The sequence below is a fragment of the Pinus tabuliformis genome, chromosome 8, assembly GCF_031772625.1.
Source record: "Pinus tabuliformis cultivar Carrire ecotype Pingquan chromosome 8, CPIR1, whole genome shotgun sequence".
Lineage (NCBI taxonomy): Eukaryota > Viridiplantae > Streptophyta > Pinopsida > Pinales > Pinaceae > Pinus > Pinus tabuliformis.
In genome coordinates this window covers 205160996-205233084 of record NC_142294.1, presented here as the reverse complement: position 1 = coordinate 205233084, position 72089 = coordinate 205160996, and the positions used below count along the sequence as shown (strand labels likewise).

The 72089-nt window shown below is 37.8% G+C and overlaps 1 pseudogene across 1 annotated transcript; it reads left to right on the top strand.

Moving 5' to 3' along the window:
- Positions 1-15276: 15276 nt before the first annotated feature.
- On the top strand, positions 15277-66976 carry LOC149234838 (serine/threonine-protein kinase PEPKR2-like; annotated as a pseudogene). The gene is made up of 4 exons (XR_016245859.1): positions 15277-15319; positions 64770-65518; positions 65918-66214; positions 66336-66976. The product of XR_016245859.1 is annotated as a serine/threonine-protein kinase PEPKR2-like (transcript).
- The last annotated feature ends 5113 nt before the right edge of the window (positions 66977-72089 follow it).

Below are 72089 nucleotides of genomic sequence, written 5' to 3'. Positions count from 1 at the left end.
AAAACAACCATAATTGGTAAACGACCATTAATGAAATGCTATAGGTTTAGTTCCATAATTCATTAATGAACGAGTACATTAATACTTACCATAACATAACACAAAGATGAATTTGATATATAGTTTACTTTTCATGAATTCTAGAGCAGGTCGATTCCCGGAATCGACCTGCTCTGGAATCCCATTCATAACACAAAGATGAATTTGATATATAGTTTACTATTAATAATCCCACGTTGTGGACATGCTCTGGAATTGGAGTAACATCAACTTTCAGTTTGTTCTCGGTTTTGAGTGTCCACATTCTTGTTTTTCTTTTCAAAGGATGGGGAGGTTTTAGTATATGTTAGCGCTTGGAATTCACCTAGGCTGAGATAGACAAACTCTCAAGGCTACATCAAACCATTTCACCTCGTAGCTAGCCCTACGAGGTATGAGAAGGCTCTCTCGGGTCAGATTCGATAGATCTTTCAATATGATTAGGCTGACCAATTAATAATAAAGATTTTAGGCTAGTAAATTGATAAGGGGGTTGATTTAATGATTTTTGGGGTTTTTGGTGGCAATTGATGGAAGTGCAATTCAAGGTGCGGGGATTGAGCACAGTTTTCACAGGGGGATCTAAGGGGCAAGGTAGGAATGAGTGCTGATGCCTTAATCTGAGATGGATGATCAGAGATGATAGAGGAGAAGCTAAAGAGGGAAAACACACAATTCGAATCCTCTCTAGATAGTAGAAAACATTAAAATTGAACAAACTAAAAAGCTGAGCATGTCAAAACATGAGTTCAAACTTTACCACTTCATCTGTCCAATTTAGAAGCATAAGAGAGATGTGAAACACATAAACAAACTTACAAGAACATGTAGAGAACACACCATCAACAATCAGATCCACAAGAATCCTCAAAGATGTCTGTAAAACCCTGGCTTTCCTTGCCTTCAATTGCAGAAATAGATGCACAATATACAATAAAGCTTCTTTACACAAGAGTCCAACCATGAAAATGAGAAGGAGAGAGCATAATATAGACCATCTAGACCATCTAACTCCTTTCCCCACCTCTAGGGGTCGAGCTCAGCTTCCTAGGAGCAGTTTGAATTAATTCTAAACTAAGAACTAGAAAATAGGCAGCCCAACAACTTGCCTCTATTACTTAGCTAACTCATCCATGCATTAATTTTTCACTTTTTACATCATGGAAGCTTCTAGAAGGGTAAAGAAAGATAAAAACTACCAAAGTGCCATGAAAATATTACATTTATCCATCATCTACAAGTAAAAATAGTCAACCATAGTCAAAACAGTGTTTTATGACCAAAAATGTGAATTCTGACAAATCTGGAAGTTCTGGTCGCGCCCCTGGAAGTTCTGGTCCCGCCCCTTCACAGCTGTTTTTGAGTGGGTTCCACTGGTCCAAATCAGGTGCAAGATGGCTCATTGGAAATCTTGGCCTGTCTACTTTCCAGACCAAGTGGAATTTCTGAATTTGGTGTTGATTTGACCCCTCAAAAACCATTTCTCCCAAGGTCACTTTCTGCAACTCAAAAAGTGGGCAGAAAGTCATTTTTTAGGTGTATTTTGAGCTTTTGGAGGCTCAAAACTCAAAATCAGGCTTTTCCCAAGTATCGGTAATTTTTCTTTTTGAATTCCCTTTCCAAAAATGCCAAGTTTTCAAAATTCCGAGCAGCCCTTCAAACTGGTCTCACCCGGGGTGAGACCAGTTCTTGGGAAAAACCTGTAAATTGCACAAAAAATTCACAAATGACAAAATTTTCTCCAAATTTCTTGAAATTTGGGCTGGGAGTCCCCAATCAAGTACCATGCTGAGTCAAAGAGGCTTTGGCCAAAGTTTGGAGTGGATCGGGCGTTTTCCTTCGTTTTTGTGCTTTGGCCAACCGTCCTTGGAGCACCTTTGTTCTCGCCGGTATTTTTGACATTTCTCTAAAACCATGACACCTGTGTAAAAAGTGAAAGAGGCTTTTCTTCCTTGGCATGTTGTGGACAAAAACCTCTCTCAGTTTTGCAAAATTCATCTTTGATTTCTCTGGAACATCATTTGAGTGCGACTTGTCCCGATGTGTGAAGCAAGGAATTTTGTCAAAATGGAGCGAGATGAAGGGGATAGGGGGCTTCTAAATTCTTGGGGAAATTTTTGGGAGTGGGGAAGGATGTTAGGAAACAGGGGAAAGTGGAATCTCAGTGATTGAGTGAGGGGAAGGGGTCGAAAAAGGCAAAACACAGGCCAAACCTAGAAAATTGCCAGATTGTAGCTAGAAACTAGGGTTTGTGCAAAAATGAGGAATTTGGCGGATCTAAGGGATGGGAAGTTTTTGATAAGGTACTTTAAGGATAGGGGAAGGTGTATGAACATCAGGAAACAAGTTTTGCCGGTGATTTGACCATCCAAGAGAAATTGGCTTCAAAACCCTAGGAGAGGGAAATGACCTTGCCTGGGTGGCAACTGAAGCATGGACCAGGTGTAAAATGACTCATTAGACACTGATATGATAATGAAAACCATATGAATGATGATAGACTCAACTGAATAGTGACATGGACTGACATTTAGGCAAACCCTAGACCTAATGCCTAGTGACCAAATTTTGCTTGAAGACTCACTGAAATGACAAAATTTGACCTTGACACTTCAAAATCACTATGTAAGAGCACATTTGATCACTGTAGGAAGGCTGGAAAGACTGACACTAACATTGGCTCCAATGGGGATGGTAGCTCCTTGGAGGTGCCAAGAACCTTAGACCTCTGGGAGAGCAGACCAGTGCCTTACAATTATTGGGCAATGGAGTCAAAAACTCAAGCTGAAATGCATGACTGAAAACTGACACAAACTAACTTAACAACAAGATTAAAAATTGACTCATAAAGGACTCATGACTCAACTAAAAACTGACTCGATACTTGAACACAACCGACAAACTGAAAATGATGCTCAAAGTGGAGCTTATTCATCACAACCTACTCTAACAGTTTCATTCATCACCTGATCAAGTGAAATGAAACAACCAATGCAACCAAGTAAGTATCTCATCTGCTGTTCGAATTCTCCACAAGTCCTCGCTTATGACCAACAAGAGAGAACTAATAAAATGCAATTCCCATGACGACTTAGAAACAGATCCGTTGAATGATATGAACTCTCTATCCGCCTCCAAAAACACTGCATAAGGATCTTGAAATTCAAGCACATTGGAACTTAGCTCATACAATGGAGTACTTCTCTTTTCCTCATACCATGCATGCAAACTTTGATCTGAGCCTCGTGATGAGACCCCTGCTGAAAATGACGAAGAAACTGGCTACCGGATCAAATTCATATCAGCACATTTTTCAAGCTCACACATAGTAAATGGAGAAAGACTTTGACTGCAAAACTCATCCAAAACATCAGCTATTGGATCATGAAAAACTTGAAAAGACTGCTGCAACCCACTTTCTATTGGTTCCAATGTGACTACCTGATTTCCTACATGCTGCTCATCTTGTTCTTTAGAGATAATATGAAAATTCTGCCTTATAAACTGAAATGCTTCAAAACAAAAGGGTATAGAATCTTCCTGTATCATCAAATCATCTATTTCGGCTGCCATACCTTCATCTGTAATCTGCCCTTCAAGTTCATTTGATGGCTGCAAATCTGATGTTACAGGCTGCTCAAGAATTTTGTCATCTGTCTCATCCTCAACATTAAATGATTTACTATGCAATCTACCCTTCAAAAACTGAATTGATTCAAAACAAAAAGGTAGGGAACCTTCTTGTATCATTTGATCAAATATGTCAACTTCCATGCCTTCATCTGCAACTTGACAACCAATGGCATTTGGGGGCTGCAAATCTGAATATGAGAAGTCTTGAACAAGGTTTTTATTGCCTTCAAGATGATCTAGATCAAGACTTGTTGACAGCTGATTTCTAATTTCATGGAAGTTGTCTCTAATGAACTGACATGAATCAAAACAAAAAGGCAAAGATCCGCCACTTACTTCAAACTGTGCTGCACTTTCCTCGTCAATGTCATAGCTGATATGTGATGGCTGAACATTGTATTCAAGCTGCTGAAAATGAACTTTTTCCTTCCACAAACTAGCTGCTTGTTTGATTGCAAAATTAGCCTCTGTTTGGAGAACATAATCATCATCATACTGATCAAAACGAGGCAAATCATCACTATAAAACACATCATCAAGCATGCATGTCATATCAATAGATCTCTCTTCTCCAAGGTGATCTACAAAACAATCATTATCAGATCTATGACAACTAGGGTAAGAAACAAAATGTTTTGGATCAGCAACTTGTTCTTCTTCAATCAGCGCGCCATGAACATCATAAGCATTCCTTGAGTCGATCTTGTCCATCATCTTTTCCACTGCACTTACCAAAATGTCAAGCTTTACCTCTAGAGATGTTGATTTTTCCGGATCTATGCTTTTCATCTCTTCTTCCTTCAACCTTGCCCTTCGGATCAGCAGATGAGCCTCTACACTTACTGCACTGTTTTGCATCTCGTGAAGTGTTGCAATATTCTTTTCTCTCAGCTGAAACTCCATCTCCGGATCAAAGGCGCCCGGATAGTGCAAGAGAGCAGATCTAGGAGTAGGCCTTATCTCAACTGGCATTGAATAGTAAACTTGGTTAAATCTGGCCGAAAACTGTTGTACTGTTTCACCTGGCAATCTTTTCAGCTGGTTATACTCTTCTACAATCAAGAAAAGGTTTTGCCCGATCATCCACCTATCGAGAAAAACTTTGACGAACTGCTGGAAATCTGAGATGCTCGCATCAGGCAGGGCTTTGAACCAACTCTTCACTTTGGCTTGCAAAGAAAGAGCAAAAAGCCTTATACTAACATCTTCATCATCAACTTCAAAAAGATCTAGAAAATTCTCAAAATTCTGGACATGTTGCTCAGCGTTGACATTCTTACATTCACCATCAAACATCGGCAAGTATAGATCATAGTTTTTGGGGAAAGAATGAAGAACAGAAGGTAAAACAAGAGGTTTATACCGATCTGGAATTTTACAAGGTATAGGGGTATGTACAGCAGGTATAGAATCAGACTTGGTCTTTTGAGATTCATCAATTTGAATATGATCATCACAAAATTCGGAAAAAGGATCTTGATCGAGCTCAAAGGCATGCAAATCATTGGTATTCACGATCTTCAAAGGGAAAGAATCAACTGCAGGCCGAGGATCTTTTCTCAAGCATAATATACTTTGCAAAGCCTTCTTGACATTCTTGGGAAAAGAGAAGAAATAATTTAGAACAAAGAACAAAATATCTTGGATGAAATTCCAACTTGAATACCTGCTCTTGCCATATTCTCCTTTCATGTTTTTGCTAGTCGGGATCATCCTCCAGTGGAGTCTTTGGATCTGATCTTGAAACTGATTTAGAGTCGCCAAGTGAATGATTTCAGCCTGTCAAGTGTCTGATCGTTGTTCACCATCAACAATCAGATCTGAACTTGATATATGTACTGGGGTAAAATGCGAATGAAGTGTTGTATTCACAAGCTCACGGAGATTGACTGAAGCAGCGTTTATCTACTAACGCTGATGTAAAACAAGAGCGTTTTCGAAGGCTTCTGGCGTAACTTCAGGCTCCGTCTAAGACTTACGAAACAAACACATCAACACACAAACAATTTTGTTCTCCCCAGTATGGTCGCCAATATGTTAGTGCTTGGAATTCACCTAGGCTGAGATAGACAAACTCTCAAGGCTACATCAAACCATTTCACCTCGTAGCTAGCCCTACGAGGTATGAGAAGGCTCTCTTGGGTCAGATTCGATAGATCTTTCAATATGATTAGGCTGACCAATTAATAATAAAGATTTTAGGCTAGTAAATTGATAAGGGGGTTGATTTAATGATTTTTGGGGTTTTTGGTGGCAATTGGTGGAAGTGCAATTCAAGGTGCGGGGATTGAGCACAGTTTTCACAGGGGGATCTAAGGGGCAAGGTAGGAATGAGTGCTGATGCCTTAATCTGAGATGGATGATCAGAGATGATAGAGGAGAAGCTAAAGAGGGCAAACACACAATTCGAATCCTCTCTAGACAGTAGAAAACATTAAAATTGAACAAACTAAAAAGCTGAGCATGTCAAAACATGAGTTCAAACTTTACCACTTCATCTGTCCAATTTAGAAGCATAAGAGAGATGTGAAACACATAAAAAAACTTACAAGAACATGTAGAGAACACACCATCAACAATCAGATCCACAAGAATCCTCAAAGATGTCTGTAAAACCCTGGCTTTCCTTGCCTTCAATTGCAGAAATAGATGCACAATATACAATAAAGCTTCCTTACACAAGAGTCCAACCATGAAAATGAGAAGGAGAGAGCATAATATAGACCATCTAGACCATCTAACTCCTTTCCCCACCTCTAGGGGTCGAGCTCAGCTTCCTAGGAGCAGTTTGAACTAATTCTAAACTAAGAACTAGAAAATAGGCAGCCCAACAACTTGCCTCTATTACTTAGCTAACTCATCCATGCATTAATTTTTCACTTTTTACATCATGGAAGCTTCTAGAAGGGTAAAGAAAGATAAAAACTACCAAAGTGCCATGAAAATATTACATTTATCCTTCATCTACAAGTAAAAATAGTCAACCATAGTCAAAATAGTGTTTTTTGACCAAAAATGTGAATTCTGGCAAATCTGGAAGTTCTGGTCGCGCCCCTGGAAGTTCTGGTCGCGCCCCTTCACAGCTGTTTTTGAGTGGGTTCCACTGGTCCAAATCAGGTGCACGATGGCTCATTGGAAAGCTTGGACTGTCTACTTTCCAGCCCAAGTGGAATTTCTGAATTTGGTGTTGATTTGACCCCTCAAAAACCATTTCTCCCAAGGTCACTTTCTGCAACTCAAAAAGTGGGCAGAAAGTCATTTTTTAGGTGTATTTTGAGCTTTTGGAGGCTCAAAACTCAAAATCAGGCTTTTCCCAAGTATTGGTAATTTTTATTTTTGAATTCCCTCTCCAAAAATGCCAAGTTTTCAAAATTCCGAGCAGCCCTTCAAACTGGTCTCACCCGGGGTGAGACAAGTTCTTGGGAAAAACCTGTAAATTGCACAAAAAATTCACAAATGACAAAATTTTCTCCAAATTTCTTGAAATTTGGGCTGGGAGTCCCCAATCAAGTACCATGCTGAGTCAAAGAGGCTTTGGCCAAAGTTTGGAGTGGATCGGGCGTTTTCCTTCGTTTTTGTGCTTTGGCCAACCGTCCTTGGAGCACCTTTGTTCTCGCCGGTATTTTTGACATTTCTCTAAAACCATGACACCTGTGTAAAAAGTGAAAGAGGCTTTTCTTCCTTGGCATGTTGTGGACAAAAACCTCTCTCAGTTTTGCAAAATTCATCTTTGATTGCTCTGGAACATCATTTGAGTGCGACTTGTCCCGATGTGTGAAGCAAGGAATTTTGTCGAAATGGAGCGAGATGAAGGGGATAGGGGGCTTCTAAATTCTTGGGGAAATTTTTGGGAGTGGGGAAGGATGTTAGGAAACAGGGGAAAGTGGAATCTCAGTGATTGAGTGAGGGGAAGGGGTCGAAAAAGGCAAAACACAGGCCAAACCTAGAAAATTGCCAAATTGTAGCTAGAAACTAGGGTTTGTGCAAAAATGAGGAATTTGGCGGATCTAAGGGATGGGAAGTGTTTGATAAGGTACTTTAAGGATAGGGGAAGGTGTATGAACATCAGGAAACAAGTTTTGTCGGTGATTTGACCATCCAAGAGAAATTGGCTTCAAAACCCTAGGAGAGGGAAATGACCTTGCCTGGGTGGCAACTGAAGCATGGACTAGGTGTAAAATGACTCATTAGACACTGATATGATAATGACAACCATATTAATGATGATAGACTCAGCTGAATAGTGACATGGACTGACATTTAGGCAAACCCTAGACCTAATGCCTAGTGACCAAATTTTGCTTGAAGACTCACTGAAATGACAAAATTTGACCTTGACACTTCAAAATCACTATGTAAGAGCACATTTGATCACTGTAGGAAGGCTGGAAAGACTGACACTAACAGTATATATATAGATATATTCAAAAAATATGATGGAAAGATTAACTACGTAGACCATGAAACAATAATTCGGTCACATTTTCATAAAAAAAAAATAAGTCACTATACAGTTTTGAAGTACCCAAATTGCAAAGTTGAGAATATTGCAATCTCCATGTCACAATTTGAGTTGAATCCTCCATAAAAAAAAATATGGGAAATTAGGACTCACAGTTTCACCATGTGCAAATTTTATTTCTTTTCCCATGTAAATGTAAATGAAGATTATAAGACTCTTTTCCGGTTCCAATTATTAGTCTTTTGGTAAATTTTTATATAAGGTTAATTAATGTTATTAATAATGTATATGTAAATGCCTTATATATAAACCTTTTAAATTATAATTTTTTTATTGATTGATATATAGTTTACTTTTCATGAATTCCAGAGCAGGTCGATTCCCGGAATCGACCTGCTCTGGAATCCCATTCATAACACAAAGATGAATTTGATATATAGTTTACTATTAATAATCCCACGTTGTGGACATGCTCTGGAATTGTAGTAACATCAACTTTCAGTTTGTTCTCGGTTTTGAGTGTCCACATTCTTGTTTTTCTTTTCAAAGGATAGGGAGGTTTTAGTATATATATAGATATATTCAAAAAATATGATGGAAAGATTAACTACGTAGACCATGAAACAATAATTTGGTCACATTTTCGTAAAAAAAAAAGTTACTATACAGTTTTGAAATACCCAAATTGCAAAGTTGAGAATATTGCAATCTCCATGTCACAATTTGAGTTGAATCCTCCATAAAAAAAAAGTATACCCAAATTGCAAAGTTGAGAATATTGCAATCTCCATGTCACAATTTGAGTTGAATCCTCCATAAAAAAAATATGGGAAATTAGGACTGACAGTTTCACCATGTGCAAATTTTATTTCTTTTCCCATGTAAATGTAAATGAAGATTATAAGACTCTTTTCCGGTTCCAATTATTAGTCTTTTGGTAAATTTTTATATAAGGTTAATTAACGTTATTAATAATGTATATGTAAATGCCTTATATATAAACCTTTTAAATTATAAATTTTTTATTGATTGATATATAGTTTACTTTTCATGAATTCCAGAGCAGGTCGATTCCCAGAATCGACCTGCTCTCGAATCCCATTCATAACACAAAGATGAATTTGATATATAGTTTACTATTAATAATCCCACGTTGTGGACATGCTCTGGAATTGCAGTAACATCAACTTTCAGTTTGTTCTCGGTTTTGAGTGTCCACATTCTTGTTTTTCTTTTCAAATGATGGGGAGGTTTTAGTATGTATATATAGATATATTCAAAAAATATGATGGAAATATTAACTACGTAGACCATGAAACAATAATTCGGTCATATTTTCGTAAAAAAAAAATAAGTCACTATACAGTTTTGAAATACCCAAATTGCAAAGTTGAGAATATTGCAATCTCCATGTCACAATTTGAGTTGAATCCTCCATAAAAAAATATGAGAAATTAGGACTGACAGTTTCACCATGTGCAAATTTTATTTCTTTTCCCATCTAAATGTAAATGAAGATTATAAGACTCTTTTCCGGTTCCAATTATTAGTCTTTTGGTAAATTTTTATATAAGGTTAATTAATGTTATTAATAATGTATATGTAAATGCCTTATATATAAACCTTTTAAATTATAATTTTTTTATTGATTAATATATAGTTTACTTTTCATGAATTCCAGAGCACGTCGATTCCCAGAATTGACCTGCTCTGGAATCCCATTCATAACACAAAGATGAATTTGATATATAGTTTACTATTAGTAATCCCACATTGTGGACATGCTATGGAATTGCAGTAACATCAACTTTCAGTTTGTTCTCGGTTTTGAGTGTCCACATTCTTGTTTTTCTTTTCAAAGGATGGGGAGGTTTTAGTATATATATAGATATATTCAAAAAATATGATGGAAAGATTAACTACGTAGACCATGAAACAATAATTCGGTCACATTTTCGTAAAAAAAAATAAGTCACTATACAGTTTTGAAATACCCAAATTGCAAAGTTGAGAATATTGCAATCTCCATGTCACAATTTGAGTTGAATCCTCCATAAAAAAAAATATGGGAAATTAGGACTGACAGTTTCACCATGTGCAAATTTTATTTCTTTTCCCATGTAAATGTAAATGAAGATTATAAGACTCTTTTCCGGTTCCAATTATTAGTCTTTTGGTAAATTTTTATATAAGGTTAATTAACGTTATTAATAATGTATATGTAAATGCCTTATATATAAACCTTTTAAATTATAAATTTTTTATTGATTGATATATAGTTTACTTTTCATGAATTCCAGAGCACGTCGATTCCTGGAATCGACCTGCTCTGGAATCCCATTCATAACACAAAGATGAATTTGATATATAGTTTACTATTAATAATCCCACGTTGTGGACATGCTCTGGAATTGCAGTAACATCAACTTTCAGTTTGTTCTCGGTTTTGAGTGTCCACATTCTTGTTTTTCTTTTCAAAGGATGGGGAGGTTTTAGTATATATATAGATATATTCAAAAAATATGATGGAAAGATTAACTACGTAGACCATGAAACAATAATTCGGTCACATTTTCGTAAAAAAAAAATAAGTCACTATACAGTTTTGAAATACCCAAATTGCAAAGTTGAGAATATTGCAATCTCCATGTCACAATTTGAGTTGAATCCTCCATAAAAAAAAAATATGGGAAATTAGGACTGACAGTTTCACCATGTGCAAATTTTATTTCTTTTCCCATGTAAATGTAAATGAAGATTATAAGACTCTTTTCCGGTTCCAATTATTAGTCTTTTGGTAAATTTTTATATAAGGTTAATTAACGTTATTAATAATGTATATGTAAATTCCTTATATATAAACCTTTTAAATTATAAATTTTTTATTGATTGATATATAGTTTACTTTTCATGAATTCCAGAGCAAGTCGATTCCCGGAATCGACCTGCTCTGGAATCCCATTCATAACACAAAGATGAATTTGATATATAGTTTACTATTAATAATCCCACGTTGTGGACATGCTCTGGAATTGCAGTAACATTAACTTTCAGTTTGTTCTCGGTTTTGAGTGTCCACATTCTTGTTTTTCTTTTCAAAGGATGGGGAGGTTTTAGAATATATATAGATATATTCAAAAAATATGATGGAAAGATTAACTACGTAGACCATGAAACAATAATTCTGTCACATTTTCGTAAAAAAAAAAGTCACTATACAGTTTTGAAATACCCAAATTGCAAAGTTGAGAATATTGCAATCTCCATGTCACAATTTGAGTTGAATCCTCCATAAAAAAAAAAATTCCCGGAATCGACCTGCTCTGGAATCCCATTCATAACACAAAGATGAATTTGATATATAGTTTACTATTAATAATCCCACGTTGTGGACATGCTCTGGAATTGCAGTAACATCAACTTTCAGTTTGTTCTCGGTTTTGAGTGTCCACATTCTTGTTTTTATTTTCAAAGGATGGGGAGGTTTTAGTATATATATAGATATATTCAAAAAATATGATGGAAAGATTAACTACGTAGACCATGAAACAATAATTCGGTCACATTTTCGTAAAAAAAAAAAGTCACTATACAGTTTTGAAATACCCAAATTGCAAAGTTGAGAATATTGCAATCTCCATGTCACAATTTGAGTTGAATCCTCCATAAAAAAAATATGGGAAATTAGGACTTACAGTTTCACCATGTGCAAATTTTATTTCTTTTCCCATGTAAATGTAAATGAAGATTATAAGACTCTTTTCAGGTTCCAATTATTAGTCTTTTGGTAAATTTTTATATAAGGTTAATTAACGTTATTAATAATGATATGTAAATGCTTTATATATAAACCTTTTAAATTATAATTTTTTTATTGATTGATATATAGTTTACTTTTCATGAATTCCAGAGCAGGTCGATTCCCGGAATCGACCTGCTCTGGAATCCCATTCATAACACAAAGATGAATTTGATATATAGTTTACTATTAATAATCCCTCGTTGTGGACTTGCTCTGGAATTGCAGTAACATCAACTTTAAGTTTGTTCTCGGTTTTGAGTGTCCACATTCTTGTTTTTCTTTTCAAAGGATGGGGAGGTTTTAGTATATGTATAGATACATTCAAAAAATATGATGGAAAGATTAACTACGTAGACCATTAAACAATAATTCGGTCACATTTTCGTAAAAAAAAAATAAGTCACTATACAAAATACCCAAATTGCAAAGTTGAGAATATTGCAATCTCCATGTCACAATTTGAGTTGAATCCTCCATAAAAAAAATATGGGAAATTAGGACTGACAGTTTCACCATGTGCAAATTTTATTTCTTTTCCCATGTAAATGTAAATGAAGATTATAAGACTCTTTTCCGGTTCCAATTATTAGTCTTTTGGTAAATTTTTATATAAGGTTAATTAACGTTATTAATAATGTATATGTAAATGCCTTATATATAAACCTTTTAAATTATAAATTTTTTATTGATTAAGAAGCTTGTTGAGACTGATTAATCTAAGCTTCAGGCCACTGTTAAAAAAATATTTAAAACTTTAAAAAACTATATAAAATTGGCATTGATACATATCTTCCACGTCACGAGCGTGTCGTTGGCTTGGATTAATTGATGCTCTAGGTACGCACATTATCGTTGGTTGGAATTAAAGCGCCATCGACCACATTCCCGATGTGTCTTTGTGCTAGCTCGTTGGATATCGAAAGATAGAATAGCTGCGTCACACTTGCAAGTTGTAAATAAGACCCAAACTAAATGACTGAGACTTGCTAGCACCCGCATTTCCTTCTTGTTAGCATAAGGTCTACGAAAATGAATATTTTTTGAAATCCAAGTCTTAACCATGAATAAAGCAACTTAGGTCATTTTATTTGGGTCAATCTAACTGTAAGTCAACCTCTTTGGACTCTGATAAAAACCGTCGGATGTTCTTCTTCCCATTGGATAGACAGTTAAAAGCCTGACCATAATATTTCAAAAAAATACAATTATTAAAAACTAACGTGGTTGACTTTACCAATCTCGTTGCCAACTCGCTCTTGTAAATCGGCTGGACTGTATCCTTATGAATCTGCTGGTCAATCGATCTTTGGAAATCTAGCGGAGCGAAATCTCCTTTGTTACTTCCTACTGATCAGCACCGTCTTATTAACAAAAATGTCTCAGCAACATGAGGTAGTGAATCTGCAGGTGGATGCTAAATGCTGCGGCACCGTAACTACTCTATCCTTACGCGGTCAAGCTTCTCTTTCTCTTTTTTGGCCCTCAAACGTATGATTCATAACAACCCACGGATCGCTGAATCATATCACAGAAATGCCGAAATCGATCGAGCAAAACTGACAGAAAGGCGTTCTAGAACATCCCACAGTAAAAACAACGTAAACGAAGCTGAAGAAGCTCACGAAAATGGCGCCCTTCAATTTATAAAGTCTGAATGTAACCACTGGCGCTTGTAAAACCGTCCGGGAAAGGATGAAAAATTACCGTACTCATAAATATATATGTAGCACGTCTATTTATAAATTATAATAATTTAATAGGTGCAAAAGGGTGGAACTTCTAATAATTCAAAGAAATGGAAAAGATTAAATACATTTACTTAAAAATATCACAATATAATGCAATTTAAAAAGATTTATGACCCACAAAATTTGCAGCTGAGGAATGCCGAGAGGCCTTTCAGCAATGGGATTTGGGTGAAGAGGGCCATACGTTTGGACATTCCGGTAGTCCCAGACGAGGTAACCTACAGAAATGGTGATTAACGTTGACTGCACTCGTATGGATAATGGGGAGTAGGTTGGAAACATCCCTCATTCATATTTAAATTATAAAACCCGTCTAAATATAATAATTTTCAAATTATTAAACAAAATATTACTAAAAAAATATTACTAACTATAATAATAATAATAAATAAGCGGACTGCCTGTTCCATCACACCAAAATAGTTCGACAATGCCTTTATGAAGTTCCATCAGACCAGAAAATCGGACATGCCTTTTGTGGAGTCACTTGTGATTTATATGGCAATGCTTGTTTTGAATTTTGACATAAAATCAGGAATCTTACATGACCATAAGAAATCCAAGTAGTCAACATCACCCACTCGTGGGGTTTGAACCCATGACTACGGTGTTTGGATTTTACCCAAAAAATACAGAGAGCTTGAGATGAAGAAATCCCGACTTGTGATTCATTGTGCCAAAAATAAGAATTCCAGACGACTTGTGATAAGTTGTGCCAAAAATTATAGCGATTTTGAGATTAAGAAATCCGAACGGGCCGAACTCACGATCTGTTCCCTTCTATCGAACCTGCCAAAAAATTAAAAAGATTAAAAAACCCAGACGGCTTGAACCTAAGACCTGTCCCTTTCTTATTGTGAAAACAAGGGATTTTATATCTCCATATATAAACGCCCACCATTCGATATATGAATGGGATTCCAGAGTAGGTCGATTCCCGAAATTGACCCGCCACCGGTCGGGCGGGGCGGGGCGGCCCGGGGTGGCGCTGCCACGCAGTAATTATCCTTAATTTAATATAATATAAAACAGTATTCTTTCATGTCAACTGATTAGAATTTTTAACATCCTTGCTCTCAAAAGAACTGTGCATTGCTGATTTGGTTTCTAAATATACCTTCATAACAATCGGGCTCATCGTTATGTTTCGAGGGTGGTGCTCGGACAAACCCTCGGCGGTGAAGGTCTCCTTAGGAGGTTGACAGAACTCGTTCTTAGAGTCCAGAATGGGGGGGCTCGAGGGAATGCCGAGCTCGTCGTCTGAAGCCTCTAGGAGGTAACACAGATCAATATGTGAGTCCGAAAGTAGAGTTTGTCCCTCATGGGCACTACAAATATCCCCCGAGATGGGACCATAAAAAGTCGAGCATGTGGTGCTGATCTCTTCCTCCAGGCTTCTCATCACACCACTTACGAAATCCTCACTGGAAGCGCATTCTTCATTTTCGTTGGGGGTTTTGTCCAACTGTGGCAAATGACAAAACAGATCCGTTTCTTCGCCAATGCCATTGAAAGAGCGTTTGGACTCCCGGATGTCAGTGGAGTCCGGCAGAGCCTCCGGCTCTAGGCACCGCTTTCTGAGCGTGGCAGACATGGTTGAAAGACGGGCCGGAGATTCGAACACGGAACACAACGGTGATGATAGTTCGGCTGCAGCGAAGAGCTGCTGTAACTGACAATATGTATAACAGAGCAGCTATGCTATATCAGGATTTGCTGTATGCAACTCAGGGGAAGCTATATATTTATATAGCTTTGTGATCTGGCTTTAGTCGGAAGAGTCTGGCAAACGGCAAGGGAGGTTAAAGAATAAAATGGCAGGACTCGTGTCTGCTATTTCTCCCACTTAAATATTGGAATAAAGCTTTGCTTCATTAGTGGATGTCAATCGTTCAATCACTAGAGGATATCGCAGAACGATTTCCACCGCGTGGACCTGTAATGTGACCTGCCAGTAGAAAATAATTTTAGGTTTAGGATTCGCGTCAATTTTTGGGTAAAGAGTATTATCATGCTGAATGTGCCTATCCATTATAATATCTTTTGACTATTGTGGGTGCATTACTAGTGCACCCTTATCGAAAAGCATATACCATTTCCCTGCAATCATAAATCATAAAGCCAGTCATAAAACGCAAGAAATTTTCATGGAATAATTTTGTATTTCTTACCAATCTTTCATAATGCGCAAGGATTTAGAACTAGTGATAGATATTAATCTTGGAAAGTTTATCTTATAAAAGAAATCAGCATATTATGAGGCATAGCTTAAAATTGTTGATAAGCTTCCTCACAACTATGACTAACGTGGGCCCAATGTGATGATGGATGTGATGTTAAACTTATATATAAATAAATAATGTATAGCCAGACACGAATTAAATATGTACCCTCTTTTATAAATTTCGGAACCGACTTTGCCAAAGAAACAACCTCCTACCTGGTTGGACCTTAAAGTCTTCGTGGACCCTTTGTACGATACATGGATGTTGCCGTCCGAAACCCTAGGCACTTCACGATAACTACAACACCCAACGGGTTCAGAAATGATTGACTAAAGCACCGGCACCACCCTCGAAACATAACGATGAGCCCGATTGTCAACTCGGTGAACCCTGTCAACTCGGTGAGCAAAGTAGGTCGATTCCCGGAATCGACCCGCCGCCGGTCGGGCGGGGCGGGGCGGCCCGGGGGTGGCGCTGCCACGCAGTAATTATCCTTAATTTAATATAATATAAAACAGTATTCTTACATGTCAACTGATTAGAATTTTTAACATCCTTGCTCTCAAAAGAACTGTGCATTGCTGATTTGGTTTCTAAATATACACACCGTGATTCAAGCTCTCAATGAGGCACCCAAATCCTTCATAGCAAACTATCAAAACTCGAAGGACTAACTGTGAAATCTGACAACTTCTCAGCCTGTCTATTCGATCATATCTTGATCATGATATGAGCTTCGACGAGGCCTTGATACTTAGTCATAAACCTAGATATATAACTGCACAATCTTGATCTACTACTTCTAGATATTCAGGTTATGCTTGATTGCGAAATTTCTGTTTTTAAATTTTTTAAAAAGCAGTAGCACGCACCACAGATTGTTCTGCTACTATGATATAAGATTGGAAATGCACCAATAAGGTCAAAAGCAAACACGATATTGACAAAGGAGAACACCTGGTTGGAAATAAAGTAAGTTTATGCAGTGTCATGCCCTTTTTCTTGATAAAATAATGGTGGATTGTTAAAATCTAAATCCATAAAACTTATTGCAAAACTATGATATTATGGTGCTTTTCTCCTATGCTCTATTATATGCTTCCTCTCATTGGATGCTTTATTACATAATATATAATCTAAAAAATATCCGGTAAAGTGTTTCTCCTCCTTTAAAGGCCTTAATCATTAAAGTTATTGAAGATAAATAAATAATAATAAATGTCACTGGTGTATGTGAGAAAACTAATATTAATTATCTGTCCAATTAGAGTATATACAAAAATCGAAGCAGAATAGGGAGCCAAACCATGAGGTAAGTTTATAAATGAGTTGTATTGGATGTCCAGCCATGAAAAAGATTCCTTCAATGAAATTAACTATTTTGTATATGTATATGGTATGGTTTGGAATGGAGTAATTATTATATATTTTTTTATTTATATTTATAAATTTTGAGTGAGATTTGGGGTTTAGAACTTTATAGAGTTATTTAGAAATTTCAATCAACCAACACTTTTTTGGGTTAATATTTTTTTATTATAGCTCACAACTCCTAAACATTATTATGAAAATAAAGACATTTCTAACCATGTAAAAAGCACCAGCATTTTGACAACCATGACGTAACTAGATGGTGTGTTATGCCTCATTAGCCACACATTTATGGCTAGCCATGTGTGGACTTCAAAGTTGAGGGTGAAGCATGCAAAAAACCTAATTTTAATATATTATTAAGCTATGTTAAATATAGGGCCAATAGGAAGAAAGGGATTCCATTTTTTAGCATTTTAAGCCTTCCATAGTTGACTAGAACATCTAGAAATGGTATTTGAGAGCATAAAAAAGGAGGAAAATAATCTTTAGTTGTTATTCACACCATGGTGCCAAAGAAAACTCCATGGTGCGCGTCTCTTTCTTTGTATTTACATTCACATAACTAAAGGAAAAGTGGCAAAGCATAGGCCTCACATTCTAGATAGGTTTTCTCCCACATCCATTTATTTGGCCACAAAATGTGTCGAATGAACAAGAGGAAGTAAACATTGTTGAACAACAACAAACTCAAGGTATTATTAATTCTTCACAGGCAATGGAAAGAGAGATGTATATTGGTTCCAGAAGATCTCGTGCACAACGTGAAGCCATGGAAGACCTTTATAGGGGTTCAGTACATGATATTAAGGAGGGTTGCATGATTGCAGTGCTAGCAGATGGAGATCCCAAAGGCTATCCATTTTGGGTTGCTAAAGTTATAAAGGTCTTTACAGAAAATGAGGATGTTACAAGTGTTGAATTACATTGGTATACCACAAATACACACCCATTCAATGGTGTGTATAAGCCAGAGATGGTAGTTGACAAAAAAAATGGTGGAAAAAGAAAAAGAAAGGGTACAAATATAAATCGCCGCCGCACAGACATATTACAATTGGAGGATGTTGACATACTTGTTTATGACTTCAATTTAACAAAGAGAGGAACTCTTCGCTTCAAGACGACAGAGATTCTGAAAAGGTTGTTACCAGAAGGAATAATGTTGACATGGGAGTCTGCTGAAACCAGTCGTAGATCTAGAAGACTTTTGAAACCTGGAATGTTGGGCATGCATGTGGACTCAGATGGGGCACTAGTTGATGAAAGAGAAGAATAAGGAACATCTTTGTCAGCATCGAGTCACTCATCTGAAGATGCGAATTGTGATGGTGTGCAAGAAAATATGAGTGATTTTGAATAATTGTTTAAGACAGATTATATAACTCATGTATGCATCATATCTTCAAATAAAATTAATGTTTTCCATATGTTGTTAAATGAGAAATTATGAAGAATTTTTATGTTGTTGGATTATGTCTTAAGTATGATAAATTTTATTGTTTAAATATCTACAATGCAATATCAAATTAGAGATATAATGTCTGTTTTATTCAGTATACAAATAAAGACTTTTGATTTCATTCAGTGATATAATTTGTTCATAATGTCATGGTTTTTTAATTTTAGTGTTGAAAAAATTTCAATTTCTTTTGTATTTAGCATGGTGTGGTTGAAAACATGTTAAATTTACACTTAGGAAAGAAAAATGATATTCTACCAGAAACATTAATGTGTTTTTTCCTTAAAAATTAACTTTGTTTGAGACATAAAAAATTGGTTTTATTAGCATTTTTTAAAAAGTTTGAAAATTGACCCTAAAAAAAAAATCATTATTCCAGTATCATCACTTTCGTTTTGAAGCTATATTTTGCACGAAAATTTCGTAGTAAATTTCGTAGTCACTGCCATTTTTAAAACACGTTCAAAATTGACACCTAAAAAAAAAACATCGTTCCAGTATACACACTTTTCGTTTTTAGCAGTGTTTTTGATGTTTTTTTGGGGTTTTTTGGCCAGAGTTCCCGTTTTGAGTTTATAGTTCCCGTTTCAAAGTTTACATTGTTAACCAAGAGTTGTATATTCAATGCAACAATGTTTACCTATATCAATAGACCAACTACGCCAGCTATTGTGACGGTGTCGCAAGTACAAGCGCTGCCTGTTGTATTCCAACCTTAGGTTTCTCAGGTTGTAATGCAATAGCCTCTTGACCCTGCGACTCAACCACAATCGCTGACTGGTGGAATGACACAGGCCCAAATGGGTACAATTACCCCTCATCTTGGTCAAACAGTTAGTATCGGGCAACAACACATGGCTTCACAACCCTGGCTGGTGCAATACCAACAACCGCAATTCCAACAAGTATACCAAGGATCTGAGCAACAAACCTTTGCAAATAGTGGGCAACCGTATATTCAAAACGATCAAAATCAACCATTCTACAATGGTTATGCCCACCAACCTTACCAAAGTTACCAACATCAAATGCATTATGTTGGTATGCAAAGACCCACTGCTCAGGCGATTCCATCTTATCCTGGGTATGCTTCGCCTAACCTGAATCAACAATTACCCTTCGTGGCAACTTTAGAGTTACCAAATTTAAATCGGTTAACAAACGATCCAATCACTTACGCCCCTTGGTGGCCAGCGATTCCACATAAACTTCCATCAGATATTCCTAAATTTAATGGAACTCCGGGTGAAGACCCGTTGAATCATGTGATGACCTTTCATCTGTGGTGTTCATCAAACACCCTAAAAGATGATTCGATTAGGCTTTGCCTTTTTTCGAGGACGTTAACTGGTATGGCAGCAAAATGGTATATCGAATTGCCCAGAGCTTCGTTTGACAACTTCAGTACCCTAGCCACAACCTTTTTAACCCATTTTCAGTTACCGATAAGGTACGAAACGAGAACAAAACTTCTTACCAATTTCAAACAAACAATGGCCACTCACATATCTGATCATATTCATAAGTGGCGACGTCGTCGTAGAATGGTAAAAACATATGTTCATGATCAGATTTTAGCTGAATGGTTTATTAAGTCCTTGTTACCTTCCATTATAGAAGATGTGGCAAAAGGGGGAGTCATCACCGAAGAGCAAGTTATTGCTCGTGCGCAATATTTAGACTTGATTTACTGTTATGTACCTAGGGGGGATAATATGGGGTACCAAGGGAGGTACCCAAGGTAATAATGTAATAATGGGATGGGCCATAGTAATAAATAAGGTGGTTAACACATGTCATGTAAGGGACCACAAGTAGTTAATAATAATGTAATGGGCCCATAGTATTAGTTGATGGTATGAGGAAACCATGGTAATGATGCATGGTATGGTATGTATGAGGCCTATATAAAGGCTAGAGACTCCACATATGAAGATGAAGAGAAGTATTCTTGTATGAACAGGCATATGGCTTGTGGAGTGTTCTCCTTCCTTAAGGAGTGAATGTATGGTGTTGCCCTACCTTAAGGGTTTGATCAATAAAGAATCATTTCATATCATTTCTGGGTTCATTTGTATTCTCTTATATCTCATATCAGATCTATAATATTTCCGGGTTAGATCTACAACAATTGGTATCAGAGCTACAACAATTGGTATCAGAGCTACAATTTATATCTATTTTGATCTTGTTATTATTGGGTATATTTGTTATTTCTCTTATATTCTAGGTCAGATTTACAACAAGTGGTATCAGAGCTACAATAATTGGTATAATAGCTATAACAAGTGGTATCAGAGCACTTTCTTGGGCACAAAAGTGGAGATTTTTTTTTTTTTTGCAGGGTTTCAGGGGCAGCGACTTTGCAGGTCAGATCTGTACGTTTTGGTGCAATATCTGCAGAAACTAATTGTAGATCTGTATTCCTTGTGCAAAAATAGCCGATTTAAAAAAAAAAAATCGGTTGAATCGGATTCCGGATGAAGGAGATATCACTGATCTAAAAATCAGTGGGGTTGTAGACAATTTTCAGGGCAGCGACATTGCGGCGCAGATCTAGACGTCCTGGTACAAGATCTGCAAAATCTAATTGCAGATCTGGATTCTTTGGGAAAAAATACTCAATTTCAAAAAAAAAATCAGTCGAATCGGAGTCCGGATGAGGGAGATATCGCTGATTTAAAATCAGCGCTTTTTGCAGAAAATTTGGGTGACGTCGGGAGAGTAGCAGCGCAGATATGAAATTCCAGTGTCTGAATCAGGATTTCTATCACATGGGCAGATGCAGAATGGTTGTTCCATTTCTAAAAACAGGTATAATAGGGATTCTGAGCAATATTGACGAAACTGTGACAATTTCAAATTTTCGCCAAAGTCAGTGAATTTTTTTTTTCAAACCCTCTTCATGGAGTATTTTATAGGAAAAGATGATGGTCCTACTATTGAAGAATACATAAAAAAACAGAAGTGGTTATCGACCAACAGTTGGAAATGGTGGGTAGTGCAGCAATTTAGAGATGAGGCGGCCACATGGTGGGAATTGCTTAACCAAAAGAAGTGTTCCAACCTGCCCGATGAAGAATTTGAAAAATTACTTTTAGACAGATGGTCTCATGCCAGAAAACAAGATAAGGAGAAACAAGTGGGGCTATTTCCTACTGGTATATCCTTATTACAGGTTCATGGATTGATTCAAAAGGAAAAGATCAAGGTTTCTATAAATCCTAGTTGCAAACATAATTTTATCAATGTTAATTTGGCAAAAAGATTGCAAGTTCCAGCAAAACACATTGAAACTGCACAGATTGATAATGAGGCTGTTCAAGTGTACAAGGATTTGAAGATTTCTATGGATAAATATGTGTTGCATGGTGATTTTTATGCTTCAGAAATGGATAATATGGATGTTGTTTTGGGATATCCTTGGATGGAATCCATGGGTACTATCAATATTAATGTGCAGAAGAAATTCCTCAAGCTATGGTATAAAAAGAAGAAAATTACATTACAGGATATTTCCATCCATAAACAGGTAGAGCACATGGAGGCTGAAGCAGAAGATGTTCAAGGGACTGACATATCAGATGATGAGCCTTTGATGACCGACAATCAAACACAAACAGAGGCTGCAGAAGAAAAGGTTACAGGTGATGATACATCAGAGGAGGGCTCAGTGGTTGAAGTCATATTGACAAAGAAGACACCACAACAGGCACCACAGCAGGGTGAAGTCACGCAAAAGCCATCGTGGGTTAAAACTTCAACATATCATCACCCACATCACCCAGCGAGACAACCATCAAGATGGAAACCAAGTCGTCACATGACGGATCGCGAGGAGAGAAGATCCACCCACTGCACATCAACACAGAAGAGCTGCCACGGTCAACTTCCATCTCAAGCGAGCGAGGCACCAGCGAGATCGAGGGTTCACCTTTCTCTTGGATGGCTAGATGCACGTGCATGGTATCAGTGGACTACTATTTTGAGTAGATCTTATTATTTATGTTCTTCCCATGTTTCGGGGACGAAACATGTTTAGGGGGGTGGAATGTTATGTACCTAGGGGGGATAATATGGGGTACCAAGGGAGGTACCCAAGGTAATAATGTAATAATGGGATGGGCCATAGTAATAAATAAGGTGGTTAACACATGTCATGTAAGGGACCACAAGTAGTTAATAATAATGTAATGGGCCCATAGTATTAGTTGATGGTATGAGGAAACCATGGTAATGATGCATGGTATGGTGTGTATGAGGCCTATATAAAGGCTAGAGACTCCACATATGAAGATGAAGAGAAGTATTATTGTATGAACAGGCATATGGCTTGTGGAGTGTTCTCCTTCCTTAAGGAGTGAATGTATGGTGTTGCCCTACCATAAGGGTGTTGATAATAAAGAAGCATTTTATCTATATTTGATCTTGTGATTCTTGGGTTTATTTCTATTCTCTTATATTTCTGGGTTAGATCTACAACAATTGGTACAACAACAAAAAAAATCTCCACTTTTGTGCCCAAGAAAGTGCTCTGATACCACTTGTTATAGCTCCGATACCACTTGTTGTAGCTCTGATACCAATTGTTGTAGATCTAACCCAGAAATATAAGAGAATAGAAATAAACCCAAGAATCACAAGATCAAATATAGATAAAATGCTTCTTTATTATCAACACCCTTATGGTAGGGCAACACCATACATTCACTCCTTAAGGAAGGAGAACACTCCACAAGCCATATGCCTGTTCATACAATAATACTTCTCTTCATTTTCATATGTGGAGTCTCTAGCCTTTATATAGGCCTCATACATACCATACCATGCATCATTACCATGGTTTCCTCATACCATCAACTAATACTATGGGCCCATTACATTATTATTAACTACTTGTGGTCCCTTACATGACATGTGTTAACCACCTTATTTATTACTATGGCCCATCCCATTATTACATTATTACCTTGGGTACCTCCCTTGGTACCCCATATTATCCCCCCTAGGTACATAACATTTACACTCAGTCGGGCACGCTCTACGATAAAATACCTGACGCTCGCAGACCGGAATTCTCGGTCCCTCCTCCTCCTAATCAAACAAAGACTCTCATGCCGGTGATGGCGTGATTGGCGCGACAGACATGAAATCGACAAAGGCTACATCTAAAAAGGCCCATAAGATTTCCAGTCAAAATGCAAAAGAAGAACTTCTGGCCTTGGAGGTAAATGTCGTGTCGAACGACAAGGGCAAACAACTGAAGCAACTAGGGGGCAAGAAGAAAAAGAAAGGGAGAAAAAAGAAGAAGGATGAGTAATCTCCTGAAAAACCTCCTGCAAACCCTTCTGGGGAAAGGAAACCCCCTGCGAGGTGTCAGATATGCGATGAGGATCAGTGGACGAGAGATTGTCCACATAAAGTTGAAGTTAAGAAACTCTTTAAGAGTTCAAAAACCTCAGCAGTATTGACTGATCCGTTTCCAAACCCGGGAACCAAACTGGTTGCTAATCAAAATTCTTCCTGATCCCAAGTGCTTATGTTGTCTATCTCAAAGCAGCAAAATGATGCTTTGACAAGGAATAAAGATTACGGGAATCCACAGCTGTCGAATAACAAGGCTAATGAACAACCTAGTAGTTCGACAACAACTTTGACCGAAGTTGTGCCACCCATCATTCCTGAACCGATGATAAAGCCGCCAGAGGGAGTAGTACACAAATTGACATTTAATCCTTGTGCTAAAGTAGCACAGAATTATAATATAGTAGAGGACCTGGTCCAATCGCCGTCCGCTATGTTGACACTTGAGGTACCACAAAATTGTTTCCCAAAAGCAGGAACTATTATCAGTAATAGGTGGGATTGACCCAACAGATTCCAATCTTGTATCCTTTAATCACAAAGGATATGACCCTCAGTTACCAGCTCAACTAGCTTTCCTTATTCAAGTGAAAGCCCTCAACAAAACTGTTCATCGAACAATTCTTGATGAGGGGGCATCTACATGTATTATGTCGATGAGTTGCTGGAAAAATTTAGGCTCACCACCCTTGTCGCAATCGTCAACAATGTTAAAAGCATTTGATGGACGATCATACACTCCATACGGGATTTTGAGTAACTTTCAAGTTGAACTAGGGGGCAAAACAATAGAAATTGATGTTGAAGTAATTGACGGAAACCTCGATTACAACATCCTACTGGGAAGGCCCTGGGCCCTGGATATATGCCATGGCCGCAGTTGTGTCGACCTACTTCAGGAAGATTCCATTTCCCTTTCAAGGAGGAATTATAATCATCGACCAACAAACATTTCTCCCCAACAGTTCACAAGTTACGGGAAGCATTCCAATGATCCATGGAAGCAATCATTCGCTTCAAAATATCGGAGTAGGTCTCCTAAAAGACCCTACCTTAATGGGTACTTTTGCCCTACCGCCTCCGAGTAATCTGGCGGAAGTGGCCATAGTGGAAACCTGCAATATGAAATCTTCTATATCTAATGGATTCGGAAGATTCCTAAACATTTTGTCAGCATGGATCATCGCCATTTTAGAAATATTGTAGCAATCAATTTTCTTGGCCTGGTGGCAAACCCAAATGAATGCTCATCGAGTGTTTGGATAGATAGGTCTAAGGAATATGGTACCTCTTCAGATCCTTGGTCGCATGTACATTCTACACACAAAGGAATCATTCAGTCAATGATGTTAGGAGAGGCACCATGGGAAGATTACCACAGTCACTCCTATCTCCCGGATTACAACGAAGATTATTCCAATGACCTTAATCATCCTTCAGTTTTTTATTTTCTATCAGATACTGTAAATACGGTGGATTCCGAGGACGGTTCTTATCTCGTGTCAACCTCATTAAAAAATGAAACAAATCCCTTTCCAAATCTCAAAGGTAAACCTTCATTCCAACCACCGAGTTGAATGCAATGAAGCTTGGGGGCATGCACCTCGATTTGCGTTATTATACTGGGGGCATGCAAACTTATCACGAGCAGTGTTACTGCAGGGTTCAAGCTCGTTAAAAAATAAACCCGCCTCGAGCAGTTTTAACGTGGACTTCATGCTCGTTAAAAAATAAACATAAGCAATGAGCAAATGTTCCCCGCAACGTTTAAGCTCATTAAAAAATGAACCAATTTCCAGTAAATAACCATCGTGAATGTAGTACTTCAGCCTTTGAAGACTTGGTCGTGTTCTCATCATCACCTCCACTCTGTATTGGTCGATCATTCACCTCCACTTGATTGTTTACCCCTTTTGAGGAACAGCTGCAAAGAGTGATCCTGTTAGCCATCCTTGTGACACTGCCGTGATTGGAAATTCCAAACCTTACCTGGAATCAGCTGCTACCCGAATTTATCACTCGTTCCTAAAAAACGAGTCTCCTTTAAGCTCTTTTCAACTGACTCATAAAATATGAAAATATTGCCGAGCCATTGGCCTCTCCATCTCGTTAAAGGGACTGGAAGTGCTATCCCTCCTTCAGATTTTAATCTTTTTGGACCTAAGGGATTATTACACAAAAAGATTGAGCGCTTGTTTTGTTCGGCTCGTTAAAAGTACCGAAAATTCATCCCTTCTGTATTGTTTTATACTTTTTCGGACCTAAGGGATTAGATGACGAAAAAGGATTTTTGGAGTTTCCTTTACGTCCATTTTCAGACTCTCTAAAATTGAAAAGGACCGAGTTATCTTTGTCGTTAAACTCGTTAAAACCTAATAGCGACAAACTTGTCCATAACAGACAAGAACGAGTTTCACTATCACTAGGCTCGTTAAAACATAGCGATGGGTTTGCCCGAAGGGAAAATTATAGAACAAGCATATGTTATCCTCCTCAAGCTTAACAAAAATAAAGAGGTACTGGTCAGCAATGACTGGGGAAAAATTGGGAAGAAAACTTGAAGAAACTTTGTTGGTAGCAAGTCGCTCTTGAACATGACACTTTCACTCCGCATCCAAGTCGGGTTAGGTTGTTTCATTCACCGGTCACATCACCATGGTCACATCACACCATCCACATTTGGGGTTAATGCTACCAATCCATCATGTCAGTGTCGCCGATATGTTCAAGAGAAGTCACTCAGAGAATTCACCTGTGTCTCACCCGCTGCAATACATTTACGCTCCATTCTTTGATGACCGCCACCCTGAACCTTATATCGCCAGACCGTTTTCACCTCCATTAAAATCATTTGCTCCGTTCCGTGTCATTGATCTGGGATTCATTAAGGCCCTCCTATGACGGATCACTTCTTGTCGACATCAGCTCATTATCCAAGAAGTCAATCTAGGAACACCCCTTTTAGTACTTTTAAGCTTTCATGCCTCAATGGCAAGTTTCTCACTTCCGGCGACAGGTTTATATCAATGACCTTCGACCGAAAGATTTTGCATGGTGTTTGACACCAAGTCCTTTATTCACACCACGTGAATTGTACTGCAGTACCTTGAGGATAATTATCATTATCGGTGATTCCTCTCGCACCTGTTAACAACTTACATCATTGGCTGGTAATCAAGCGATGTCTTTCCATGTTCGACTCCAGAACATCTCTCACATGGATCGACTTGTACTTTGAGTGAAGATCGAACGAGATTAAAGACCCAGGATATAGTTTCATCCATCCGGGTTGCGATATATATTCAGAAATAAAGACATCAAATGTACATCATTGCTACACAGATAATCATCCAATCTAAGGGATGATGGCTCTACTAGAATCATCAGTCTACACTCAGACGATTGCCTGTCTCATGTACATGAAAGTGAATTTATAAAGCTGAGCATGGGAATGCCCGACTCAGCTAGATCATGAAAATATTATGAAGATAATGTATTGTATTGTATCTTATTACAGGTCTCCTTCCAGCTTGAAAGAATTTCAGATCCTCATGATAAAGCATTTCACCCGACATCAAAAAAGATTAACGGCCTCATGGTTTAGGGGCAACTGTTATAGACATTTTTGGGCACTGCAACCCCAAGCATAAAATGTCCATAAACCAAGGGCTCCTAAGTCCCTAAAAGTGTTGTTCCAACCCCTAAAAGAACAAGGTCAACTGATTACAGCTCCTCCCAGAAGTTCTCCATGAAAAACTACTCAGAACTGGTCAAATTGGACCATTTCACCTGCTCCATAGGCAAAGTGCATTGCATCTCACCTAAATACACACAGTGGGTGCATTGTATTCAAAAAGCCCTTATATGGGGTGCGATGGGCGAGAAGGGACAAATGGCAATGTCAATTCGCGAGGTGGAGAAGCATGGAATCTTCCAGAAACTTCTCCTGTGACACTTGCCTCTCTAAATTGGACCAGGGATGAGCAAGAGATCATCAATCTCCAAGTGGAAGCAAGAACTATCAGAGGGAAGACACTAATCAAATCACAAGCTGACTCATCTCCCTTACAGACATCTATATATGGATCCCTCATCCCAAAGATCCGGAGGCTGGAATTTTGCATCTTGTAAGGAATTGTTGTTAGTTTCTTGAGGCAACATCATAGTGTTGGGTGATCTAAGCTTTTCATGAGGTGAAGAAGGGCTTACTTGCTGAGAGGATGATGCTGGGTCAGAACAACTGGTTGTAACTCTCTTGGCTCTTTCTTGATTATCAATAAAGCTATTCAAGTTTTCCTCCATACTCTTGTGCGATTTATGTTTTATGCATTTGTATGGTCAATTTATATCTAATCCTAGATTGTTTATGATAATAGATCCATGTTCTCGTATAATGTTATGCTGCTTTGATTCTGCAGGTACTCTGTGAAGCTGAGTACACAAGAAAGCAAGTAGCAAAGGACTATCAGAAGAGAGAGGAATCGGGCTAGGAACCAAGTGCAAGACAGAGGTTGGTCTCCTTTATTCTTCTCTCATCTATCTTTCATAAACGAAAATGAAAGTAGTTTTACTTTGTTTGTTTCTAAGGTAGCTACCAGCCTTAGTGGGATTAGTAGTTATGCGTAGACACTTTTCCTTGTAACACCTATTGTTCAAGCATATATGTGTAGGACTAGTATCTTGGCTTGAGGGGTGAATGTGAGATCTCAGGTGAGATGGTTGTTGAATGATTGAGACCAAGTTAATCTCCCTGAGTCATGTTTACGGGGAGTATTATTAGGGTGGTTCAAGTAAACTTGAATCAGTCAAGTTACTAATGTTTTTTGAGTTCCATGTTTATGAGAACCCATGGTTTTTCCCATGGTATTCATGTGGAATATAGCCTATTTATAGGCGGAAAGAATCCAAGTAAATTTGTTTTGGTGAGGAGTGGAATCCCAACAACGGTGTCTTTAAACACCACCACTTCTTTCGATGTTTCATGATCCTAACAAAACAAAAATTATATTTATTGGTAAAAGGGTTTTTTTTTTGTTTAAGGAAAGTTTAAAAAAAAGAGGGGTTTATAAAGAAAATGTTTTTCTTTTTTAAAGTTGATTTTGGAAGGTAGTTGAGTTCCCTGAGAAATATCAGAATGGATTTCTTTAGTGGTTCCTATCTTCCACACTTATTTAGTATGGATTTTCTTAGTGGTTCTTATTTGCTATTACCTAATTTTGTTGGTAAGAATTATGAATTTTGTGCCATTAAATTGAGAACCATATTACAAATAGATGATTTATGGAACATTGTTTTGAATGGGTTTGAAGAACCCTCAACTTAGGTAGCCTATGAGGCTATGACACAAGATCAAAAGGACCAACTCTTTGTGAACATGAAGGATGACACAAAAACATTGTTTCTTTTTCAACAAGGTAGATGCAGGAGCATCAACTCCTAGGTAATCCATTTTGTTTAGACCCCAAAGGGGTCACAAAAAATCTCCAAGGGGAAAGACATTTCATTTTACAACCCTTATAGAAGAAATTGTAATGTCTATCTCTTATTTAATGTTCATTTGCATCAATAAAAATAAAAATATCTCTACTTGTTATTGAAACGTTAAAAAGTTACAATATAAATGTACGAAGAAGAGTTTGTAACATCTATCTCCTATGTAATGTTCAATGACACAAGAAGATAAAAATAAAAATATTTCTTCTTCTCCATTGATAAATTAAAAAGTTATATATATATATATATATATATATATATATATATATATATATAATATTTATCAATGCAGAAGAAGAAATATATATATATATATATATATATATATATATATATATATATATATTCTTCTGCATTGATAAATTTTATATATATATATATAAAAGATTGATGAAATATTAGTTTTAGAACTTTCCTCCAAAGAGTTTTGGTCCATTTTAAGATAATTCAAATTCTTATTCATAGTTTTGAAAAATTGAATACATCAAGGGAGAACATTGCCTCCATTACAAAGAGACCTACCTAAAACGTTGAATTCATTCACTTATTAACTTAGTCCATGAAGTAAGTTAACCTTTGAGAAAATTCAACCTACCTTAAATAGAAATTATTTTCCAAATCTAATTGTGTTTTTTTTTCCTTCTAAATAATGAAAACTTTTTTATTCAAAGTTTTGAACCAATCACTAATAAATAAAAACTTTCCTATTAAACATTTAAACCCATTATCCCATTAATGATTCACTAATAAATAAAAATTTTAACCTATAAACCAAAAATTGAAAACCATTCACTTCAATCCCTCCTAGTGCAATCATTTCCTTCAATATTTACGATGTTAAAATGTGATTGTCAATATAGATTTGGCCATGTGTTATAAATATTGTTCCTCTTCTACGGTATGTGCATAGGCTATGCGTTTGATGGCACCGTCCTTTCTTCAAGTATGCAACCTATGACTTTAATATAACATAAATAATTTTTCATAAAGAATTAGAAAAAGGATTTGGCCCTAGGTTTGAGCACCTCAAATACATTTATATGCTATAGGTGAGCTTATCTTTTAATGAGAACATTATGAAGATTGAATTCTAACCAAATTCTGCCCTTTAGAGATTCACATCGGGCTATGTAAATTAATAAAGGAACCAGCAATTTTGAGTACTTCAAATACATTTCTATGTGGTGAGCTTATATTTTAATGAGAACATTATGAAGCTTGAATTATAACCAAATTACGCCCTTTAGAGATTGACATTGGGATATGTAAATTATTAAACGAATAAGTTGGCTACTTGTTTTTTTCTTTCAAATTTATGGTATTTATTTTGAATTTATGGCTTGATAAAGGAGAAAATAAGCTTCTTGTTTGTTTTTTTATTTCTAATTTAGGGTATTTCTTTTCCTATTGGTGGATTTTTCCTCTCGAATTTATGATATTAAACGTTCTTCCTTCCTAAAAGTTGTGTGTTTTGATTTATGTGTTCTTTTCACAATTTCAGTTTATGTGCAGTTTGGTCATCATAGCTTATAACTGCATTAAGCATAGTTTGGTGGGTGCTTCATTGTTTGGCTGGCTGGAGAACATCTTCTTTCAGAAGTAGCTGTAGCATAAAAAAATTTAACCTTGAATCCAATACATCTGAAGTCGCGCAACAAAATGTACCCCTCAATGCTCACAACTTCACTCACACCTTTGCCTTCTTAACAATAACTTTGGCATTGGCATGGCGTTTATCAACCATAAGGTCCCATTGCATGCGAACTATTATCTTCATCAAATTTAAATTTCTTCAACTTTATTTTCACTGAACATTTGCCTTCAAATTCAGGGGAATGTTGACCTGATTTTTCTGCATGTTGAGTGTAGAGACCATATCACTGGTGAGCTAAGCACTAGTCCCAGTGAGTTCCATGTCCAAGAAAGTGGTGTTCTTGCCTTGGTAGAACATCAAAAAAGAGCCCATGTAGAGCTCGACCCCTGAGCACAAAATGATGAGATGACTGTCACCACTGATGGTGAAATTAGTAGTCTAGATGCTCTTGATAGAGGTTTTGGGTCATCCAGGTGGATATTGGTGGCCACCCACCTATAACACCTAGACCTCCAGTTGGTTTCATCAGTTTCCTTTTTTATAGCAGCATTTACTATTTTTAGTAGTTTTTCAGGTCCTGAACATCCGGAGTAGTTATGACCCCCTAAACGACATTTTTTTGAGGTCCGAAATAGGCTCATCACCGTGGGTAGGGACTTGTGGTAAATCCTATAGTAATCGGAGATATATTTCCAACGAGGTATCATACACACCAAACAGAGATAATATGACCAAGTTACAACCTGAGAAAGTTGGTTGCCCAACTAACCCCAACGAGGCCCACAAACTCTTGGTGTTCCATCTCCGGGGGTTAGGGTTTTGGCTGTTTAGGGTTTTCCCTTCTAAGAGATAAGCTACCATTGCCTGAGCTAGTTTATTTCCATTTTTGTTTGTAAGCATATTTTAGTTCTTTGATATTAATGAAATGAAGTTATATTTCTACTGCATCTCTGTGTATATGTGTATTTCTGTATTTTTGCATTCTTGCACTAGTCCAGATTAGTGGTATCAGAGTGATATGCTATTTATCTATTTTTCTTTGCATGTCCCCAATGAAGTCGGGGTATAAGGAGTTAGGGCTCGAACTAGTTGAACCTTTGCAAGACCAGCCTCACAAACCCTGATGACCTCCCATGGTGGAAGAAAATAAATACGAGGGGGCAGGAGATCCTTTCAAAATATTGCTTCAGGAAGCCCCCAAGTGATAGAGGAACGCGATGATGGATAATTTTTCCCAGATCCTTCAACGACTACCCACAGGTGACACATATTCATCCAACATCCACTTTGGAGGTGCCACTCCTTTTAAGGTACAAGTTAACTTTGATATTCCCATATTTGAAGGCCAGATAGATGCAGACACTGTATATCGATAGTTAAATATGTTGGAAGGATATTTTTCAGTTCATGATTTTTCCAATCAGGAAAATATTACTTTTTCACTTCTTAAAGCCACCCCATGTGTCAAGGATTGGTGGGAAAGCTACTATGAACAAAAGGATGAGAGGGAATCCTCACTATTTTCAATGCACCCACTTGATATTCTTTCCTAGACGTCATCAAGGAACAATATTACCCTTTCGGGAGATATGAAGATAAATACATAAAGTGGACCACGCTACAGCAAGGAAGGGATGTAGATGTGCCAGAGTTCACAAATGTTTTCCATACCCTTCGCACAAAGATGGGTATCAAGGATTCTGTGCATCATTTGGTACTCAAGTACCATGATTGTCTACACAAGTACATCTAGGATGAGATGGAGTTCCTGGACATCTCCTTACTTGGCGCCGACTATTGATACGCTACCAAGATTGAGCAAAATTTTAAACAGAAGAAGCGAGACTTTGGATCTGTGAATCCAAAGCAAGGGAAAGGTGTCCCCAAACCACAGAACAAAGGACAAAGGCAAGGCAGGGCGACCCAGGACAATCCGCAGAAGCCTTAAGCAAAGAACAACACCACGAAGACAAAGAAGGACACAGGGAAATGGTGTGAGTTCTATAAGAGTCCCACTCACAACACAAGTGAGTGTCGAGCCAAGAAGTCATTGGTGGTCAAGCTAAAGGCTTATGAATCATATGCATGTTCTGATTCTGAGTCAAAAACTGACAAGGGGAATGAAAAAGGGAAGCAGATTATTGACGCAGAGCTTAGTGCCACCATTGCCACCACCAAGATCTAGAAGGATAAGCCCAAAGAGCCAAAGGAGGGGGAGTGAATCTTTTACTCATAGATGTGGGTGAAGGGTTCTCCGTTTTAGTTCATTATCGATAGTGGGGGCCAAAATAACCTCATTTCAACAGAGGTAGTGAAGCAGTTGGGCCTACCGACCACACCACACTTGCAATCGTACACCATCAGGTGGCTTCACCAAGGATGAGATCTCCACATCAGCCAACAGTGTCGCCTTCCTTATAGCATGTTGGGCGCGGGATCCTCCAAGGGAAGTTTTGGGGCTAAAAACCCATATTTTGGTCATAATTTTGCAATCCAAGTGTAAAGACTCTGCATTTTGTGATCATGGAGCACGTAGATGTTAAAGAGTCATAGGGTTGTCCACCCTTATTTTGGAAATGTAATGTCAGTTGTAAAAGATCTACCCATGGTCCGCGAACCATGGGATTATATAAATAGAGCTAAGCTCTAAGTAGTTAGTGAAATCAATAAATGAATCAATCAAGAAAGATCGAACATGTATGAGAGATAGCTCTGAAGTAGAAGTCTAAGTCTTGGGTCATAGCGTAGGTAGAGGCTCTACAGCTGAGTGCACAGAGGCCTAGAAGTACGTAGCTGAGTGCGCGGACTCCTGCAGCTGAGTGCGCAGGGCGGGTTGAGTCTGTAATAGTTGGGAATTATCAATAAAGAGAAGTATTTTACAATTTCTGTGTCTTTATTTCCTTTTTATGCATCTGGTTATATTGGGTATGAATTTCACTTATAATTCTTATATGATGTGCGAATATATGTAATTGTGTTGGTTAAGTGAACACAAGTAAGAAAATATGTTTACGCGAAGCTAACTAAGATCTTTTAATAAGACAAGTAAGATACTTAGCGTAGTTTGGGAAATATTGCAACTCGCTGCCCTAGTGGCGTGAAAGTATATCAGCCCAGGTTAGGGCTGTGCAGAGGCCAATTGTACCCTTTCGCGAAGGAACTTAAGGGTGGAACAGAGGGTTAAGCAAATTGCGTGAAGGTAGGTATAGCTGGAATAAACCGACATCACATCCATCTTAAGGGTGCGGAAACTTGGTTCCAGCATCCCCCCATATTGCTTCGGGTGAGACTTCAATCCGCGCTTCGCAGGCTGATGCCGAAAGGGCCAATAGTGTAGGGATTTGTTTGGCTAACTAATGTTGAACCTGGGTTAGGCCCCCACAAGCCAACAAATGGTTCTATTGGCGGGACCAGAATCTGCATAAGAGATGTGTGATGTCGTATCACTGGAATCCAACTAAGAAAGAAATCGAAGGCTGGTTGGACATAAGGATTCACGAGTTCGCAGCACAAGAAAACAAAAACCTATGACTGTCAAAGGAATAGTGGTTGGACCGATACCTATATACGGAGATCCACGAAATATTTTTCACCTCCTTTCCTACTAAGCTATACAAGTGGATCGCAAAGCTAGTAGATAGCCAAGGAAGGTGGAAACTTGACGGTCCTATTGTGTGGAACCCGAAGCTAGTGCGAAGGTTGGAAGCATCGGAGGATAAGATCGCATGCACTGTCGACCATTGGCTCGATCACATCATAGGAGGGTTTGTTACTGAATTCTCAGTCGACACCTCAGTCAGCTATAGCAAGGCAGAGCGACGCTTTTTCAAAGGACCACGAGGTAAGTATGTTAAATATTTGAATACTTGGATTAAAATGTTGTTGTGCGAAAAATGGGTTATGCAGCTACCTTGATGTTTGGGACTACACGAAGTGGAAAAAGTTACAGAAATGAAGGAAATAAGGGTCCCTTGATTTCACCTCCGCGAGGGGACGAAGATCTTGCCGTGAAGTGCTATTTAGTTGATAAGACAAGGATTCCCACGAATACCATCTCTGCCCACACCACCTCCATCTTCACTGCCATCACCTCCAACTTCACCCATACCACCTTCACCTCCACCGCAATTCAGTATGACGAATACAGTGAAGTTTCCTTTGTTCAAAGGCTTGGGAAATGAGGACCTGGACCAATTCTAGTTCATGGTGAGGTTTGTGTGGGAAGCTCAAGGTGTTATAGATGATCATATAAAGAAGGCGACACTGGTTAGTTCTCTGCAAGATCTCGCACTAACCTGGTACATTAAGTACTCCAACGATAACCTGAATGCTAGAGTAGCGGACATCCAAGCAGCACTAAATAGGGAATTTAGTAGGCCTAAGTTTGAGTCGCAATCGATTGTGGGATTCAAAGAAATCGCGATGCGACCAGGTGATACGCTTTGGGAATTGGATCAAAGATTGAAGTGTCAAATCTGCGAAGCCAATATGAATTTGACAGATGGACAACATCGTGAGTGGTTTGTGGCTTCGCTACTACCCCACTTAAGGAGCACGTTGTCGCAGAAGAAGATAAAAACTTAGGCAAAGGCCTTGGAGATTGCCATGAGACTACATGAGACTCTTATGCAAGATCCTAATCTAGGAGTTTAGAAGATCCACGTGCAGCTGCAGAATCTGTGCCTTGAGATGTAAATTTTGAAGCAGGACAAGACAGTTCGACCAGAGGTACGCGAGGAGACATGGTGCTTGAAATGCAAGAGTCAGGGTCATGACAAAGACCACTTCTCGGTCTTTACAAATTACCTTGTAGGAGGAAGATCGATGCCTTTAAGGCCAGAAGCTTAAGCAGGACCTAGCGCGACGCCTACTTTATGGTGTGATATCTGTCAAGTAGCCGGAAAACATGTCACGGATAACCGCTACTTGTTACAGAAGTATGTGCAAACACTGCAATAGTTGTTCTGCAACTTTTGCAGATCAGTAGGACATGATGAGTGTACTTGCAGGAGCTATGAATTGATGATGGATAGAACTCCCACCTATAGGGTTCAAGTTGAAACACGGCCCCTTGACCAGAATGCAGGGATGGCGCGGATAGGATTTCAAGGGCGCGGACGAGGTCGAGGTAGAGGAGGACCTGGTAGAGGTCGTAGATAGTTGATTTGCTACAATTATGGAGGACCAGGACATTATGCCCGCGATTGCACTAATCCAACGCGCCCGTCGTGCAAGTATTGCTCGTTGTTTGATCATGAAACAAAAGATTGTCCTATGCTGATAGCTAGGATACGTGACAAAGGGGCGCTACCGCCTCCCCTGACTCAAAACTTGCAGATGATGAGGTATGAGTTATGCGAGGAAGATTTGCATGTAAATATAGTGCTTTGTAGTGGAATCGAAATAGGAGATGACAAGGGGAAACAACCAGAAGACAATACATGGGTTCGCAAAGACCCAATGAAAGAGGCTGAGTTCAATTTGGAGCACGCTCAAGGCCTCCACTTCAGGAAGAAAGGATAAATTGGAGCTGGAGATGGACCCCTCTATGCTCACAACTTTCCTGGAAACCTGCATGAAGTTACTGTGCGACAGTAAGGCTGTGAAAGGGTTACAAGAACTCATCAAAAAATGTGCTGGGACCGCGCCAGGTGAACCGTGCATAGTCCGAAAGATTGGTAAGCATAAGATAAGGATGGGGCGTGAAATGAGACTCATCGTGCAGATTGAAGAATACGAAATGGATCAAGTCATTATGGATTTGGGATCAAATGCGAATGTTCTACCGAAACAAACATGGGAACGATTGGGGAGACCTGCACTACAATGGTCCCCAATTCAGCTAAGGATGATGAATCAACAGAAAATCATACCCATGGGGTGGCTACAGGGAGTGACAGTGGATATTGAGGGAGTGAGCACGCTGGCAGACTTTGAAGTAATAGAGATTGTGGATGACAACAATCCCTATCTTGAACTCCTGGGAATTGACTGGGCTACTGATATGAACGGGGTAATCAATCTGAAGAAGCAAAAGATGATCTTTGAGAAGAAATCATTACGCATAATAATACCCCTAGGTCCTGTTGAAGGATCACACTATACGGAACCAGTCCGTGATTATGAGAGTGATGATGATATGGACTGGATCTATAAGATAACAACGCGAGACCAAGACTGGGTGAATCCCACCGCGCATGGACAAATTACATGGGATCATGAGAGTTCCTGCACTTCAGACTCCGACAAAGAAATAGAACGCTGGCAGAATAGGTTACATAAAGTAACTACGCTGAATTGCAACATGATGAGCAGATCGTTGCGCTGTGTGTCATCAGAGGTAAGAACTTTGTCTACTTATGATGGTCTAAATGAGGTAGATACCTTCTTGGATGGATTTGAAAGGGAGGTTCTAGAAAAGCAATGCTTCCAGGCCTTGGACTGGGCATTGCGCACTATGACCGCAAGATGGTGGGGAACGCACAAGGGAAGTTTTGATGATTGGCGCGAATGTAGGATGGTGATGCGAGCGCGATATGGGAAGCCTATGATGCGACTGACAGACAAGTACGATGGGAACATTAATCCATATGCGCATCTGGCCAAATGGATGTAGGCCTATGGAGAAAAGCCAAAACCTGAATGGGTGCACCTATTCTATCATACCCTGGACATTATCCCAATGAATTGGTATATAGAAACAGAACTCCACCATGGGACAGGCGAATGGGATATCCTGTGCGAAGGGTTCATGATGACATTTAGTTTTGAGGACGGTTTTGACGGTATTGATGAAGCGCTAGAAGAGGTGAAAGTAGCCATATTTAGGATACCGCAGGATCCTTTATACCCGACACAGCCTGAATGGGCTACTTAGCTGAGTCATGCACTGGAATGTTATAATGTAAATACTAAAGAGGAGGACGAGGATCCGCAGAAGATTAACATTCCAAAAACAGAGGGCCACCATGAGGTCCAAGGACCGCAGATTGAGAACCCTGATATAACCGCACCAGTGAGAACTAAACAGAGGAACATTGGTACAGAGGCAGAACCCAAATTTGCGAAGATTGGAGACTAATGGGATGACGCGACGGTGGATAAGGTAGCTGAATTTCTCCGCAAATATCAGGACTTATTCCCTACCAAGTTTACGGATTTGAAAGGAATAATCAGAGATCTAGGAGTGATGAAGATCACATTAAAACCCGAGGTGAAGCCAGTTAAGCAGAGGCCTTACCGCCTGAATCCAAAATACAAGGAAAAGGTTCTATTAGAGCTAGACAAAATGTTAGAAGTAGGCATCATTGAAACTGTGGAGGAATCTAATTGGGTAAGCCCAATGGTGGTGCAAGAGAAGAAGTAGAAGGATGAGATATGCGTGGATCTCAAAAAACTGAATAACGCTTGTGTGCATGATCCTTTCCCAACTCTGTTCATGGATGAAGTGTTAGACAATGTAGGTGGCCAAGAAGCATACTCCTTCACTGATGGGTTCTCTGGGCACCACCAAATCAAAATCACGCTGGAGGATAGGAGCAAGACAACCTTCATGACTGAGTGGGGTTGTTTTCAATACACTGTAATGTCGTTTGGATTGAAGAATGCGCCTGCTATATTTTTGTGCGTGGTTGTTGCGGCATTCAAGGAATTTGTTCATAAGTTCCTAGATGTATATTTTGATGACTAGACTATATTTTGGTTGGTTAAGCGCCATGTAGCGAGCTTGTGCTTGATGCTGGATACTTGTCGAAGATACCAGATCGCGCTCAACCTCAAGAAGTGTCTATTTTGCGTTCCTTTTGGGAACCTATTGGGGCATGTGGTTTGCAGACGAGGGCTGATGGTAGACCCCGTGAAGATCCTGGTGATTCTAAACTTGGAAGTGCGAGGAGTGTGAAACAACTTCAGGCTACTCTGGGACATACGGGATATTACAGGAATTTTATCAAAGGCTATGCCCAGATCACTGTGCCGATGGAAAAATTGTTGAAGAAGGATGTCTCATTATGCTAGAACGATGACTGTAAGAAAAACTTGGATATATTGAAAGAAAAGATGGTTACAGTGTCGATTCTAGTCTTTCCGAACTGGAAGAAAGATTTTCATGTACATGTTCATCATGTATAGTGCTGGGGGCAGTACTAATACAGGATGGTGGAGAAGGATTGGACCACCCTATCACGTTCCAAGTCGCAGATTATCCAAAGTAGAGAAGAACTATTCCATAATTAAGCGTGAGGGGCTAGCTATGGTGTATGCACTCCAGAAGTATCGACATTGCTTGCTAGGAGGTCACTTTAAGATGTATACGGATCACTCCGCGCTAAAGTACCTGGTCAATAAGCCTGTGTTGGGGGGGGAATTTGCAGATGGCTCTTGATGTTCCAAGAATACAATTTTGAAGTTGTTGTGAAGCCTGGACGATTGAACATGGGACTAGATCACCTACTGTGCATCGAGATAGGGGAGGAACCCACTAATTTGGAGGAAGGATTACCTGATACGTAGTTCTTTGCTGTGCGTGTCATGGATGGAAATTTTGAGGATATAATACACTTCCTAACAACAGGAACTGCGCTGGAAGGATACTCTATCCAACAAAATAAGGAATTAGTGGTGCACGCAGTAGATTTCTCTGTCATTGCTGGGCATCTATACAAGATGGGGACTGATGAGATATTGCGAAGGTATGTACCTGAGTTTGAACGAAGCAGCATCCTCGCAGACACTCATGGGAGTGTTGTGAGAGGACATTATGCAGGGAGAGCAACCACGCAGAAGATTCTATGTGCAGTGTTGTGGTGGCCAACCCTTCATCAAGATTCAAAAGCATATTGCAAGGCGTGTGATGTATGTCAGTGAACAGGTAGGCCATCGCAGAGGGATGAAATGCCTTTGAATCCACAAATAACGTTACAACCCTTCGAAAAGTGGGCAATAGATTTTGTAGGACCTATTCAGCCCCAAGGGAAGACAAGCGCAAGGTACATTATCACTGCGACAAAGTACTTGACTCGTTGGGCAGAAGTGTAGCTGATGAAGAATTGCATGGGCGTGACTGCCGCAAAGTTCCTATTTGAGCATGTAATGATGCGATTTGGATGTCCAAATATTTTGATGAGTGATCGGGTACGCACTTTCTGAACGAAACGATTAGCGCGTTGACGGAATAATTTCAGGTGTATCACCAAAAGAGCACACCTTATCACCCACAGGTTAACGAGACAATGGAGGCATTCAACAAAGTGCTCGAAGTGATTGGGACCTATGCATACCTGTAGTATTATGGGCTTATCGAATGACATGCAAAAATCTAACAGGATAGACACCCTTTAGGTTGGTATACGGGGTTGAAGCGGTAATGCCTATGGAATACATCGTGCCTAGTCTGTGGATAACAGTGCTCACAGATATGACAGATTGCAGAGCCCTGGAAGAGAGGCTCATGTAGTTGGATGAGCTTGAAGAAGAGATATTTTTGGCTGGATTTCACCAGCAGGTCCAAAAGCAGCGCAAAAATGTGTGGCATGACCGACATATTAAGTTGTGCACTTTTAAGGTGAATGACTTGGTGCTGTTGTATAACAGTAAGTTTGATAAATTTCCAAGGAAATTCAAAATGCATTGGCTGGGGCCCTATGTTATTAAGGAGATTACCGACGGTGGCACGGTCCAGTTGGTTAAGTTGAATGGCGATCCCTTCCTAGAAAGGTGAATGGCAGTGGATTGAAGCCATACACAGGTGGCCCAACCATCTAACTAGGCAAAAGAAGCACAGTCTTAGCACTATAGGAAGCTGGAAGGAGGCATGAGACTATAAACTACATTTCCGGGGTTGGGGAGCTGCGCGATTTCAGAACTGCGTGAAGCAATGAAGTGTCACAGGGTCTGCGACAACGCAAAGACAGCTACGGTAGTGCGTAGTTCTGTCGGAAAGTGACCGTTAAAGTCACTATTCACGATTTGATGGTCAGTTTGAGGCCAATTGGAGCGAGCGACAGGAATTTAAGGCAAACTTTATGGCTTAGATTCTTGAAAATCTGCCGCCAATCTAGCATTAATGGGCCGAATGTGGGGGGAATGGTCGAATTTGAATTCAAAAGGCCCTATAAATTACAAGTGGTTGTCCAGTGAAAAACACTTGGCATTTTGAAAATCCAGTTGTTGCACTATCAAGTGTGTATGGACCTTATGAATTTTGAGGCTTTGAGAGCAAGTTCAACGTTTGCGACATTTCCGACAGAGACACAGGACCTCCTGACTAGAATGATGTTGACACCCAAGGAAGCCGCGTAGGAAATTACGGTAGTAGAAGCCCCAGAGAGCATTAGAGCAATAGTTGAGGTCCCTAAATCACCCAGAACAACGAGACCTAAGAAGGATAAGCAGGCTATGATCCTGGTGCGCATCTCACCACGAAACCCATAGAGGACCAAGCTCAACTTGCAGGAAAAGGGGAAGGCCATTAATCTGGACGCTGACGAGGAGGAATCTAAAGAAATCCTCATGGATGAGGAGGATGTGGAAATGGAAGTTGAAACCTAGGGTGCATACCCTATTACTCGGTTACTCGAATATGTTCCTCCAGATCGCAGAATTGCAGTTGTGGGCTCAACCCTCAACTCCACTGGAAATCAGGGAACAACGTACCACCACTGTTACAACAACAATAACGGCGGTCAAAAGTGCAGTAGCAGACTACATGCATCTTTTTGAACAGTCATTTGAGGTCCTCACCACCCTGTAGGAGGACCCGAATGTAGAGTGCCTGGAGACAGAGGCGTGTGAGATACAACAAAAATATGACAATTTCAAAGGGACTGCGCAGACGATTGCCCTTACACAGAGGCTCTCACGAATGCAGGAGGCAAAGGAACTCAAGGAACAAGTGGATGCCACTCAGCATAAAAAGGTTGTCTTAAAAGCGTACCTAAAGCCATGGATAGATGAGGCTTATGCGATCACAGCCTCCATTGAAGGAAAGCTCGCGTAACTGCAGGCAGATCAATAGAAGATTCAGGGCAACAGTTCAACAACAGTCACCGAGCAGCGCATGGAAGAAGTCCAGCAGGCGGCAGCTCAGTGCGCTACCGAAGTTGCAGTGATCCAAATGGAGCTGGGATGTCTTCACGCTAAGCTCTACGCACCTACAGAGTGACTCGAGGGTGAGTCATGATGTTTGTGTTGGGGGCCTGTTGGGCGCGGGATCCCCCAAGGGTAGCTTTGGGGCTAAAAGCCATATTTTGGTCATAATTTTGTACTCCAAGTGTAAAGACTCCGCATTTTGTGGTCGTGGAGCACGTAGATGTTAAAGAGTCATAGGGTTGTCTACCCTTATTTTGGAAATGTAATGTCAATTGTAAAAGATCTAAAATAGAGTTAAGCTCTAAGTAGTTAGTGAAATCACTAAATGAATCAATAAAGAAAGATTGAACATGTATGAGAGATAGCTCTGAAGTAGAAGTCTAAGTCTTGGGTCGTAGCATAGGTAGAGGCTCTGCAGCTGAGTGCGCAAAGGCCTAGAAGTCCACAGCTGAGCGAACGGACCCTTGTAATTGAGTGCACAAGGCGAGTCAAGTCTGTAATAGTTGGGAATTATCAATAAAGAGAAGTATTCAACAATTTCTGCGTCATTATTTCCTGTTTATGCATCTGGTTATATTGGGTATGAATTTCACTTATAATGCTTATATGATGCGCGAATATATGTAATTGTGTTGGTTAAGTGAACTCAAGTAAGAACATCTGTTTACACGAAGCTAACTAAGATTTGTTAATAAGACAAGTAAGATACTTAGCGTAGTTTGGGAAATATCGCAGCTCGCTTCCCTAGCGGCACGAAAGTATATCAGCCCCAGGTTAGGGATGCCCGGAAGCCAATTGTACCCTTTCGCGAAGGTAGTGAAGGGTGGAATAGAGGGCTAAGAAAACTGCACAAAGGCAAGTATCATTGGAATAAAATGACATCACATCCATCTCAAGGGTGCGGAAACTTGGTTCCAGCATCCCCCGATATTGCTTCGGGTGAGACTTCAGTCCACGCTCCATGGGCTGATGCCGAAAGGGACAGTAGTGTAAGGATTTGTTTGGATAACTAACGTTGAACCTAGGTCAGGCCCCCACAAGCCAACATAGCATCAAGCCCTTCATAGGTGAGGTACTGTGTGATGTTGCTCCTCTTGAAGTTTTTGATGTATTATTAGGCCAACCATACTTGTCGAAGAAACATGTTGTGCATGAGTCTAGGCCTCACACTGTTATTATTGCTTTGAGAAATAAGTTGTACAAGATACCATAGGTAACACCGCCTACTGGAATTTCTTTGATCACTACGAAACAATGTAGTAAGATCATTTCCTGGACTGGGAAATTTGTTTTCCTTGTGATTTTCCCTCAGTGCAAGAAGAAGATTGTGGCCATGACCTCCAGACAGGGCTCCTCTGCACGACAACAACAAATGGAAAAGGTTGTGGAGGAGTACAGGGACATCTTCACCTCACCCACATGGGTACCTCTACACTGTCAGGTCAAGAACTCCATCGATCTGGCCCCGGGCATGCCGCTACCCAATGGATTGATCTATCGATGCTCTATTCTGAAGAACAATGAAATCAAGAGGCAGATTCAAGAGCTGCGACAGAAAGGGCACATCAGGAAAAGTTCATCACCTTGTCGGAGCTCGATCATGTTGGTATAGAAGAAGGACAAGACCTAGAGACTCTATATTAACTATCGGATGTTGAACAAGATCACTATTCGGAACCGTATCTACTCCCACTGATTGATGACCTTCTGGATCAGCTTAAGGGAGCCAAAATATTTCAACAAGATTGACTTGAAGTTTGGTTATCACCAGTCACAGATCGAACCCTCCAATGTGTGGAAGATTACCTTCAAATCCAAGGAGGGCCTTTTCGAATGGCTAGTCATGCCTTTCAGGTTGATGAATCCCCTCGTTACCTTCATAAGGTTGATGGACAACATCTTGCGACCCTTCACCAAATCATTTATGGTGGTGTATTTGGATGAAATTCTAATATTCATCCAGAGTTGGGAAGAGAACCTCCACCATATTCGATAGGTCCTCCAAACCCAGTGACAACACAAGTTGTGCTAATTTGGAGAAATGCACTTTTGGTATGACTCCTTCACCAGGGACCAGGTTCAATAGAAATTTCCTCACCTCATGGAGGTTCTCGACACAATGGGGACCATTGCTTCATAATAAAAGAGGACTTATTGAGGTGGATATTGGCAGCCACCCACCTATTCAACCTAGACCTCCAGTTGGTTTCATCAATTTCCTTGTTTATAGAAACATTTACTATTTTTAGCAGTTTTTCAGGTCCTAAACTTCCGGAGCAGTTTTGACCCCTTAAATGACATTTGTTTTAGGTCCGCCATAGGCACATACTCACAAAACTATTAAAAATCATGTAGTACTCAAATATATCTTTCCAATGAGGTATTGTACATGCCAAACATAGATAATATGACCAAGTTACGACCCTGAGAAGTTGGTTTCCCAACTAACCCCAACGGGCCCCACAAACTCATGGCGTTCCATCTCTTGGGGTTAGGGTTTTGGTTGTTTAGGGTTTTCCCTGGTTGTTAAATAATAAAAATACCCTTGAGCCTCATTGTAACAAAGTTCAGAGGCATGTAGCCTCCACATATCTTCTCAGAGATAAGCTACCATCGCTCGAGCTAGTTTATTTCCATTTCTGTATGTAAGCATATTTGAGTTCTTTGATATTAATGAAATGGAATTTTATTTCCGCTGCATCTCTGTGTATATGTTTATTTCCATATTTTGTTGTGTTCTTGCATAAGTCTGTATTATTGGGGATCTTTAGCCAAAAGACCAAGTATAGAACGCCACAAGCGATGGCACGATCAAAATTCAAATCTTGTTGCACAAGCAGTGGCAACAGGAGCACCAGTGCTTGGGAGGAATTAAAAGTATCTAGGATGCTCTCATCTAGGACTGAGGGTGACTACATTTGATTATGAGGCTTCCTGAAAAATAAAGCCCTCAATGCAATGATGGGAATTAATTTTGCAGGCGTGGAGCATCCACAAAATAAGCATTGATTTTCTGCATAATTTGAAGAGAATCTGGACATAGTCTAAATAAATTTGAATTTCAAGTCAACTTTTGATTTCACCACCCTTTCAACTTTCAAATTAGATAACGACGTTGGAAAACGGTGGATAACGTAGGTTGGCAAACTGTGGGAGACGAGGATGGCCGACGGAGCTCGCAAGAGGAGATGGGATATGTTTGACTGGTCGGAAAAGGGAGATGGTAGATGTCACTAAAAAACTGAACACAAACATCGAGGTGTTGACCGACTACAATTCTCGGGTGAAAAATCCGCCTGGGTAGACTACTAAAAAAAAACCCAACAAATATGCTATGAAAGTATTGCATGCGTCATTGAACAGTGGGACCCTCATCATAGTCTAAAAAATTGACGCTTTTGTGCTTGGTGCTTGGCGTTGTTGTGCTGCAATCACCTTTGTGGATCGACCACTTCATAACAAAAGCAAAGCTCATGTGTTATATATACCTCTTCAAGCTTGTATAAACTCTAATCACGAAAAGGCAAGTGATAAACAAGGTTTGAAATGGTTTTTAGGATCAACGATGGACGAATTTCCATAATTTCTATCAACCAGATGTGTTGATTACCCAAACAATGTTCGATTCAAGGACAATCATGCGATATTTAGCCAACCCACCCTTTTTGAATCTTTTGCTTCACACTCATCTCTTCAGTAATGGGCTTCTTTGTTTCTCTGTCCCATCTCTATTTCAATTTACGAGGTATGCTATAAAAGCACCACTGTGCTAATTGCATAGGAGGACAAGCGACGACAAAGCCTCACACATGTTGAAAACACTCCTGAAAATGTATAATCCAACTACAAAAAGAATGATTGCGAAATAAGAGGCAATTCCTTTGCACCAATTTGAAGACATATATATATATATATATAGTAATGTGGAATTTATATATTGTTTGTTTAATTTTTAGTCAATATTGAATTAATTCGAGGTCAACACATTACTGAATGTGTTATGAGGGATAATAATAATCAAGAGAGTTACACCCTCATAATGATTGCTAAAACTAAAACCAGTAACAAGCACTTAAAGTGTCATGTTTGATATTTAATTCGAGGTCAACACATTACTTAATGTGTTATGAGGGATAATAATAATCAAGAGAGTTACACCCTCATAATGGTTGCTAAAACTAAAACTAGAAACAAGCACTTAAAGTGTCATGTTTGATATTATTTTTGCTTAACGTAAATAGGGGTTTTTTTTTTATGATTTAATTTTTTAAAGGTATTTATTGTTATCATTTTATTTAAATTTTGGTTATAAATTATTAGAATGATAAATTTTAGTGGCTAAAACTATAAAATTTAAATATATACAAATTAGATGGAATAGCTTTTTTGTTAAAATTCAGGCAACATAATTGTGTAGAGAGGCGGCCCGTATAGGGTATATGTGTGAGTGTTAGATGTGAGATGTTAATAGGGTATATGTGTGAGAGTTAGATGTGAGATGTTATATGTTAGACGTGTTAGATATTTTGTAATTTTTATTTATTTATTGTAATTTTGTTTTTTATTAATAAAATTACAAACAATTTTTTAGATAAAAGAAAATATAATATACATATCACATTAAAATATATAACATATAAACAATACTTATAAATTAACATCCATTTTACCATATAAATTAAAATAATGATTCCATAACCATCTACAAATTTAATTAATAAGTAGATAAAAACTTAATATTTACAATATGACAAGATTTTTAATCATGAATATTACCATGAATATTATTAACTTCTAAATAGCATTTTTTACAATACCATGAGCCAATATAGAGAGGGAGGGAGAGGAGGGAAGAAAATCAAAATACCATGGGCTAATACCATGGTTTATCAATACCATAAGCGATCTAGGCTTTTGATTATTATGTCATGGATCTAGGCTTTTAATTATTTTGTTACAATAACATTGACCAATACCATGGCTTATCAATATCACATGCCCAAAAACCATAGCTTATTTCAAAATCAAAATATTTTACAAATACTTAATTTTAATTTAATTTTATAAAAAAATTTAATTAAATCTAAAAGCAAAAAGGTTATAATTACTAAGCTATATCTAAACCCTCCATCCTCACGACTACTAAAAATATTCCCATAGAGATTAAATCGGGGTTTTAATAAATTAAAAACGAGAATGATTTTAAGCCAAGAGAGAAAGTGAAGTGACTAACAATGATAGAGGAAAGATAATGCATGATTCTTTTAAGTTTTTTTATTATTGTACTTTATTTGACATGATTGATCCAAAATATAGATTTAATATTTTACAACCAATTATTATTATTATTATTATTTAAATTTAGATACTTTCTTAAATACAATACACTAGGATCATATTTAAGAGAGAGAGTGAGATGGAGTGGGAATAGAGTGGGGGAGAGAGACATAGAGGTGGGAGAGACAATGAGAGAGAGGAAGGGGGAGTGAGGAGGGAGAGGGAGGGAGAGAGATGGATTTGTAGGGGGAAAGAGAGCGAGGGAAGAACAAAGACATTGAGATATAGAGGTGCGGCGAGAGACAAGGAGTGACAAGGAAGAGATGAAGATGGAGTGAGGGAGAGAGAAGATGAGGGAAGAGAGAGAAAAGGAGAGGATATAGATAGGGAAAGGAGGGGAAGAGAGAGATAGGGAGACATAAATATGGAAGGGGGATAGAGGGCGACAATGAGAAGGAGAGAGGGAGGGAGATAGTGACAGAGTAGGAGGGTGGAGAGACATAGGGAGGTGGGAGAGAAAGGGAGAGAGAAGAAGGTAGAGAGAGAGGATTTGAGAGAGAGGGGAGAGAGAGGATTTGAGAGAGAGGAGAGAGAGGGGGGGAGAAAGAGATGGAGTTGGAAGGGTAAGAAAGAGATAGAGAGAGAAAGGTGGAGAGGGAGAGGGAGTGACAAGGGAGAGATGGAGAGATGGTGAGGGATAGAGGAGAGAAAGAGGGAAGAGAGAGAGAAGGAGAAGGAGAGAGAGAGGGAGACAAGGGGAAGAGAGAGAGAAGGAGAAGGAGAGGGAGAGGGAGACAAGGGGAAGAGAGAGAAGGAGAAGGAGAGAGAGAGGGAGACAAGGGGAAGAGAGAGAGAAGGAGAAGGAGAGAGAGAGAGACAAGGGGAGAAGAGAGCGAGAGAGAAGAGGAAGAGAGAGAAGGAGTGGAAGAGAGAGAGAGAGAGAGAGAGAGAGAGAGAGAGAGAGAGAGAGAGGGAGTGGAAGAGGGAGGGAAGGAGAGAGAGATAGATATGGAGAGAGAGTGCGTATGTTTTGTGGGTGAGAAGGAGAGACAAGGGGAGATAAATATATAGATGGACGAGGGAGAGAGGGAATAAGAGAGAGACAAAGAGAGGGGGGGAGGAAGAGATATTGATACAGAGAGAGAGAGAGAGAGAGAGAGAGAGGGGAAGAGAGGGGGGGAGAGAGAGAGAGGGAAGAGAGAGAGAGGGAGGGAGGGGGAGAGAGAGATAGATATATATATAAATATGGAAAGAGAGTGTGTTTGTTTGGGGGCTAAGATAGAGAGACAATGGAAATAGAGACAAAGGGGATAGAGATATTGATGGATGGGGTAGAGAGAGAGAGAGAGAGAAGGGGAAGAGATAGAGAGGGAGAGGAAGAGGGAGAGATACATAGATAGATAGATATGGATATAGAGAGTGTATGTTTTCGGGTTGACATAGAGAGATAAAGAAGGAGATATATAGGGAGATAGAGATATAGATGGAGGGGGTGAGAGGAAAGAACACACACACACACACAAAGAGAGAGAGATATGTTTAGGGGGCTGAGATAGAGAGACAAATAAGGAGAGATGGAGGGAAGTATAGATATAGATGGTAGGGAGAGAGAGGGAATAAGATATTTTAGTGTAGTTGTTGGTTTTTGATTCTATTTGACCGCTTGCACTAGATGCATTGATTTCAATGTAGATTTCGAATTCTAATCCTATTTAATACCTTACACTAGATGCATTGATTTCAGTGTAGATGTTGATTTCTACTCCTATTTGATTGCTTGCACTGTATGCATTGGTTTTAGTGTAGATATTATTTTCTAATCCTATTTGATCAATTCCACTAGATGCATTTATTTCAGTGTAGATTTTGATTTCTAATCCTCTTTAATACCTTACAGATGCATTGATTTCAGTGTAGATATTGATTTCTAGTCCTATTTGATAGCTTGCACTGAATGCATTGGTTTCAGTGTAGATATTGATTTTTAATCCTATTTAATTGCTTGCAGTAGATACATTGATTTTAGTGTAGATGTTGATTTCTAATCCCATTTGATTGTTTGCACTAGATGCATTGATTTCAGTGTAGATGTTGATTTCTGATTTGATGCAACTAGATGTATGATGTACATTAATTTCAATGTAACTAGATTAATATGGTGCATTGATTTCAATGTAAGCACATCTCTGCCCCCTCCATCTATATCTCTATCTCCCATTATCTCTCCTTCTTTATCTCTCTATCTCACCCCCCAAACATACACATTCTCTCTCCATATCTATATATCTATCTATCTATTGTTACATTATCACTTTGCACTCAACATTTTTATTTCATCATTCAAGTTACTAACAATCTCTCCCAACTCAACAAACTAAGGTAACTAAGAAATTTAAAATTAAATTGATCAAATTAATGTTAGACATATTTAGCATATTTAAAATGATCAAAATAATTAGATGTTCAACAAATTTTGTATGACTGCACATGATTGAAACCAACCTAGATCCATATTAACCCCGGATCTATTAAGCGACAAGAGGGATCAAATCTCTCAAGGTGCAAACCTTTCCTCAAGTTTTGCACTCAAAAAAGAGGTTTTCTCCTCGAGAGATTTGATCCCTCTCGGTGCTTGATAGATCCTAGGTTAAGATGGATCTAGGCTGGTTTTGAATAAAATTGTATTTTCTTTTTTAAAATGCACTTTTGAATGCATAAATAGCTTCAATTCCCTAAAACACTCCTAAAGCTTTCCAGATTAAACAACTTAAAATTTTGATTCTTAAAAATCTCTGTCAGATTTTGGAATAAATTGTAGGTTTTAACCCCGTACAGAAATTACCTGCACACAAATTCTAAAATGCAGAAAATAAACAATGTGATAGCATAACACATAAAACACATATACACAGAGATTTTCCCCTAGATCCCAAAACTGGGACTACCAGATTGATTTTTCATTATATTCCTTTTAATGTTACAATACATATTTATACATGCCAAAGCATTCAATACCATGGACCGAAAACCATTGCGTCCAAAACCATGGATCGAAAACCATTTTGTCCAAAACCATGTGCGAAAATCATGCACACAACCATAGGTAGGTCCACCCAACCTAACATAGGGTCCAAAACCAAAAAATTTCGGGGCGGTGCCTCGGACCCCATAGAGTGGGGTTACTTGCACCCCTCAAACCCCCTGTGACTCCCCTCGCTACGCAATCGACGCAATGAAGGGGGGGCTCTGCTCCCCTTCTAACCCCCGGTTAACTACGTGGGCTAGTTGTGGAAAAAATATAACACAACCCAACATTCTCCCACTTGTTGTTTTCTTTCCACAGGGGGCCACAAGAGAGCTTAGTCATTTATCCATCCCTGCAATGCCCATTGTTTCTCTACACCAAGAGAACTTCTCAGAGCTCACATATTTTGTCAATGCATCTACAGTATTCTTCAAAGTGTCCAACTTTACCAGCAACACCTTTTTGTCTTCTATCATATCCCTCACAAAGTGATACTGAACATCAATGTGCTTTGTATTTAAATGATATGTAGGGTTCTTTACCAAGAAAATTGCACTTTGGCTGTCACAGTCTATCTTTATAGCTCCATGTACTAACCCCATATTTGAACACAATATCTGCAACCAAACTGCTTCCTTGCTTGCATGAGTGGTTGCCATGTATTCTGCCTCTGTAGTTGATAGTGCCACTACATATTGTTTCTTACTCATCTAACTGACTGCACCTCCAAATAGGTTAAACACATACCCACTTGTAGATCTTCTCTAATCCATATTTCCAGCCCAGTCTGCATCAACAAAGCCACAAATATCCAACACTTTGTCCAATCCTGGTCTTTCTTGGTAGCACAAACCATAATCACTAGTGCCACGCAAATACCTGAAAACCCGCTTCACTGCTTTCTAGTGCTCCTTCCTTGGTTTTGACATAAACTTGCTCAATACTCCCACTGCATGTGCAATGTCTGGTCTAGTACAGACCATCATATACATCAAGCTACCGACTGCACTTGCATATGGAACACGGGACATGTCCTCTTCCTCTTCTTGTGTCTTGGGACACTGTTCAGCAGATAACTTTACACCTACAGGAATAGGAACCTTTCACCGGTTTACTATACTTCATATTAAACCTCTGCAATATTGTCTCAACATACTTCCTCTGGTTTAATTAGAGCTTCCTCTTTGTCTGATCTCTTTTAATTTCCATGCCCAAAATATAGTTTGCAGCGCCAAGATATTTCATGTCGAATTTGGAGGACAAATGGGTCTTCAAATCCTGGATAATTTCTTTGTCATTTCCAACCAGCAACATATCATCCACATACAAGACCAGATAAATAGCACGGCCACCAATTAATTTAAAATAAACACAGTGATCTTCTTTGCTTCCAGTGAAGCCAAGTCCCCGTATAAATGTATCAAATTTCTGATACCACATCCTTGGTGACAGTTTTAACCCATACAAAGACTTCTTTAACTTGCATACCAGTTCTTTCTTACCCTTCACCGCAAAGCCTTCAGGTTGCTTCATGTAGATCTCCTCTTCCAGATCCCCGTGAAGAAATGTTGTCTTCACATCCATATGTTCTACCTCAAAATCAAAAGCAACAACAACAGATAAAAGTAATCTAATAGAAGTTACCTTGGCAACAGGAGAAAAGACATCACCAAAATCAATTCTCGACACCTGGGAATAACCTTTTGCTATGAACCGAGCTTTGTATTTCTCCACCTTTCCTTCTACATTTGTCTTCTTCTTGAACACCCATTTGCTGCCAATGGGTTTCTTTCCAGCCGGCAACTCCACCAGATCCCAAGCCTCATTTTTGTGCAAAGATGCCATTTCATCAACCATGGTTTCTTTCCAAAGTTTTCCATCCTCTGAATCTACTGCTTCCTTCACAGTTCTAGGATCATCATCAGTAATAGATAAATCAAAATTTGAACAGAAAGCATATGGACTATACCTTTTTGGCTGCCTTCTTCCTCGAATTGATTTTCTCACCCCCGAAGTTTGTGGCTCTTCATCTTCTAATTCCTCCTCTCTTGTAGAGTCTGATTCTTCCTCCTTTAGCTCAAACCCTATCTTCTCAGGTTCCTTTGGTTGGACTTCATGTTTAATAACATCTTTCACCTCTCTGAACACCACATCTCGGTTGTACACAACCTTCCTTGTTACTAGGTTCCAAAGCTTATAACCATTTAAACCATCCTTATACCTAATAAAGATGCACTTTTCAGAATTATTATCCAACTTGGTCCGTTTCTCCTTTGGAACATGTACATATGCATCACATCCAAATACCCTCAGATGTGAAAGAGAGGGTTTCTTACCAGTCCATACCTCTTGTGGAGTCTTATCCTCCAACGCTGATGAAGGTGATCTGTTGACCAGGTAACATGCTGTCTCCACTGCCTCTGCCCAGAATTCCTGTCCTAACCTGGCACCACTGAGCATGCTTCTTGCCCTTTCCATCAACGTCTTGTTCATTCTTTCTGCAACTCCATTTTTTTGAGGTGTATATGAAGTAGTCTTTTGCCGTGCTATACCACACTTCTTACAGAATTCTTCAAATTCCTTACTGCAAAACTCTCCACCGTTATCTGTCCTCAGCACCTTTATATTCTTCTCTGTCTAGTTTTCCACCAGAGCCTTAAATTCTTTAAACCTGTCAAAGACTTCAGATTTCTTCTTAAGGAAATATATACATGTATTCCTTGAAAAGTCATCTATAAATGATACATAGTACATAGACTTACCTAGTGATGGAACCTTCATAGGTCCAAACACATCACTATGCACAAGCTCTAATATATGTTTTTCCCTCTTACCACCAGAGGGGAAACTCACCTGATTCTGCTTCCCATATACACAATTTTCACAGAAATCAAATTCCAGAGAGCTATTACTCATATCTTCTACCATACCTTTACCATGAAGTATTCGAAGGCCATTCTCTCCAGTATGTCTAAGCCTTTGATGCCACAACATGGTCTTCTCTCTAGAGACCACTAGATTTTCTGCTCTAGTTTCAGGAACCACAGAACTGTTGCACCCATCAGCAACCATGCTACTTTGCAGCTTGTATGGAGTTCCAATCCGAACTCCCCTCATCAATACTAGTGCTCCCCGAACCATCTTGTAGGTATCCTTCTCGAACATTGTTTTTACACCTGCATCATCCAACTTGCTTACCGAAATCAGATTTCTGGCCAATGCAAGAAAATGTAGAACACGCGGAAGTGTTCTAACCCTTCCACCTTGCAACTTCAGCTTTACTTTTCCGCGACCAATGATTCTATTCTTCCTATCATCCCCTAAGAAGACATCACCACCATCGTATTTCTCATACTCGCAGAACCACTCTCTATGGGGAGTGAAGTGAAAGGATGCACCTGAGTCAATCAACCATGTCTCATGATCTACATGTGTACTTGAAGAAGCCAAGTACACATCCCCACCTTCATCTGAGGTGGTTTTCGCCTTTGTAGAAGGAGCATCATCAGATACCTTTCCTTTATCAGGAGCTTTAGATTTACAGTCCCTTTTGTAGTGCCCTTCCTTTCCGCATTTCCAACACACCACCTTTACAGGTTTTCCTGGAGATTTAGATTTCCCTCTAGATTTAGATCTCCCACTCAATGACTTATTTTTTTTATGTTTTGGGATCGTCCTTGTACAAACAAGGTATCACCATTCTAGCTCTCCATATTTTTCCATCTTATCTCCTCCGTCAGCAAGGATGAGACTATTTCATCAAACTGCAAGGTAGTTGCATTGCTACCTACTGCAATAACCAGACTATCCCACAAATCTGGTAGAGAACACAACAAACTAATGCACTTATCTTCATCTGAAATTTTAATATCAACAGATGCTAACTGACTTACCACAGTATTAAATGCGTTCAGATGCTCTGTCACCGAGTCTCCATCTTTCATCCTCAGGTTATACAACTTTTTTCGCAATAACAGTTTATTCACCAGAGACATAGATTGGTACAAAGTCCCTAACTTGTCCCACAAAGCCTTCGCCGTAGCTTCCCTTGATACATTCAGCAATACTAAATCTGAGACACATAATCGTATTGTGCTCTTTGCTTTCTGATCCAACTTCTTCCATTCTTCATGGGACACTCTTGTTGGTTTAGTACCCGGATCTACTGTGATCCACTGATCTTTATCCACCAACAGATCTTCCATCTTGAGTTTCCACAACTCAAAACTCTAACTATTAAATTTCTCGATCTCTATCTTTCCACTACTCGCCATCTTCTTTCACCACTAGAATCGATATCGCAGATCTCCCACTGAACAGGGTCTACCACAGGCTCAATCGAAACCCCTCAGCAACAAAGGTGTCCCCTTGAAGCCAAAACAACTCTGATACCAAATGTAGGTTTTAACCTCGTACAGAAATTACCTGCATACGCATTCTAAAACATAGAAAATAAACAATGTGAGAGCATAACACATAAAAAACATATACACAAAGTTTCTCCCCTGGATCCCAAAACCGGGACTACTAGCTTGATTTTTCATTATATTCCTTTCAATGTTACAATACATAGTTATACATGCTGAAGCATCCAATACCATGGACCGAAAACCATCGCGTCCAAAACCATGTGCGAAAATCATGTACACAACCATAGGTAGGTCCGCCCAACCTAACATAGGATCCAAAACCAAAATTTTCCGGGGCGCTATCCCGGACCCCATAGAGTGGGGTTACCTGCACCCCTCAAACCCCCTGTGACTCCCCCCGCTACGCAATTGAAGCAACGAAGGGGGGGAAGCGAGGGTCAGAAGTGGCTTGTTCAAAAAAAGTGCCTATTCAATCGACTTGATGAACTAACTACCCGGAAAAGAGGAGACCTCATGTTCAGTCCATTTGGCCGATTTAAGGCACATTTGCTATACCGTCAGCGTGCACGTGCAAGCCATCCTATGAAAAGCAACCATTACAGCCAGAAACTCCCCGCAAAGGTTGGGCTGAGCCATATCTCTCTTCTTCCGCTTTCCTGACCTGCGCCTCCGGCCGTGAACTGAACTATTGAAACAAACTTCCATTCCATAGACCGTCACCATCGACCACTCCAGGGGAGAACTGCTACTTTCTTTTTCTCCTGCTCTCTGATCCGCCTCCTTCTGTCGAGCCAACTCGAGCCTATCTTATTGAAAGCGAGGACCTTGCCCGATGCGGACAAGCGACTACGTTCCTTCTTTCGGCTCTGCCCCCCTTCTAACCCCCCGGTTAATTACGTGGGCTAGTCGTGGAAAGAATATAACACAACCCAACATACATTAACTACAAAAAATACCAAAAAAAAACATTTTATTTATTGATTAAACTCTACAGTAAAAAGAATTACAATTTTAATTATTATGATTACTAAAATCTTAAATCATAAAATATTTAATATTACAGTCAAAGGAACTTAGCTCACGTGGTATGATTCACGATTCTGTCCCAAGTTACACTATGCCCAGTGAAATGTAATCATATATATATATATATATATATATATATATATATATGCAACATTGTTGCTTAGTACCTGCTTCTTATGTAAAAAGTAATTGATAACTACTTTAGATTAATTTAAACGTTTAGAGTTAAAAACCTTCAAAAGCATGTAATTGATAGTTACTTTAGATTAATTACATCGTAAGGTGTTTCCATTTGAGAAGAACTCCCCAGTTGCCACTTTGCACTCTTTTGCGGCATCAGATTCATTGTTAGACGATTGAGAGTTCTTCCACCCTTAGATCTCACTTTTTTAACTGTCAACCAAATCTTGATTTGTAAAGCCAAATAATGGAACAATTAGGGGACAATTTAGGTCAAACAATGGGCCCTCGAAGCTCCTTGAAATGTTGTGTTTTCCGCAGTAGTAGGGTGTTGTATGCTATTGGATGTAAAGCCATCACGTCTTCCTCATAATTTTCCTATCTTTTTTAATCCGGAGATCATTGGTGAAAACCCGTGCGCGCAGGATGAAACCTTGAACCCCAAATTTTGTGATCGCCCAATGTTCCGACACCCTTCATTCTCTGTATTTGGCGGCTTTATAATCTCGAACTTCTAGGCAAGTCCTATGCCCTTTGTGCATTTTCAGGCGGTTGGCCTCCCATTGTTTGTTTCGTGTTCAATTCTTGTAACCCTACATTCACCTCTGCGATTTCCTTTCTCACTGAAGAAGAAGAATTATGGGATTGATGGTCTCGTGCGCCCAATGGATGGAGGCGGTGAGTCTGGACGTCATCAGGGTCGTCCACCTTAGTGGCCAAGTGGACGAATTTTCGACGCCATTTATCGCCAAGCGAGTGCTGCAAAACCACCCTTGCCATTTTATCTATAGCTTGCATGATCTGTATGAAGTTAGCTGCCCACCATTGCAACCCATAGGTGAGCTCTACTTTCTCTTGTCGCTCTTGGCCCTCCAGTCGGTCAAGACTTTGGTGGCCTTGGTGGTGAGGTTGTATGTTGCTGCTAGAAAGGAGGCATATGGGGCGGCGCAACGATGGAGGAGCGGGGATTCGACCTCTGGTCTGCTAGCTGAGAGCTTGGTGCCTAGGTGTGATGATTTGGAGGTGAAAACATCTCTTAACGTTTCTACGACTTAAAATTTTCCTTTTCGGTTTTAAGTTCGATTAATGAGAACTGTGATGTATATTCAAATACACATGGGAAAGCTAGCAAACCTAACTCCTATTCTTCTTGGGGCAAGATGAAAGACTTTGTAGGAGATGTGGAAAGGAGAACTTCTTATTGATTCTTGGCTTGCCACAAACTATTTTGGAAATCAACAAGATCTAATACAAATTTCTCGATAGGTTCCTCATTTCAAATTATTTTCTCAACCCTCAAACTATCTCACAACGAATTGTCTAATCATCTCCCAATTTTTCTTAAATCGTCTGTCGATTCAAATAAACATTCACACCCACTTTGTTTCAACCAATATTGGTTTTCTAAAGAGGATTTTAAAAATATGGTCGAAGACACATGGTCACACTTACATCCTACACTTAAGTAATATGATATAGTAATTAACTTATACATGTAATACAAAAATCAGAAACTTGAAAAAAATCAAAGAAATAACTAAGAGTAAAAACAGGAGTGAAGGAAACTGATAAATAAAATGTTTTATTTTAAAATTTAAAATGGGTAACTACATATGTATACATGTGAATGATACATGCTAGCATGAATATTTTAGATAAAAGTAAATTATAATTTTGAATGGGTGAGATGAATGGCATAAGCCACAAAGGCTATAAAAAGAGGGTTTGGGATTAAAAAAAATAAAAATACAAATTTATACATCCTAATGCTACATGGATGTCATAATGACAAATGAATTTTGATTAATATTGTTGAAAGTTAAGTTAATTGAGTATTATAGAGAAATGTGATATTATCAAGTTTAACATCCATAAATCATGGAGAAAAATTAAGAATGTGAATCTTAACTCAATTTCAATTGTGAAATAAAATAGCAGTTGTGGAATGAAAATAACAATATACACCTAGTGAGATATAGTAATTAACTTGTACATGTAACACAAAAACAAGAAACTTTAAGAAAATCTAAGAAATACCTAAAAGTAAAAATAGGAGTTAAGGAAGCACATAATAAAATGGTTTATTGAGCGAGGGCTCATTCTACAACCCAACTGTAGACGCCAAAAAACTAGGTCTAGAAACTCTTTTAATAATGTTTTTTTTGGAAATAGGCATTTAATGTGCATGTAATGAAAAATAGAGCGCCATGTAATATCTTGTTTGCTTTTACATATGTAGCTTCCATTTATTAGCCTGCATTAATCAACTCACCATCCTTAGACCATTCAGTAATATGTTTTCATTTTACACTAATAAATTTACAAAATTCAAATTAAAAAATCTCAACATTCAAAAAGAAAAATTGAGTTATAAATTGTCAGTTTGCACATTTAAAATTATATCATAACTACAATAAGCATAGTATCATCATAGATAATATGATCATATGAGAAATTGTCACATAATGAATTGAAACTTTGAAAATGTCATTACTTAAAAGCTTTCATTCATGCACTATGCATGTATTACTAGAGGAAGAAGACATTGAAACACAAACATCTGAATATAACTCATGATTTCCACAAGATGAAGACAATGGGACACAACAAATAACTGAACTAGAAAATAAAGCTCACTTATTGTCAAGGTGTTTCCTCCATGTTGGCAATCGCTTGGAAGCTTACCTGAACTAGTATGTGTGAAGGACTTTACATTGAGATATCAATATTTGTTAACCAATCATTTGCATCAAATGGTTTTGTATGCAAAGAGTCCTAGATGATGCATTGGACCCATGGTTTTTTAACTGAATTTATTCATTGAGAACTTGTGTTCCCTTTCCTTTTATATACCAAGGAAATTAGTGGGCATAAATGTTCTGATCAGAGAGATATCTTCATTGGCATTATTTGATTTCCAATATTTGTGCTTCAATGTGTTTCTTGGGATCCTAGTGTATAATCTACTTACTTGTATCAATAACTTAATTTAGCTCATGTCTCGAATCATTCTTCAGTTTTATAAAAGTCAACATACCCCCCCTTCTCACAGTTTAATGGCATATCCAAACTATACATTCAAACTATGGAATTTGGATATGTAAAGCATCACATGAAGGTATGAAATATTGAACAAATCAATAACATCATAAATATATGGAAAATTGAAATTGAAATAATGAACATATAAGACTTGAGGTATTTGCAAGGAAATTCTTCTAAAGTGGATTTGGCACAATCTCTCATTATATTAATTTGACTTGCAAAGGAATGAATATAGACTATAACACATTAACATAACACATTTGCAAGGAAATTCTTGTAAGTGGATTTGGTAACAATTTGTCATTATATTTTATTTCACTGGCATAAGAGTCAATATAGACTATACTACATTAACATAATGTGTTACTTCACTAGTATTGGAGTCAAATGTGTCACTTGTTATAGAAGTTAAATACAAAATATAGGGATGCTACATTACAACAAAACATTTTTCCCCAGATTGTCTTTTAGACTACCTACACTTGTCATCTGAACATCACACCTTAGATATTGTAAATCACATTGAAACTAGAATGCTTGTGTGGAATCAAGAACTTCCTTCAAAACACACATGGAAAATATAGCAAACCTAAAAGTCTTCTTGGGGCAAGATGAAAGACTTTGTAGGAGACGCGGAAAGGAGAGAACTTCTTGTTGATTGAGCACAAAGTCTTCTACTAGCCTTGAAGCATAGGTTTCCTAACTTTCCACAAACCACTTTGGACATCAACAAGATCCAATACAAATTCTTCAATAGGATCCTCATTTCAAATGATTTTCTCAACCCTCATACTATCTCACAACAGATTGTCTAATCATCTCCCCATTTTTCTTATATCATCTGTCGATTCAAATAAACATTCAACACCCACTTTGTTTCAACCACTCTTGGTTTTATAAACAAGATGGTCAAGGAAACATGGTCACACTTACATCCCTCATGCTTGAACTCGGATATGGCTCAATTTGCAAAAACCATTTCCAGACTAAAACGGGTCGTGAAAGGATGGTTTCAACATCATAAAGACAATTAATTAGTTTATTTAAATGAAGTGGAACATTACATAAAATCATTATATATTAATTCCAATGGGGTCTTCTCGAAGGATGTACTAACCACTCTTAGAAAACAGGAACAAGAGAGATATGGTCTTCCTAACAAAGAAGATAATGAATGTCACCTTAAAAGTAGATATGTGTCGATTAGTGAGGGTGACAAAAATACTAAGCTTTTCTATTGCATAGAACAAGGTATTCTTTATGAAAAAAATATGACAAAAAGGTAGTTTAAAATCGAAGGGTTGTGAATGTTACAGAGATGATAATACTCCCCACTAGCATAAAATAATTTACAAAATTGTAGGAAAAAGGACCAGTAGCATAAAATAATTTACAAAATTGTGGGAAAAAGGAGAACTATGTGTCAGAAAGAAACAAAATTGTCGTAAAAGTTGTCATAAATTCAAAACCAATGAGAGGTGATCATAAAATGAAATAAATAGTACTAACCCTATTTTAAAATAAAAATTTCATGTTGCTTTTTTAATCAATTTTTGTTCAGTAGTTAAGGTAATTTCGAAAGAAAAATAAAAATAAAAATAATCTTATGTTAAAATAATAATTTTATGTTATTATTATTATTTTTAATTAATTTTTGTTGGGTAGTTTTGAGTTGGCCAAGTTATAGGTGGTTGGTGGTTGATTGGATTTTGTGAATAATTAATGTCTTCAACCATGTAGAGGGTTCTTCACCATGTAAACTATTGCAATGGTTTGTTGCAATTGTCAATATAAATCGATGATATATACAAGAAGTTATAAAACAGATTAGAATTTTGGCCACCAGGAGATGTAAACCTTGTACTGTTGAGAGGGCAATGCTAAAATAGTTTGTTGTTAGTTTCAGTGCAATTCAAAATGTTTCTTTATAATTTTATAAATGAATGTTTCTTTACAATTTTAGAAATGATGTTTTTAGATGAAACATTGGAGATATTGAACATCATCAACTGCACTGCACTAGAGTTTCCCATGAATGTTGCAGATTTTACACCAAAAGTTATGAATAACTGAGAGATGATGTCTGGCTCATTTTCATCTAATACATGGTGATGTGTGAAATTTGTGAGGTAGCGATGAAATTTTAGATTTGGAAAGATAGCCATCATATTGTTCATGAATTAATATTATTTTATTTACTACCTGTATTTTTTCAAAATATATCAAATATTTGCTATTAGAACTTGAAAGACCATCTTTGAAGATTAAGAGGCAATCTATGTTGGAAAGGTTATAGAATCTGTCAATTTGGCATAATGTACATGGTTTCTCTTTATCTTCTAGCTTTGAATGTCATTTTGTTTACTAATTTTTATCTTCAATCATTTTTTATATGGCACCGTTCTTCTGGAATGTATGCCTTACGGCGTTTCATTTGCAACATTTGGTGCAATTACTAGTTTAAATGTTTACAGAATTAAAAACCTCCAAAATCATGTATATATAAAGTATGCTACATAATAATCATAAACCCCAATTTAAAATAGCCTAACATATAATATCATATTTATATCTCTTAAAATTAAATTAATATTATTAATAAATTTATTATAAATAATATTATTAAAAGTAATTAGTAATAAAATTTTTATTATTATAAATAATATTATTAATAAAATTGATTATAATAATAATATTATCAAACAAGACATAGAGTAAGATTATAACGGCTAGTTTGACTCAAGAATAATTATAAATATTAATAAAATAAAAATTATTCTATAACAAGAAATAATTTATAATTATAAATTATTTAAAATAAATTTATTATAAATAATATCTATTATAACATTTATAAGAAGAAATCATTCAAAATAAATTTATTATAAATCATATTATTAAAAATAATTAGTAATAAATATTTTTATTAATATAAATATTATTATTTCAATCAAGGGATAGCACAATATTTGAACCCCAAGACTTTGTTCCGTGAGAATTCATTTCGACAGCGTTGCCATTTAAACTACCCCAAACAAACATACATTTGATAATATTATTATTATAATTTATTTTATTAATAATATTATTTATAATAATAATTTTTTATTAATTATTTTTAATAATATTATTTATAATAAATTTGTTTTGAATAATTTATAGTAATAAATTATTTGTTACTATAAAATAAATTTTATTTTATTAAATTAATCACCGTTCTTGAGTTAAAATAGTCATTATAATCTACTATATGTCTTGTTTGGTAATATTATTATTATAATTAATTTTATTAATAATATTATTTATAATAAATTTATTTTTGAATAATTTAGAGTAGTAAATTATTTCTTAATATAGAATAATTTTTATTTTATTAATATTAATAACGGTTCTTGAGTTAAACTAGCCATTATAATCTAATGGCTAGCTAGCTTTTCTTTACATCTATTTATTTCCATGTCTAGATCGAGTTCCCCATCTTGTGATTTTTACCAAAAAAAAATTTGTCAAAATATTATGCATTAGAGAAACCTGAATTCAAAAAATATATCACTGACCATATTTATTGTCTTGTACAGTTTTATTAGTAAAACAATACATATTAAAAATAAATATTGAAAAATTGAAGTGTAAAAATAAATTACAAAGCATAAATATCTAGATTTGATAGTTGTACTCTTTATTAAATGTTACGACACTTCGTTTAATACTTCATACAATGACAAATTATTTTCATATATATTTAGATTTGATAGGTGTACTGTTTATTAAATGTTATGACACTTAGTTGCATACAAGATTTTTTGAGTTTTTGTTTTTTAAATAATATGTTTTTTTTAACAATTCAATTTGAAATGGAGTCCTCTAACGAAGCAGAGGAATTGCCCAAACAACCAAAAATAGCCAAAATTCATTAGTCATTTGATGTAAATAAATCATGAATTCAAATTTCAAAAATTTCAAAATTCATTTTTAATTTTCAAAATATTTAATTTTTTCAAAACATTAATAAACTTTATAAAATCTATTTAAAAAATTCAAAACTATTTAAATATAAAGAAAAAAAAAAAAAAAAAACAAAAACAATATAACTCGCTTTCCACAAATATAATAATATATATTTAATAACATTTAAATCCCTCCTTATATTTTAAATAGTAATCATAATCGCTGAAGTTGCAACTTCACGCAATGTAAAAAAGCAATATCTTAAACTATGGCATTATATTCACACTTAAAGGACTCTCGCTATCATATTCGACATTAAGTGTTTTATAAAATAATTTTTTTTTAAGTTTCTAATATGTTTATTTTAGTTGTTATTATAATAATTCAATAAATCCTTTTCTTACCTGGGCAATAGTAAGACTCATTCCTATAAAGTCTACTATATATTGATACCCTATTCATATCGTATACTACTTTTAATATAGGTTAAATATTAGTAGAGAATTTCCCCCTTTCATGACTAATTTAAAGAGATCTAGTATACATAATATAACGATAATTAAAATTATTTTAATCCTTTCATTTTATAATATTATCCATAGATCTACTAATTTTACATTAATTTATAAAAATTCCCTTTTTCCATGAATAATATGAAAGGATCAAATAACATTTTCCATGAATAATATGAAAGGATCTAATATATAATATAACGATAAGTATGATCATTTTAATCTTTAATTAAAACTAACACTATAATATTATTATAATAATATTATAATATTAATTATTAGTTATTATTATCCCGCGTGCTGCTCACTCACCTTCCTCCTTGACTCGGCGCCTCCCGCTCTGCAATTCCTAAACTCTGCAGCTCGCCACCCAGGTACAATTCGGACGAACCTCCGACTCTGTTAATTGACATTTGGTGGTCCCAACAAGCATTTCTATTGCGAATTTGGTGGTCCGAAAGTGGTTCTTCAAACATCGAGGGTTATCAAATTGTATCGGTCATTGTAGTTCTGCGACCCGGAATTATGCACTTGCCGGATGCCAAATTGAGGTTTTCTCACGGATATTCTAGCGGGAGTTGAGGCGATCAGCAGAGAATGCCAGAGGTATGTAACGATTCCTAAATTTTGGGGCTCAGGGTTTTCTTTTTCTCGCGTCTCTGTGTGGAAAGGAGGGTTGGGGCATATTTGCGGTAGTAGGATGTATAATGTTGGGGATGGGATTTGAAAAGAGGGCGCTATAATTCTTCTGGATTAATTTCGGTGGAATATTGAGAAGGGTATTTGATGTATTTCGTGAATTAGAAAATAGGGTATTCGTTAGTGTAAAAATGACTACGCATTAGGAAGAAACGGGAGGGTATCATGAGCTTGTCATATATTGACACAGCGTAGGCAATTTTGATTCTTTGTATTCTCGTGCTTTTTGTTTTGAAGAAGCATTTCAAATCGTATGAGTGGTTGTTCTTGTTTTATTTACTGGTTTTTTTTTGTTGTATCCGCAGATTGATTTGTTTTCCCTAGCTCCTATTTGACAAATAGTCATTCTTCGCGTCCTCTGTGGTCGAGAAACCCCAGAGACCTTGGCTCTGGATTCATTAAGAAGGAAGCGAAAAAGATCTTGCCATTTTGGAACAGAGAGCTCGTCTATGTGATGATGGTGCATCTTCCACATCATTGGCCACACACCTTTCTTTCCAACAACAGAGGAAGCGGAGGAAAGAAAAGATGAGGGACGAAGAATTGGGTTCCCGGCATCTGCATCCTACAGCAGCTGCTACTGCTCCTCCAAGGAGTTGTTTACTGCTCCTCCAAGGAGTTGTTTACCAAATTCACCAGGACGAGGGTTAAAGAGAAAGGTTGGATGCATTGATCATGCTACTCGGACTGGCAGGAAGCGGAAGCTTGAAACTGATTATTCTTTAGGCCTAGAATTGGGACGAGGCAAATTTGGTCTGGTAAGAATATGCAAGAGCAAGGCTACTGGAGAAGAGCTGGCCTGCAAGACTCTGCCCAAAAAGACTGAAGAAAACGTGCATAAGGAAGTTGAGATTATGCAGCATCTTTCAGGCCATCCCAGTGTTGTCACACTCCAAGCCGTGTGTGAAGATGCAGAATCTTTGCATCTTGTGATGGAATTATGCTCTGGTGGACGCCTGATCGATGAGATGTCTAGGAATGGATGCTACTCTGAGCACTAGGCTGCTAAATTGATCAAAGAATTAATAATGGTCATTAAGTACTGCCATGAGATGGGCGTCATCCATCGAGATATAAAGCCTGAGAATATTCTTCGAACTAGTACAGGACAACTGAAGCTAGCTGATTCTGGCTTGTCCATGCGGGTTGCAAAAGGTATTTATTTCTGAGCTTCATTGTAATCAACCCTGTCTCTCATTTTAGTAAACACATAATTTTATGACATCCAGACAAGGGCATTATTATTATTATTATTATTATTATTATTTTTCACTGCTGGTTCACGGATACCATGGTCAGTGGTCCGCTACGTCCAGGATCGGAAGTCTCTAGGGTGGACCCCACCCGAAGGGGGTCACACCCCTCGGCCATCACAGACCTAACCCCAAGAGCTTTCGGGTTTCGATCCTGTGACCTCCCATTGGCAAGGTCCCGGCTTGACCGATTGAGCTAACCCTTGGGGCTATACAACAAGGGCATTATTATCATTATTAAATAACCATGGATTTATGTTGACTTATAGTTCATTAACATCACTTGTATTTATTCTAACAGGACAAAACTTATCAGGTGTTGTGGGAAGCCCTGCGTATGTTGCTCCTGAAGTTTTGGCAGGGACCTATTCAGAAAAGGTTGATGTGTGGGCTGCTGGTGTCCTCCTGCATGCACTGTTGATAGGTGTATTACCATTTCGTGGGGAATCTGTTGAAGCCATATTTGAGGCAATAAAACGAGTCCAATTGGATTTTCATTCTGAAAAATGGCAGTCTATCTCAGGACTAGCAAAGGATTTGTTATCAAGGATGCTTTCCAGGGATGCTGGAAAGAGACTTTCTCCAGAAGAAGTTTTGAGTAAGTAAAACTATTGTACTACCAAGAATTACATATTTTGTATGCGGTGTCTTGTATTTTTTGCTAAGATGCAATTATGCACATATGAATTTTATGATCATATCTTTTGTTGCTGCTGCAGGCCACCCTTGGATCATGTTTTACACAGAATCTAATATAAAGGTGCGATCAAGCAGTTCAAAAAGGAAAAAACATACCTATCCTGTCAAGGATGAATGGTCAGAATCCCTGCCTTCACTATCTCCACGTACAAGGGAGAGGAGAGCACAGTTCATAAATTCAATTCTGACAGAGCATGGAGAAGATGAATCTTTGTCTGGGGATTTGCTCTCACGTCCAAAGCAACCAGAGTATGATATCCAAGCAGCAGGGAAATATGACCTTGTAGATGCTCTTGCATCTGCTATCTCCAGGATAAGATTATCGGAACCCAAAAGGAGCAGATTGTGTACCACTACATATCATGTTCCACAGCAGTGTTCATCTAATCTAAAAAGCAGCTTGTGTACAGCATTTTGAAAAACATGCTGACTGTTACTGACTGGCAGTGCTCATTAATTACTGATTTTACGGCCCAAAATACTTTGACATTTCAAGAGTGACTGATAACATGAGTCATGCCATACACTGACTGAAGTAAGCGTTGCAGCAGCTGCATTTTGAAGATTAAAACTGATCTGAACATGAAATGACTCCATTGTTTGTGCCAGCCTAATTTGCAACTTCCTATGGTGATCAGCAATTCTAATATCTTTTTATGTACAGCTTCTAAAAGATTAGTTTGACTATCTGTATATATTGGGCTTCCCAATGAAGATGGAAAATGCAAGATATTAGAATTGCATTTTCTGTAAAGCATAACAATATCTTCTATAACAATTTTTGGTGAAATACTGTTATTTCAAACTAAATTGCTCTTGTTTGTGTTTTAAGTCCTCATTTGAGGTAAACGATAGTACACTCTATGACGTGCATTGAGCATTTTAGCAAATTTGGAGGAAAAAAGAATTGCTCAGGACCAGATAATTAATAGAATCAAAGTCATTAATGAGACATCTGTCATTTTTCATGATACATCTAAGCTTTTGACATTTCTGTGTTGCCTTGCAATTGGAAATCATTGCAAAGTTCAAACAGTTTAATATCTTATCCCTTGCATCTACAATTACTTGTTTACAATGAACAACCATTCTTTGGATTTAAATCCTTTGAACAAATGTTCCTTTTTTTATAATAACTATAGTTTGCTAGGCCTCGTTGAAAATTTGAACTAGGGGCTCCATTTGTAAATGAGATAGCAACACTCATAATTAACGCTGAGTGAAACACCATCCCTGACAAAATTGTTTCTTTGAGTTCATGTCCAGTGAACAAGTGTTTGTCGCATTTGTTGTCAATTCATTGCTCACTAAGGGAATGTTTTTTTCACATCAAATGCCTACCTATGGAATGAAAATTGCCCATGAGTAGCATTTCGGAATGTTCAACATTCATGCAAAAGATGAGTGTTATCTGGGGATTTGCTCTCACGTGCAAAGCAACCAGAGTATGATATCCAAGCAGCAGGGAAATATGACCTTGTAGATGCTCTTGCATCTGCTATCTCCAAGATAAGATTATCGGAACCCAAAAGGAGCAGATTGTGTACCACTACATATCCTGTTCCACAGCAGTGTTCATCTAATCTAAAAAGCAGCTTGTGTACAGCATTTTGAAAAACATGCTGACTGTTACTGACCGGCAATGCTCATTAATTACTGATTTTACGGCCCAAAATACTTTGACATTTCAAGAGTGACTGATAACATGAGTCATGCCATACACTGACTGAAGTAAGCGTTGCGGCAGCTGCATTTTGAAGATTAAAACTGATCTGAACATGAAATGACTCCATTGTTTGTGCCAGCCTAATTTGCAACTTCCTATGGTGATCAGCAATTCTAATATCATTTTATGTACAGCTTCTAAAAGATTAGTTTGACTATCTGTATATATTGGGCTTCCCAATGAAGATGGAAAATGCAAGATATTAGAATTGCATTTTGTATAAAGCATAACAATATCTTCTATAACAATTTTTGGTGAAATACTGTTATTTCAAATGAAATTGCTCTTGTTTGTGTTTTAAGTCCTCGTTTGAGGTAAACGATAGTACACTCTATGACGTGCATTGAGCATTTTAGCAAATTTGGAGTAAAAAAGAATTGCTCAGGACCAGATAATTAATAGAATCAAAGTCATTAATGAGACATCTGTCAATTTTCATGATACATCTAAGCTTTTGACATTTCTGTGTTGCCTTGCAATTGGAAATCATTGCAAAGTTCAAACAGTTTAATATCTTATCCCTTGCATCTACAATTACTTGTTTACAATGAAGAATCATTCTTTGGATTTAAATCCTTCGAACAAATGTTTTTTTTTTTTTTATAATAGCTATAGTTTGTTAGGCCTCATTGAAAATTTGAACTAGGGGCTCCATTTGTAAATGAGATAGCAACACTCATAATTAACGCTGAGTGAAACACCATCCCTGACAAAATTGTTTCTTTGAGTTCATGTCCAGTGAACAAGTGTTTGTCGCATTTGTTCTCAAATTGTTTTTTGTCATTGGTTTCTAGCATAAGTTAGAAAGCCACTAATGCCCTAAACTCTGCATGTACAGTGCTTGTATCCTGCAAGTCTACACCCCGAAATTGGTAATTAAGTGTGTATGATTTAAACCAATAAATTGACCAACATTTGTGTTCCTTGTTGTTTAACTTGGTTAATTCATGTCTTACATTATTACCAAATTTGTGATATCTCTACAAGAAAGTAAACTAGCGAGTCAATTTAATCAATGTCAATTCATTGCTCACTAAGGGAATGGTTTTTTCACATCAAATGCCTACCTATGGAAAGAAAATTGCTTATGAGTAGCATTTCGGAATGTTCAACATTCATGCAAAAGATGAGTGTTATCTTCCATTTAAGGTCTGGTCTTAATGCAATCCCTAAATAATCATGATTATAAAGTTTTTATGATATAAATCTACATAGATGTGGGTCAAAATATTAGACACATTGGTAATTAATAACATGGAATGCTATCATCAATTTCAATGCTGAACAGGGGTTTGTCAAATCTTATAAATTTTTGCATTAAGATGAATCACATCAGTTCCTCATTTTCCGAAGAAGTTAGATAAAAATGTCATAGTGCACAATGAAGCAGTGTCAAGTTAGTGGTTCAAGTCATTAATTGACAAGAGGATGGATCATCTACAGCACAAATCACAGGAGGAAGGCATCAAAAGCATGGACAGCACCATGATTTCTTATGTAAAGGAGACAGAATATGTTGGTTGGTATGGATATATTTTTTATTTGTGTACTTTATAAAACTACAAACTTGTATTTATGTAAGTATTGAAGGTTATAGAGTATGGACAGGATGCATAATGTATTGGTTGGTATGGATGTAAGGGTTTATTTGTGTACAAGGAGAAAAAAGAAACTATAGCCTCTAGAAGTGATTCATTATGTCCATCTAAACAAAGATATGATATGCAGATCCATGATGGAAAGATAATAAATTCACACAAGCATCCCATGTATCAAACATTGACACTTGAATATGCAATACCAAGCTTTCAAGTGGTATCAGACCTGGGCATGGGAAAAGTTTGTAATCTTCTTCAAAAATACCAAATAAGGGGTTTGATTTGTGTCTTGTTTGCTTCATGTTTTTAGAACTCATGGAAAATTTGGCTGTGCGGTTGGTAACAGAGTTCATAATTAAAGCATTAGAATAACTAAGAATGCATGTTTCAGGTTGACTTGGTCCAAAAGCAACAGATTCAGAAAACTGCACGTCAAGATGCTATGAAACATTTGAGAATATATTTGAAGAACAATTTAGATTGATGTCCAAAACACTAATTCATTCCCAAATTGTGGTGTGTATACAACATTGTTACAACTTAGTCTGCAGTATTAGACCAATTACGTGAGAAAATACAGAAACATTGCAGTAAAAAGAACCAACAATTCAATTTGTTGAACAATTATAGAGCCATGTGAATTAACTCGACATTCCATGTCAAAGTTCAAAATTTCATGAAATTTCAAGAGAGTAGTGGCATATAATTGATCTTTTACTTTTGCATTGATGAGGGCTCAAACATTCCTCGGTGCTCATCAGGCACCCATATTTTTAATATTGCACTGATGAAGGCTCAAACTTTCCTCAAATTTTGCAGGCACCCATGTTCTCAATGTACCTAGAGCCTTCTGAAACAACCCAACATTCCATGTCAAAGCACAAAGTTTCATGAACTTTAAGAGAACAGATTATGTCCATGAACAAATTATGAAAAAGGTATTTTTATAACAACATAACAATGGGAAAACATAAATATACTTATCATATGATAAAGGGCCACCTGACGACGCCATGATAACCTAGCTTATCTATTCTTTGTGCTTATCTATTATACATTGATGTCGTGGTGATCATATATCTCATTGATTTCTTATCCCTTGCATCTACAATTACTTGTTTACAATGAACAACCATTCTTTGGATTTAAATCCTTTGAAAAAATGTTCCTTTTTTTTATAATAACTATAGTTTGCTAGGCCTCGTTGAAAATTTGAACTAGGGGCTCCATTTGTAAATGAGATAGCAACACTCATAGTTAACGCTGAGTGAAACACCATCCCTGCCCTCAACATTTGGACAAAATAACCAAGTGCCTTCTCCCCATACCCAGTGTTTGCATATCCTGCAATGATTGAATTCCAAGAAACCAAGAATTTCTCAGGCAAATTCAAGGGGGGGAAGAAAAGTTACCAACTCCTGGAAGCAAGAAAGCAAATGTGTTCTCCCTCTACATTGGAAAGGTGATGTATTTGGAAACAAATGGATGATTGATCAGGCAAGACAGCCTATCTCGGATTAATCCATCTAACATGCATAAATGACACTGTTAATCAATTTTTCATGAGCTACGCACTTCATTCACTTTCAAATAAGTTGTTCTATTTAGATCAGACTCAGCTATCCAACTTTCCACTGGGATTGCCATGTTTAGAGAAGATGTAAACAATCTTCAAATCATGGACACAGCAAATATGGTAGCACTCTTTGCTTATGTAGGCACAGGGGACTCTTGTCTGGCTGCTCTTTGGCCCTTGGATGTAATGATCTCGATGTAGATGTATCTGACTTTTAGTATACTATATGCAGCATTTTCAAAAAAGGAAAATAGATAAATAGAGAGAAAGCAACAAGTTAGAGTTCAAGTTGAAATTTTTCTCAAGGCGAAGAAGTGGCCCTGTTTATTACAAAACCTTTTTAACTTCTATACTCCATGCAATAAAAGAGAGCATTCGGGGGGATGGCAGGGATCCACAATACGAAATTATGGCTATTAATAATGCTTGATACATATGGAGATGATATCTGTGTCCAATATCTCTTGAAACATTAATATCAGTCCCCTGTACATCAGAAATAGGTCAGACAAGTGCAAGCATATAATAGTTTGAAATTTCCTTCATGGGAAAGCATAGTTTAGTGGTAGACACATCACTAACAAAATTTGAAGTTTCCCAACAATGTGTACAACATGTGCCTACAACAAATGCATGGATTATTGAGCTCATTAATGCAGTTAGCATATCTCATTGGAAAATGATGGAAAATATCATCTATTGGTACCATAGAGTTACAGAGTTGATGAGGTAATAGGATTTGAATTTAAGTTCATAAGTAGCAGATGGACATATGGGTTTGTTCAAAGCTAACCTAACGCTGACTCAATATTTTCATCCTGGAAAAGATTCAGTAAAGATATTAATGGTTTGTTTCACAAAACAATTATTTAAG